The sequence below is a fragment of the Scomber japonicus genome, chromosome 9 (genome assembly GCF_027409825.1).
Source record: "Scomber japonicus isolate fScoJap1 chromosome 9, fScoJap1.pri, whole genome shotgun sequence".
NCBI lineage: Eukaryota > Metazoa > Chordata > Actinopteri > Scombriformes > Scombridae > Scomber > Scomber japonicus.
In genome coordinates this window covers 30,036,727-30,090,651 of record NC_070586.1, presented here as the reverse complement: position 1 = coordinate 30,090,651, position 53,925 = coordinate 30,036,727, and the positions used below count along the sequence as shown (strand labels likewise).

The 53,925-nt window shown below is 39.0% G+C and overlaps 1 protein-coding gene across 1 annotated transcript; it reads right to left on the bottom strand.

Moving 5' to 3' along the window:
• Nucleotides 1-2,949: 2,949 nt before the first annotated feature.
• On the bottom strand, nucleotides 2,950-46,605 carry LOC128365280 (leucine-rich repeat transmembrane neuronal protein 4). The gene is made up of 3 exons (XM_053325955.1): nucleotides 46,575-46,605; nucleotides 44,599-46,139; nucleotides 2,950-3,168 (listed from the first exon to the last, which is right to left on the bottom strand). The coding sequence occupies exons 1-3, from the start codon at nucleotides 46,603-46,605 to the stop codon at nucleotides 2,950-2,952; spliced, it is 1,791 nt and encodes a 596-aa protein (XP_053181930.1).
• Between the last annotated feature and the right edge of the window lie 7,320 nt (nucleotides 46,606-53,925).

Below are 53,925 nucleotides of genomic sequence, written 5' to 3'. Positions count from 1 at the left end.
CATTTGAATTAATGTAAAATATTCATGTTAGAGTTTAGGCATGAAATATGACAGAATATTGTACATCCCTGGACAGGAAAGAAATTAGTAAGTACAAGGAAAATAAGACTCTATAAAAAAATAAAAAGCAAATATACCCTACCACGTCACATGTTCAAAAGCATTTTAATTGAATATTATATCAATATAGCAACACAATTCTGCTCGCTAATGCTGTGTTCATGCTATGTCAGATGGATAAAAGTCATGAAAACTCCAGAAGGTAGGTTAACCGAGTCAATACAGTGTGCATTGATAAACACTATATCCATTTAATATCCATTAAATGTGGGTTTATTTACATTGAAGCATGGACTTTTGTTAACGTGAGGCCATCCATGTATGCTTGGTTTTCAGGCACTTTTCTATTAGTAAGTGCCAAGTCAGATATATTGTTGATTTCTAATCTCAGGTTGCCAGTTGTAATTGGAGATGGAGGTTGACGTGAATGCTATTTACAAGTCAGAAACTCTGATATGACATGAACACAGCATAAGCCCAAACCACGGTCTATAAAGCTTTCCCCTCTTCCATGACACATATACAATTTAACACTAACAGTGGAGGATTTACCACCTAAATTCTGAGTATACTAAATATATTACTACTTAGTCATTTTTGAATCAATGTATTCTTCATTTCAGAAAGAGGTAGACAAGCAGGTTTCTCACTTCTAGCAGGCGACTATCAACTTTCCTTTTTGTAGTTTTTAACAATAGCAATAGTCATTTTATTAAATGACAACCGTTGCTATTTTATCTGCTTTAACTGCCTTAGTAATTAAGCAAGCAAACAACCATTTAACGTTAGCTTGACAAGTTGTCTGCAAATGCCTTCACTAAGTTTTAATATTTCCAGTCGACTCATTTAAAATAAGAACCATTTAAAGGGATCTTAAACATGATATTGAATTAATTAATTAATTAAATATGGCACGTGATATTGTTCTAAAAGAGACTGATGCTAAAGCTACAGGTGAAAAGTCAGAATCTTAATCATTTGATGAGACATGTAGAGGACATGAATGAATCTTATATTGCTGTAGCGTACATAACCCTACTTACCTTACACACCTGGACAAGAAAGAAAGAGGTTATTTTTGAAAAGTAACCAGTGTGTTTGTTGAACATAGTGCTATATCAAATAAAGTTGGCTAAATCCATTGGATCAGGACATGAGCCGCTAATGTCACCCTTCACTCTGATATATTAGGAGGGGGGGAAATATTACAAAGTGCTAGTCGTGACCCCTAATGTACCCTGAATCCCACAAAATCTTTGTTAGCAACTGAAATGCTCCTCGCCCTGGGAAGTAATGCTAGGTTAATACACTGTAGGTAATAAGCTAATTCAAGTTAGCTGGGCATTCTAACATTTGCAGCTTATGTTACAATACATCACAGCATGTAATCCTATTCTTACTCTTTTGGTCTTGTGTTTATGGTTTTGGAAAGACTAAATAAAAAGATATGGCTCTGCTACATATAGCCCCATGCACACCATTTAAGCGTAGAAAATCCCAAGCTTGACGTGCCTGCTGTGCATAGTTACTCTTCCTACGTTAGCAAATGGTCAATTCCCAGCTTACAAACATTTGAATTATACCACATGTAGCTTTCACCATTTTTCTTCTCATAACTTTTCCTTTCCACAAAGCAACATAAAAGTCCATGAGTCAAGTTCAGAGAGTCCAGTATACTGTATTATGTCAGATAACGGTCACACACAGTCACAGGAAGAGAACAAAATAGCAAGTGAAAGTAACCATCTGGGTCTTTCTCCGTTAGGAAAAAAAGACAGACACACATCATTATTAAACAGTCTTGCCTTCAGCGCTGTTCTCTCCAGACTCAACCACCTACGTAGCTGTTGAAATACAGCAGACAGTTGTTTGGGTTCATACCACGGATCATGATGAATGAAGCTGTTACTGGTCATTTACCACAGTTTATTTACCATATATTATAATGTAACATTTGTAAAAAGTACACACATGTATATATATGAGTGCACATTCAGATAATTGGTCGAAGAACACATTTTGAAAACCCATTTACGAATGGTTTAAATGGATGATGAAAAGTAAATATGAGAACATCCCAGAGCACCAAGATCTGTACTCAGTGTTTATTTTTCCTCTGTTTATTTCTCGGCTCTATTAAATTAATTATAATGTGATCAACTTCACAAATCATTAAGGAAATCAAAAGTCACTATGTAAATTATACTTACTGCCGGCAATATGTGTAGGCTGTACATTTTATATGACAATTACTGTCCGTTCTTTTCTGACTTGTTTCTCTGGTGTTGGATAATTTCATTTGAGGGGCTCATTTCTCGAGATGAAAACGCTACAGGGACTAGAGTTAGACAGAGACCTCTGACTGGCAGCATGATCAGAAAAAGCAGCAGAAAACCTTTTAGCTTGGCTGATCTTTCATTTGTTCTGCTGCTCAGTTGCTTATCATGCTGTTTCCCTGCTCTGTTTGTAGCATTTTGCCGTTGATTACGTTACCTGACAGAGCAGAGGTGCCCGAATGAGGAGAAATCGAGGAAATGCGTTTATTAAGATGAACAAATCATTAAATCATTATCCTTAGTACTCCTCTAGAGGCAGGGCAGAACGTGAAAAGTCATGCTGCTGTTCCTCCTTAGCTAATTGAGGACATAGAGGGTCAGGTGGGTCAGAAGCTCACCAATCAATACCGCTGCACCCCTTTACTTCCATTGAGAAATATTTTCATTTTCATTACCCCAGGTCCAGGATTCTCTGCAGTCGATTAATTGTCTCCTTTGCTTCTTTACCAGTCCCACTTCCCTCCCACACAGCCTTGTGTTTGATGAGAGGTCCGCTGATTCTGTGCAGCAGACACACAGTAGTTTGGACACAGAGCCTCACAGTGTGCACAGCTCACTGGTGGAGGGAGTGGGTCTGAGGGCAAGGCAGCACAGGCTCGGAGGGGAGGGCAGCCATTAGACCCGGGTGGTACCCGGCTGGCCTCGGACCTCCCAGCTCCTGAGTGGTGGGCTCCATGCCCATGTTGAGGTGCAGCGACAGGTGGGCATGGCAGTAATCCAGAACCGACTGCTCACACCTGTACAACGTCAGAGCACTCAGCTGCCGCGGTATCTGTAAAGAAACACAAAGCAGAAAAAGGAAAGAGGAGAAAAAGAGATAGAGGCACATGTAAGCCTTCTGAATCAGCCTCCGTTTCAACATTTTATCCGCTCTCAGAATATTTGGAATTGGCTTAATATACTTCATGCAGCCGCGCCACAGTGCTGTCATTAATGCAGCCTTGGCCGGTGATACAGTGCGTGCCCCAAGACCTGAGATCTGTGGTGCTCAAACACCCACTTTTAGCTGGAGTGATTTATATGCAAGATGAAAGCCTTAAGCAAGAGTGCACACATATTTTCTGCCCTCTTTTAAATGGAGTCAAGGCTCCATTTAGAAGAGAGTGCTTATTACATTACAAGCACTTTGCTGATTCAAAGACCCTTCTTAGTTTTGCGTGCAACTGTGGTCTGAATTATGTCAATTAAATGGGCTACAGCTGCATCATAGCCTGTTTGATATTGATATTAATATCTTAATGTCTATTGATGCTTTAACACAAAATATGGATGCACTCATATATTTTGAAATGCACAAAGCAGCAGAACAGTGTATAGTAACATTCATGTATGTCAGATAACACAGAGCACATGCAGCACTTGCACAATGGGCAAATCAAGTCAAGTCAATTTTATTTATATAGCGCCAAATCACAAGAGACGTTATCTCTGGGCACTTTTCATACAGAGCAGATCTAGATCATACTCTTTCATTTACAGAGACCCGACATTCCCCAGTGAGAAAGCACTTAGTGACAGTGGCTAGGAAAAAAAACCCCTTTAATAGTCCAACTCCACATTGAGACATACAGTATTACAGCATTTTCCTTTCACTTTAAAAGCCTTTTCTTCTAAACAATAAGTAATTCCAGTTATCAATCATTATGTATTAATATTTTCTAAAGTGAGGAGTGATGAATGAATATAGTAAATGTGTATTGTTTGCTGTTTGTTAAGCCATTAAAGTCCCCACAGCCTTTTCAAAGCACCTACGTGGGAAATGACAGATCACAGTAACTCCCCCGAGTTGTGGGGACAACATCTATTGTTAAATATTGTATGTTGACTCTTATTGGATCACAAAAGGATTTACTCAAAGCTGATTTGAGACAGAAAATGCTTTTTTCTGTATCTGGTTAGATCAAGTTTTCACACAGCACCATTCCATTCGGACCTACGCATTTTTCACAGCTTTCAAAAGGTTATGTTTTCCTTTCCCGAACCATCCAGCTCCGTTTATTTGTGCGTTAATGGGAAGATTAGTTGAAAACGCTCTATTGTCTAATTCAGCAGCTGAACTTTGCACACTACTTCAGAGGACTTAATAAAAAATTCATGAACAACAATGCTCCGAATGCAAAATGAGCTAAGTAGGGAGGAGGTTGGGGGTCTGTATCTGGGAGCTCTCTGTACAAATTGTCAAGGGGAAAGGCTACATTGTGGACTTATTTTCCCCAATTATTGCAATAGTAAAAGTCAAACATGTAAGTGGTGAAGTCAATATAAATTAGGTTGCTTGGCTGGTTGAACCCCCCCCCCTGCCTTTGTACAGCGGTAGTTGGCAGAGCGCTTATAACCTTTGTCTCTTTAACATTTCTGCCTTGTCCGTTTAACTTCCACATTGCCAGTTTATCCCGGCTGAAATCCAAAGGTGCCATAAAATAAACTGAGCTGCAGTAACTGAGACAATAAAAGGCCTTTTTTTGTGCCCTGGGGACCCTTACAGATCTGTAAATACATGAATAAATACACCCTTCAGAAAGGTATAGAGCTATTATTATACAGGTCTCCACATAAAACAGCCTGAACAGTCCAGACAGCATAAAAAGATTTAAAATAGAAAGCTTCCTGTGACCTCTTAAATGGAAAAACTGATACTTGTTGGATGTTTTGGACTGAAATAACATTTGGGGTTTTTATGGATTTGTGTCATTCAATCAAGTCAAAGGGATTTTAAAGCAGTCACGTTCCCGCAATGCAAAGCTTTGAGAGCGACTGTTGGTTTGTTTCTGTTGTGCTTCAAACATATATCCTGCTTACCATCATTGTGCTGATTGATTTCATCCTCCTCAAAGAACCCGACACAAATAGCTTCCCATTTTTTAACATTATGTACAGTCTGACGCAATTGCTGCATCAAGGTTTTTTGCCTACATGTGCAATCTAGTGTTAAGAATTGAGAATTGAGCCTCTTCAGATTCAAAGAAAGTAAAAAATGTCTTCACATATGTGCAACACTTTTAACACAACACTGGCCAGTGTCAGGGCTCCAAAGATTCCAAATTATGTCGACGTGAAACTAAATTTTCTGCTCACCCACGAGGTGTAGTATGATGCAATGTGTGTGGTGATGGCTCGGCTTGGACTAGATGCTGTAACATTGTGACATTTCTATGCAAACAGCAGATACTGCAGTGAAAAACTAATTTCCAAAATAGCATGTATGCAAATTTTTGTCTGACATAGATGTGTACGCTTCCAATCCAAAGAACACAGGCATACAGAGGTACACACACACACACACACACACACACACACACACAAACATGCATAATATACTAACCCCCCGCCCCTCCAGCATGTTTGATGGTAAAGTCTGATCAAAAAACAACCGAACTGTATCACAACCTTTTTCTGGTTTTTTATTGCCTCCTCCTCAAACACTTTAGTCGGTTGCTGCCTTTTCCAGCACTTTACTTGAACTGTCACCTATACAGTAGCTTACATAACGTGCACTCTCAGCCTGCAGTTGACTGAATTATGCTGTCATTCTCTTTTCACATGGAGCTGCTTACCATGAAATAAACTATCATTTCTATTTCACGGTGACTTTAATTTTTTACTAATGCCCTCCCCAGTATTCTTGACTGACAGCTGAGGGTGGTATATCTGCAACTTTTCTTCCTTACATTTTGCTGAGTATAAAACTGGAACGCTTAAGCCTATGTGACTTACTTAATATCAGCCTCGTAAGCCACACTTTATAAAATAAGGTTCTCAAAATACTATGCAATCAATTACAGTTTTTACCAGGCATTGATAGGATAGGTGACATCACCAGTTTATCTATTACTCTTTAATGCAAGTTTCAGTGAGCTTGTGAGCAAAGTATAGGGTTGTGAGACAGCAGGTGATGGATTACTCTGTTTCATTGTATTTATAGGGATAGCAATGCTTTAGCTAAATGGTAAGCTCAGGGTGCAAACATGCTGTTGGTAACCTGGTTTGCCAACTTATTAGCATGCTAACATTTGCTAGTATGCAAAACCACAAGTACTGTACAGCTGAGGCTAATGGCATAACATTTTGACCTGTTCATGGCGTGAAAATGGAAGTCTGGCGATCATGAAAGTGAAGAAAATTCATCCAAAGGGGAACATGAATGTGTGTACTATATTTTATAACAAGGCATAGAAGCCTCTAACAAATGTCCATGCTATTTCCATTCAATATTTGTTGAGTTGAGTCTGGAACAAAAGCAGCTGACTAATGCGGCTTCTTTAAGATGCTACTGCTGTATCTAAAATTTGGCCACATTTATACATACTTGCAGTATAAAGAAGCCGATCTATTGAAGTACAGCTGCCTGGTACAAGATCAACAAGGTCACATTTTCAATTCCTGCAACATCCTAATGTATTTCAATTAGCTGCCACATTGCAGTCTTCTCCTGCAGTGTTTTTGTGGAAGATATCAAACAGCTTTTCTCACTCAATGCTGGTCGCTATGGATAAGAGCATCCACTAATGGCTAAAATACAAAATGTCAAAACAAAGTAAATTAACTTAATGTCAGCTCTCTTCATAAGTGTGATCAAGTCTCAGTGCAGTTGAGAGTCATTTAATTGGGATAAATGTTGTTGTATCTTTCACTCAGCTGGGTCAACAAAACATTGCATTGCATTTATGCTCCATTCACAATGAGCACACCCTGTCTTTTTTCCCCACTGTGTCGTCATGAGCAGGGCTCAATATCCGGCTAAATATCTGCATTTCTGAATCAGTAAACTAAAATAGGATCAATTTCATGTCTTAGCATAGAAGAAAAGAATAAAAGCCTTTTTGGCCAACCAAGCAGAGTGAGCATTCAGGTTTAATCAGGAATATTGGGGAAATGTTGGCTGTTATGGTTGGAGCTCTTAGAGAGGTGAGTCATTGGCTAGCATAGCTGGGATAGCTGCCAAAAGAGCCGCTTATGGCTGAACGCAGCATGCAGTTGATTTTGCTTGAGGCATGATCACCGTCTTTCCACAACTTTAATGGCTGAGGAAGTCTTTTCCAATCTAGTTTTGCTCCACACAACCGGATAAATATGAAATGAATTCAAATCTCTTGATTACAATAGCTTTCTGAGAATAGCCTTGTTTCGTCTTGACAACTCTAAGTCATCATTCAGTGAGTCACTGGCCACTTGCCAAGATAATAAAGCTGGCATCTGGCATCAGCCTGATCTCGTCTTCTCTTTATGTTAACCATTTAAACTATAGCTGAACCAATCTACCCTGAAGTGAACATAAAGAGAAGAGAGCCTGTTATTACCTGTGTGAAATCTCCATTTCAGGTGCTGTGTTGTGAGATGCATTTATACATGATCTTATTATATTTCCTTTTCAATTTTATGATTGTTTTCTCCTTTTTACATCTTCCTCTCAGCTAAAAAGACATGACATGTATCACTGCAAACCTCTAGAGTCTCAAGTGTTAGGAAATTATTTTCTCAATAGTTCTGGGAATTGTTTTGGGCTTCAAGTGGCCACAGCTATTGGCATAAACAATAGCATTTTTTTTATATATTTCTTAAATTATTTTATTCTAAATCTGTGTGTGTTTGCTTAGATGTTGATAACAGATAAAGCAAACTGGTTAATATTGGGATAAAAAAAGAGGAGGAGGAGTTGTTAGATAAACAAAAATGCTAAAATATAAATGGCACAAACTTCAAACATGGGTGGAAATTGCCTACTTTAAATGAAAAGATGGAGACAACACATTATCATAGGCATATGCAGAGAAGTGAGGAGAACTGAGAGTGTGGTTTTCATACAGTACACCTTCCAGTCTGCCCTCAGCAAACATAAGAACTAAAATCCTCACCCCAGGCAACATGACAAATTATTCACCACCAGTTCTTGTGGCCATTTCTGCCCAAGACAAGACAGCAGTGTGGAGTTTAGAGTTTTCTGTGTAGCACACCCTTCACCAAGTCTTTTTCTTGTTGTAATGTTAATAATTCACACAGTTGATAAATCCTGATGCTTGCCTGGCTGTTTTGAGTTGTTCATAGCTTGGTAAAAAAAAGTAAAGTAGATCTGACTCAATGGAGAATAAAATAAAATATTTAAAATGAGATATTTAGAAGTGGAGGCCTGACTTTATGCAATAGCCTAATATCAGAAACTTCCAGTGTTACATAAACTGCTTCTCTGACAAATTCATTGTTTTATAACAAAAGTCACAGTTCCTCAATAAAACACTCCACTGACCCACTCGAGAGCACTTTGCTGCAGATGAAGAAGAGGACAATGATATAAACTCTTATGACAAGCCGCACAGCAATTAATTCTAATTCCCAAGCTGTTATCTTTGGATTGCTAATAAAAACATTCACATAGGTGGTCTCGCCTTTGCACTGCTCTGAATGTAGGTCATGCTGCAGCTAAATGATTCCCAATTAGGTGATAGGCAGCTGCACCATGCCAGCATGCCTCAGACTGGCACGGGAGGCATGAGCTCCCATTGGCATATTAACAGCATCCTCCGCCCGAGCTGTGCTGCTGCTCTCTGTCAGCTGGATAATTCACTCAGTGGTCAACGCTGTGGCGGGAGAGCACAGACAAGCCTCTATTATCATCATCACACACCCATGGATGCTGAATGGCATGCTAATGGCCACAAGAATCTACTTCCCTGATTGTTGCTTTGCATGGATAAATTGAAAAATGATTTCAGGGTGAGTGACAGAGACATGTAGCTGATAACAAGTGGTCGGTAAACTTAATTAAGCGTAGAATACTGTAGTGTAGGAGGGGAACACACTTTCAGATATTGTGCATTGTACATGTTCGTTATTATAAATGTTAGAAAACGCTGAATGAATTTGCAGAACATTAGCATCCTCCCTGAAAGGTTTTATTATCAATCAGGAGGGGGGAAAAAAAAACTAACATCCATCTGAAAAGAAAACCTAAAGTTGTACATTGTAATACTGCATGTGCTAGAATTCTCGAAAGATCTTTTGCTGACTTTAATATTTACCATGTAATTACATTTCTATTTGAAAAGCGTTTTGCATTTGTCAAAATAACCATAATCCTTCAGATGTGGGGATTTATCTTCTCCTAATGCTGCTCATCCTATTTTCTGCTCATCAATGTTGGCAACGCGTGCTGAGATTTACTGACGGACAATTTGTGAGTCACTACTGTCTTTTCTGATGTATGTAGATAGTGAGTAACCTGAATATGGATACCGAAAAAAGATAGATGCGTAGATTCATCCATATTCAACGCTGGGCATACAGTACAGTAAGAAGAGATGTGTGCTACACTACACTGTTTGGTTCATTCTCCCTCGCTGACTGTTTTTCCCTCTCTTCACACTCCCACACATATTCCTGAGTGCACACATACACACACACACACACACACATACAGTATGTGCTGATGCTGCTTGTCAAAACACCTATTAAATACCTCAAACCTGAAAAAAAGAGAAATGTAGCGTTTCTAAGGTCACAGTTGTTTACTTATAACTGTGATGGTATTATAGTATTATAATATCTCTTTTTTATTTGATTATTTCATTATATTTATTATATTTATTCAAAGCTTCATTATGTAACAAACATTGCACACATAAGGTAGAGCTGAAGGCTGCTTTCCTTCTGTAACATGCTTTGTACTGAGGACTAAATATTGCCGTCCTTGATGCCATTCCAATAATCTCTATGACAAGAAAAATAAATCTACAGCATAGGCTTTTTTTTATGTGGACAGAGACCTAAAATAATCCAATTTGAAAGTATGCCAGATGTTGCCCACATTGTATACAACATCTTACATGAAATTGAAACATTGAGGGATTTTTGTATGTATGAATGCTACAAGCCAATGCTGGTATTATTTCATTTACTGTAAGCTCTGGTTTTATGAGTAGACCAACTCTGATTTACTGGGAAAATATAATAATGTAGCCTTGGACTGCACCAGAAAAACACAATTGAACAGATCTCCTCCAAAGCAAGAATACAGAGAAGACTCAAGAATAGGGCTGAACAATTAATCGAAATTTTATTGAAATTGCCTGCTGCAATTTCAAATAATAGGAGGCAAAATGTGTGCCTAAATATTATTACCACAACATTTAACATTAAAAATAGTTGTGCTGCAGAGATGTCCTGGCCATAATCATATTTTACAGACTTAGAAAAACATTTTAGTTTGGTACAAAGCAAAAATCAAACCATAATCATTTAAATATGTTTTTCAACAAGAATTGCAATATAATGTTGCAAATTACATTGGAATTGCAGTGTCAGTCAAAATAATCGCAATTAGACATTTTTTAATTTTGCCCTATTGAAGAATAGACATTAGTATTGCTGACCTGCAGAAAACATGGATAGCTAAGTCAGGCTGAACAAGCTTCTGACTCTTTTTGCTGCAACAGATAATTAATTTCTTCAGGGCAGTTAAAATGCTGTTGAAGTAGTTTTAACTGATATTTTTTGTATTACCAATGAATCACATGACTACATGTACATGAAATGGATCACTTAGAAATGTAGCCAAAGATAATTATCACTTGATGCCACAGTTCTTCTCAGCTCTGCAGAGCTTTTCAGCATCTTTTAGCTCATTATTTAGGTTTATACCGCATGCAATTTTACTCTTTTGGTTCACTTTCACCAAATTTTGGCCTATGTACCCAGCTGTATTCAGAAAGAAATTTACAAGTACACTGTAATCTACCTGTCCTGTACTAAACTGCAGACTCATGAACGTACTGTAAAGCATTTAGCACAGTTGGTGGAGACCAAACCAGAGCTATACATAGAGTGAAAACTGCATTTACATTTGTCTGGTAGCTAGAAACAAAACTCCAAACTGATTGTTTGCTTATACTGTAAGTTCATCATGTCAACTTAAAAGCTGGTAATATGTCAGCACTGTATATTAGGAGTCTTTGTAAGGCAACGAAAACACAACACGTTTTTTTTTCACACTAATTAAAACATGCTTAGGAATATTATGTTCCATTCATACCAAGTCTGTCCTGCTGGATGCTACTAAATCTTACACAGCGGTCCTCTAAATGCAAGACTTCAAGAATTCAGTGCACCGAGGCCAGGCCATTTCATTCTCTAATGGATTTCTGGAGTTTATCAGCCTTGCTTTGTCCAGATGAGATACCGAGCTAATGTTGCAAATCACAGATAATTCAGTAAGTTCAAAAAATATATAAAAGACTAGACTGACAGACTTGTGTTAAATTGATATGCTAATAATACAATCACCTCTGTTCAGACTGAATGCTCATCAACTGTGTGGATGAATGCTTGAGAAAAGTTGGATGATATTTTGTTTGATGGGAAGATTTTCAGATAGTTTCCACACACAGAGTTGGAGCCTGCTTTTCTATGTGAATATGCAGATATGCCAGTACTCCAGGACTTCAGAGATACAATCATGTTTGGATAGTCCAATTAACTGATTTGTTTACAGAGTTCAGCCATGACTAAAAATTTTGCAAAAAAGGATATGTAAAAGTTTGGGCTTGGGGTTATGTGGGAATTAGAGTTGAATTTAAAAACAGGGAGAGGTTAGGGATTGGGTTTTCGGGATTTTGGGGTTGAGATCAACCTAAATTCAGTTTTAGGGGCTACAACCCTCTGATTTAAGAGAGACTACTGCTACTGTGTATTTCCCTGTTGGTTTTCTCTCTGTTACATTCTACTCTCAATAGTCATTGTCAGTGAGACTTAACAACACGAGGAAGCTGGGCTAACAAGCTATCTGCTAATTAAGGAAATCTCTGACAAATACCCAAATCGTGCATAAGGCAGGTAATTAGCTCACAAAATGTTTCCTCAGTTACATTTCCCCTCCAGCACTATATTTACACTTCTGCATTTTAAGATTCTTATTGTTTCAGGGAATTAAAACAGGATATTTTTAAATGTTGTACCTGGAATCAGTGGGCTCAGACTGTGCACAAGGGACACTTTTTTGAGCCAGTTTATGGGTTAACCATTTTGTCAGTTACTGGAGCCAGAATATCCAAATTTAGGAGAATAGCTGTGGAGGGACAAAAGAGCACCTGAGTTTATAGACTACATGCTCTCAACTACCTAACCTTTAACCAAGACACATCATGATTGAACTTAATGTATGTGAGGAAAAGCCATATCAGATATAAATTATTATAATATTACTATTGCATGTCTGGGAATTACATTTCTGGCATTTAACATATTTATCCAGCAGGTTACTGTGAAATTGGATATGATGCTTTTCAAATGAATGGAAGTCGAATAAAACATTTGAATATTATGTAACTTACTGTTTAATCACATTTAGCTTTCACTGATACAGTAGATACCCCATACCCTATCCCTACCCTATCATATTATATGGACATTTTCAATTAATTAAGCATGGTCTTTACTGGTCTTGTCAAATATATTTTATTTGATTGATGTTTAATGCCTCTGTCTCTTTTGCAGATGTTCAAACAATCAAGATTAAATTATTTAAATGACTACATGATGATTATTTTAAATCCCAATGGAATGTGTAGAGTTTGCAATACTCTGTCTTGAAAACAAGTAGTGTCTACAGTCTTCGTCTCAGGCTGCAGGTACAATCTGCACCAATCAAAGGGTCAGAAAGTAGGTTATATGGCGCTGAAGTGACAAAAGCTGGGTGAATAAAGCCTTAAAAATCACTAGCTGCTGCTTGTTAAGCTTGCTGCTGTGAGCTGACAGTAATAACTGATCTCACATTTTGATCAACTCCTCTTCCTGTCTAGTCTGGATTTTGGCAGCCGGACAATCAGAGAAGACATTGCCTGGAAATATTTTAGTGAGCAAATCAAACTAAAGCTGTAAAGGTGAAAGGGGGCATGTTTCTCCAATCCCCAGTGGAAATTAAGCCCTTTGTCAGGCTGTAAAATCAAAACAATAAGCTGAAAGATGCTGTAAAGCTCTGTAGATCTGAGGGGAACTGCAGAGTTAGGTGATCTTTCTCTGTGTTTGTCTCTACAAGTGACACCTTTCACACAACTAATTCATAATACTTTTGATTATATCAGCTACAAATGAACTATTGAGACTAGTTCTCAAAGTAACAGAGGGCAACTAGTGAGATAACATATCTCTGGAAATGTTAAATTAGGGCTTCACAGTCTGCTGTGTAGGTAAATGGCACTTTGGACAACTTCTTTTTGTCAATTAATAGTCAAACCAGTTTCTTCAATCTGCATGCAAATAACACAATTTTACACTTGGCATGAGTTGGCATATTATTCATATTCCACATGGTGAAATCAGGCTGTAATGGTTGAGAATCAATATTCCGCTTTTTCAAATAAAAGTGTTTGAAATATTTCCAGGATATATTCCAAATGCTGACTTTCTGAAGCACCAAGGAATTTAGGTAATACCTTTAATCCAGCCAAGCAGCCGTGTGAGAGCTCAGGATTGAAGCAACATGAGCACCGGTTTGGCCACTGATGTATAACTGAATAGTGTTGCAGAGAAATCATTATTATTATGACGGTCACATTTGTTTTTAACACATGAATGACCCCTTCTAACAACTCAGGTTGAATCACATTAGTTCAGTGGTGCTACTATTCAAATAAGAGTTTTCTTTTAAATACAGTTGAAAAAAAGGAATCTATACATTTTGTATTTCAAGAGAGTTACTGATAAAGTTTATACAGTACACTGTGGTAAACCATTTCATATAAATGTCACAGTGTAGGACCCTGGATGTTGTCGTGCCATTGCTCCATCCAGCGTAGAGCAGGCTTTTCACTCCTGTCCAGTTTCCATGGTGATAACTCTAAAGAATGGGCTGTATGTCTGCTGTGGAAGGTTGCGTGTGTGTCCACATATGCCACATGATATTTTATGTGCTCTGTCATGATGTGAATATCCCCCTCTAGTTTACTCTTACTCTGATATTAAATCTTTAATGATATTGATCAGAAAGCACACACACACCCTTCATTTTCCTGCTCTAGATTTGATCACTCTGATTGGTTTAAGAACCAGCATATAAGCTACGAAACAATTGGTAGCACAAATTATTAAAGACAATGAACTGCAAGAAATAAATCACATTTAGTTTATCCCCTTTTCTTCAAAAGAGGCCTAGAGGACGATCATCTGTTTATGTGCTACAGTATGAAACAGCCTATGAACTTGAGCAGACTTGTCCAATATTGATGCGGCTGTAAATGTGAGGCGACAAGAGATGAACTGCAGCCAGATGTTGGCCTCCCGTGATATTTCGACAGAGGACCAATCTGTGCTAGGAGGATCTGGCTGATACTGAGGACCCGCGTCTGACAAAGATTCATCAGCAGCGATAAGATGTAAATATTGCAGCAGGATAATACACAACTCAAGTGAAATGGCGTGAGGCCACTGCTGCGATACGAAAGCCACTGCATGGAACCATATGTTATATTGTCATTCTTCTCCCTGTCAAACAAAGAGACTAATGTTGATTAAACTCTGCTGTCCCACTTTTGGTAGTTTCAAACTGTCATCTTCACACAACTGATGTGCAAGATTAATGTTTTTTGTTTTAATTTGGAGTCATTGGTGTTGCTCATGCCAGTTCCCCACAGGCCTCGTATTCACTGGGTCACTTTAGCCACACAGTCCTTGTGTGCAGTTGCACTCCTATTAGCAGCAAATAAGTATGCTTCCCTATTCTATTGATAAATATGGTTATGGTTGTTTTGTGGTGTTTCAGGCTATAGGATTTTAGGACTACATAACTGCGATCATGATTCAAACTAAACTATTTCAGGATTTAATGTGGTAAATTAAATTAGCCAAAATTAATTTGATTCCTAATCAGTCCAGAGGGATTGTGTGGCTGTGTGGCAGGCACAGACACAACACAACTGCTGGATTATTATGAGCATTATAATCCTCTGCAGGGCTGGAGGACCAAATTACTGTCAAAACACAGGCGGCACTAAAAATTATATTATTAAAAATAAAAATAAAACAATAAAAAGTGGCATATGCCACATAAAAAAAATACATGCTAATCAGACACCAACTTGAGTCATGTAACAACGAAATGTGCTCCACAACAAGTAGAGACAGCAGTGAATCTGAAAACAACTCCACCCCCTGCCTAATATCCTGCTCAGGCTCTTATGCAGCTGCACAGACTGCACAACCTTTATTTCCACCCTTGTAAGCTATTGTTAATGCAAAGTGAACATTTTCTGCAACACCCTTTCAATCTGCCATTAGTGGAAAACAACTAAAAGGGCCAAATTGTGATGTAACTATAGTCACCAAGATTAGCTATGACTGCTTACTTGACAGGTTGCACAAGTCTTCCAACCATACTGGCATTCAGCAGAAGTTGTCCCTGCTGTGGTGCTTTTGCATGGCATTTACAAGAGCTCACTTGTCAGTCAAACAGTGACATTTTTTTCCTTGGATTTTCTGTTAGTATTGGTAAAATGTGAACCTCTGTGGGTGGTGCCATTTTCCTTGTTTGTACACTGCTTGTGCTACTACCCAATTTTTGTCACAGGCAAACTGTGGGCAACTAAACATGCATCTTTCCCTGTATCTCAGAAAATATCTTATGGGAAAGAACTCACAAACACTGTGGTTTAAAAACAGGAATGCAACAGACCTGGTGAAATGACTACACTTTGAATCACTGTTGTGCTATAGCATGTCAGCCAATGATGTGAAGTAGCAAAACATGTTTATTTATATAGAGGTGTGACAGATTTTTACTTAAAAGAGTAATTGTGTTGCCAAGCATTTGGGAGTCAAATTAAAATGAGCATCGCAGCAGTTCTACAAAATGAGCTTTTCTGCCAAGATGTTGCCAACAGGTAGACAGGTACTGTTCTATTCAGGGGTATGATGCTGGGAAAAGAACATTGTGTTTACAGCCGAGAAGCCTTTCCCATGGAGGAGCAGATAGAGGTCTGCTTCTCTCCTCTTCCCTCTCTGTCTCCTTGCATTTCTTCCTCTGTCTAACTAGCACCTCTGCACCCACATCAGTTTGATGGTCCACTTTATTAAGATGAATGAATCTCATCCGTGTGACGCCTTCCTTCATTTTACTGCAGAACATTCCCCCCGTGTACTCAGTGAAGGTGCTCAGCTGTCACCTTGGGTAGCTTGACAGGATCTCCCTGGAGGTCACCTTGGGGATGTAAGTTCACAGTCCCAGTGCAAACGTTTTGTTACCCTGACAAAACTGCTGCAGCATGACTCAGTTACACTGTCTGTCTGCTGAATGGGGTGCAATGTACCCAACAGAATGTACAGTAATAAATCACATGAGAAAAACAAGTGGAGAGAATGAAGGGAACAGGGGAGTGGAGGTCAGCAACCTCAATGTTTTCTGAACAACATACATTTAAATTCACTGATACGATGAAGGATAGGGAGGCGTAAAAGATGCGAGTGGGGTCTGTGCAGTGATAGAAGACACTTTTCTTTTTTGGCAAAAGCCCAATCATAAATCTGTTCTTTAAGCCCTGCAGGATTGAGACAGTAAATGTAATTGATTAGAAGATCTAGTGGTTCAGTTTGTATTCAGTTTCGGTTGGACTCAGTTGTATTGTGAGTCGGTGCTCACAATGGGGAATAAAAAACAAGCAGATTAAGGGTTAATCTGCTATGTCCAGCAATCACATTAACTCAGAAATTTCCATCACTGCTCTGGTTTAAAATCCTCAGACTTATTTTTTAGCCTTGACAGTGGAGTGACTGTAGATTACACATGGCAGAACTGGTCAGATAGTTAGTTTGTCCAACCTTAAGTCTGACGAAGCCTTTAGATCAAAAGTTGAGTTAAACCTGCTTTAATTAATATTCTTACATTAATATTCTTTTGGTGTTGGTTTTGGAGTTTTTTGCCAGGCCTTGACCCATTGGGGCCTGCTTGGGCAAAGCTCCTGCAGGGATCACTACAAAATGGACAGCTGGCAGGGATGGGGACCTAGTTGTGCTTATTCCAGACCTTGTAGACTAGTCCCAGGGATGTGGAACGTCACCTCCCTAGTAGGGAAGGAGCTGGTGCTTGTTTGGGAGGTAGGGTTGTCAAAAATATCGATACTCCGAAAAGTATCCATACTAATACACGGCGTATCCGGATACGATACTAATTTGCCACGGTATCGATACTACAGTGCGTGCACACTCGACAGGCAGTGCAGCAGGTAAGACAGCGTCCGGCACATTTCTGCTGCTACAGTATGGCCAGTGCGACTGCAGAAGGGCTAGCTAGACCAGCCAGTCTTGGTCGACAATGAAAAAGGCAAAAGCCTTGTTTGGAAATATTCTGTATACGAGGCAAACGAAGAAGGGAAACCGGAAGCCTGTGTGCAAACAGTGATTTAAACTTGGCCAAACATCTGAAGGGCCAACACCCTGGGCTTCATGATGATTTTCGATAGGTTAGTAAAGCTCCCATTCATCATTTAGCTGAATGTATTAAACTTATTACTGATGTTAGCTTGGATGGTGGCCTGCATTAATGTTGATTGTTTTGTGATTAGCTGTGGCTAGCACACTACTAGGCAGCGCTAGCCACGTTTAGCTTGCTGCTCAATTAATGTTGGTTGTTTTGTGATTAGCTGTGGCTAGCACACTACTAGGCAGCGCTAGCCACGTTTAGCTTGCTGCTCAATTAATGTTGGTTGTTTTTTATTAGTCATTAGCCGCGGCTAGCTAACGTCATTCAAACGTGTTGTTTTCTCTTACAGTTTCTTGACTTGCAACTAAACTGAAGAAGCAAGCACAGCCAACTCTACCACTTCTGTTTGACAAGCAATGAAAATACGAAAAGACAGTTATTCATAGAGTAAAGTGCACTTTCTGAACTCTTGTGTGCCTTAATAAATGTGCACTTTTCCAATTTCAGCCTTTTATTTTTTGTTTTTAAAGTGTATCTGAGAATACAGCATTTCAATTGGATGTTGTTACTGTTAAAATATTGTTTTAATTGTTGTTTTGTGTGTTGTGTTACCTCAGACAACCAAAAGTGTTGTCATTGTTGCTATTTTTTGGATTTGCACTAAGTTAAAAGAATAATATCTCAGACAACCTTAAAATATTGTCAAATTGTGTTATATTTGGGTTATTTATTTTGCATTTATGTGAAGTGAAAACAAAACGTGATTGTCTCGTTTTTATTGTTGTTGTTTTTTCATTTTCCGATTATTTAACTAGCATCTGCGGTTCTGCTGAGAAAGCATGTTCCATGTTGAGATTGAAAAAGCTTTCTTTTAGTTTTTCACGTTAATAAAATATTTTTTATGCCTTTATTTGTCATTTTTCATCCCTGCAGTATTGAAAATGAAAATGAATATTTCCCTGGGTATCGATATCGAGTTTGAAATTTTAGTATCGTGACAACCCTAGTGGCAGGTGGAGTGGTACTGACTGGATATAATTGGGCTTTGGGTTTTGGGAAGCCATGGAGAGGGACTTTTGGTTGGCCTAAAAGAGATTCTGACTGATGACTCAGTGAGGGGAGGCTGGGCTTGGCCCAGGCTGCTGACCTTGACTGGGGTAATTGTCTTGTGGTGGAAGGAACACTTTGAGGATCTTCTAAACCCAACTGACATGCCCTCTATTGAGGAGGTGGCAGGTGCCACTGAGGTACTTAAAAAGCTCTTAGGTGGCAGGCTAGGGTGGTGGTTTTCATTTTCAAAAAAGGGAACCAGAGGTGTGTGCACACACACACACACACACACACACACTACTTAGCCTCCCAGGAGAAGCTTATGCCAGGGTGCTGGAAAAGAGGCTCTGGCTGATTGCCGAACCTGTGATTCAGGAGGAACAATTCAGATTCTCTTCTGGCCATGGAACAGTGGACCAGCTCTTCACCCTTACAAGGACACTTAAGGGGTCATGGGAGTTTTCACATCCAGTCTACATGTGCTTCATTGACTTGGAGAAGGCTTATGACCATGTCCCTCAGGGCACCTTGTGGGTGGTGCTGTAGGAGTATGGGGTACCAGGGCTGTTGCTGCAAGCCATTCTGTCCTTAGATAACTGCAGTGAGAGCTGCACCTGCATTCTTGGTACTAAGTCAGACTTGTTCTCAGTGGTTGTTGGGTTCTGCCAGGGTTGTCCCTTATCATGGATTCTGTTTGTGGACAAAATCTCAAGGTGCAGCTGGGGGGAGCAGAGTGCACAGTTTGGAGACCTCAGGATTGCTTCTCTGCTTTCTGTAGATGATGTGGATCTGTTGGCTTTAACACATCATAACCTCCAGCAGGCAGTAGGATGGTTTGCAGCTGAATGTGAAGCAGCCTGGACGAGAATCAGAACAGTCAAATCTGAGGCCATGGTGCACTGCTGAAAAAAGTGGACTATAACCTTTGGGTTGCTGCCCTAAGTGAAGATGGAGTGATGGGCAGTGATGAAGAAAGAGCTGAGTCAGTAGTCAACACTCTACATTTACCAGCTGATCTATGTTCCAACCTTCACATCTGCTCAGGAGCTTTGGGTGGTAACTAAAAGAGATTGTGGATACAGTTAGCTAACTTCCTTCAGAGAGTGTCTGGGCTCAACCTTGGACAGTGTGAGGAGCTCGAATATCTGCAGGGAGCTTGGAGAAAAAAGCCACTGTTCCTTTGCACCTAAAGGAGCCAGCTGATGTAGTTTGGGCACCTGGATGCCTCCCTCTCGAAATGTTCCAGGCACGTGAAACTTGTAGGAGACCCCAGGGCAGACCCAGGACATGATGGAGGGATTACATATTTCTCCTGGCCTAGGAACGCCTTGGGATCCCTCAGGAAGAGCTGGAGGGCGTCTCAGTTTCCTTATTCAGTCTGATGCCACCATGACCCGATCCCAGATAAGGATGGAAAAGGATTTGTGGATGAACATTTGATCTAGGTGAGAACACTGTTTCCTTTAGCACCATCATCAGGCTGAACTTTACGTTTTTTGCCCCACCACTGGTGAGGATTTGAATAGCAAAAGTGTTTTTTTTGTTTTTTTTTTATTTATTTTTTTATTTTGAAGTGAGTGATGAGTATTACATACACACTACAGCCTCACAGAGTGAGGGGACTTGATGTCCCCCTACCCTGTGAGGCTGTAGTGTGCCTTATAGACTTTTAGCTTTTTAATGTGATGAAAACTGGCACAGCAGAGCACTTTCATTAGCCAGTGTCTAAATTCTGTGTGCATACTCTATTAATTATAGGATTACAATGGCTGTTCCAGTCTGTCGTAGCAAAGATCACGGACTACTGAAAAGAATATAACAAGACAGAGGACTTAATCTAAATGAATACAACTGAACAATACAAGCAGCTGTTTATTGTGTCTATAAATAACAAGAGGGTGTTCTTTTGAATAGCAATTAAAACATCACTTTGTTATCGTTCAGGCAACAAAGAACCCAACAGGCCCAATAACTCTGAATTGAGGTTAAGGACTATCCTGAAAAAAAAGAGTTGTCTGTTTTTCTTTTACCAAACTTTGGAGCTTTTTTGCTGTCTCTCTCTTTACCCACTATCAGACACAGCTGACATTAGTATTCTGATACAGCCCCCTTCAAGCAGTGTTGGGTGCCAGCCACCTAATTTGTCATTTATTGCTCCATGACAACTGAGGTAATTGAACCTCTTGCCCATGGACAAGATCTGCCAGCCTTGTGGCCGTTGTCTCTCATTGTGGAAGAGATGGAGCTACAGGACCTTGGTGCAAATAAGGGCACAGATCTCATTTTATGGGGCAATGAGATGGTTAGTATGTACCAAGGCCACAAGGGCCTTTGAGATGTTTATTGCATGCCTCAGAATCTCAGTAAAGGCTAACTGGACTTCTAATAATAAGAGGAAACTGAAGAGTTTAAAGAGCTATGAAAATGAGGGTGCGATCACAGGGGGAACAATATATCTTGTGATTCTTTATCATAAAATGTTTTGTTGGAGTAAGATTTTAGGAAATTTGTAACTGACAATCAGGAAACTGATTGCTTTGCTACAGTTTATCTCAAACATCACATAACGCAAAATGAAAGAGATTTTGAATCAGATTAAGTTACAATTAATTGAAGATTCATCTTTGATCTGCATTTTCTATTTTTAATGGTCTCTGTGAAGAAGTAATCACCTTGGTCCTTTTTGGGTGCTTGTTTGTCTTGGACCAACATATTGTTCTCAAAAATGAATTGCAATAAATAATCACACAATGAATAGGAGGAAACCAAATTGATTTTGATGACTCCTGACCTTTCCTGCAGTGCTACCAGTGAGGCAAATTGTGCATACCTTTAATTATTCAGTCTGCTGTCTTTGAAAGTAAAACATATTGACTACACAGTATACTTGTTGTGCCATCTACAAAGTTAGTATTGACTCCATTAATGTCGAAGAAAGCAGATGTAATAGCACTCCAGACCTAGTGAAATTCAATTGTCCAGGACACATGACAGCCAAATGTTGTACTTTACTGAAGTGTCAGTACATACTGTACAACTCTTAAAACATGATTAAAACTCCCTCTAATGTATAATGACATATATTGTTGCTGCTCAAGATCCAGGTTTTTAAAAGCAGGATAACCTCAAATAAGTACCACTGTCTGTTGGAATATTTTTATTCCATGCATTTAATTCCTTTTTGTGCAATGGGTTTATATTCATCAGTTCCATACAGGTCATTAAGTAAATTGATGAAGGATGCTAATAGAGAGATTTGTATGTTTAAAATCTGCATTAATTGATTCTTTGGCTGCTTGGAGGCAACAGAACACACTGTAAACACAACATTAACATATTGTCACCTTATAAAGTTGTTATGGTGAATATATTAGCAAATCATTATTTATTTACACATCCAGCAGACTCACAGCAACATCAATCTGAGGTAGTGTTTCTGGCTTTCTAAAAAATGTATATCTAATATCCATTCTCCGATTAGCTCTATTTTTGTTCCTCCACCAAATCCTGACATTAAACTCAAGGTGTAAAGACAGTGTGTAAATTACCAGCTGCAAAACCAAAATGCCAAAAGACACTAACATTTTCTGTAGAGGTGAGACAAACTGCATCCTCAGGTGACAGTTGTCATTTCATCACAATGAGTAACATCTTTTACGTTACACAGAGTGATTTCATCCATTGTCAATATAACATTAATTAGTCCAGCTTCAACATCAACAGTAGTGTGTTGAGCACCTGGCATACATCACCAGCATGGCAAGGCATGCAGAGGAGACAAAGCTGCACTGATGTTGTGTTAAACTAATGAAACACAGTGATGGAAACAGAATGCGAACCTGTAAGGGGCTTCATTCGGAGCCAAGCTGGAGTGGCTAAAAATAGCCATGAAACAATGACAAGTGAAGGAGATACATTTGCTTCCAGAGGATTCCCCATACAATAATAACACGCTGAGTAACTTGGCTTAACTTTGCTTTTGCTCACATTTACAATATTACATTTTAGATGCAAAGGGCTATTTTTTTACTAATACTATTTTAATACTATTAAAAGCTATAGCCTATTAAATATCATGTCAAAAAGACCAAAGCCCTCTTAGGCCCAAGGACTGAAATGAGAAGAGACGAGGAGAAAAAAATGGGGGGGGGGGGGGGGGGAAACAAGTAATGTGATGAATTATTGTATGGTAATTACTGTTGGGGCAGAGTGTTACTAGCTTTGGATGACAGTACCGTAATGTTTGCTAGTTTAATAAATTGCAAGAGATAACGTCAGATACTTCCACCTTAAACTCATTAGGGAAAGTTGAAAAACGTATTCAGGTGTTTATGGATTAACTTACAACATAATATTGAGAAATACACTTTTTTATAGTATGCTGCTGCTGCTGCATGAACCATCTATTGTCTGCCTCAAGAAACCAGGCATAATGTAATATTTGTATTGACATCTTAGTCTAATAAGCCAACGTTAGCCCTGCTTGTATTAGTCAATTAAAATACCTTTCCTATTCCATCCCCTTTTCTAATTAATAGTTACAGGCCTTTGCATTTTCATTATTGATTGTCTTAAATGTATACAGTAGCTAACAGCATGCATCATTTGCGAGAAGTGCTCATTGAATACATGTTTGTGCATGAATGCCAGGTTTATTTACTCTTGCTGTTTGTGTTAAGAGTATTTTAGGCTATAATGTGATTTAGGTGCTTTTATTTGCTGGGTTTCACTATCAGCAGCCTTTATATTAATATAATGTAATGCCTAGTGGTCACATATACTCTTATACTCTACATATACTCTATACACTTTCAGACACCTTATCCACCCTTAGCTCCTTCCAGTGATGTAGCATGAAGGTCCCCACCACCCCAGCACATCCGAGCAATGTAGCATCAGACATCTACAAAAAGGCTGCACCAATATACCCCACTGACTGGCCATCTGTTTCAACTGATAAGCTAAGAAAATAGTTTGTCCTCAGATTACCATATTAAATAAAAACGGTTCACATTTCCAAAGACGAGAGAAGGTGTCAGCACGACTATTCCAATAGAGTTTTAGTCGATGGAGAAAAAGATCCAAGAAGCTGAATGTAATCAAAAAAGAATGATAGTTTGTGCTGCTTCTGCTGCAAAATGCGTTCTCCAAGAGATTCCAAATTGAATAGAGAAGGACAGGGAGATTGGAAAAATGCAAGGCACTTGCTCAAGACCCATGAAGATAGTCAGGAACACCATACACATGTCAACATGGGAGCAATTGAAGGTCAGTAAAGGGGCTCACAAAAGATAAGCAAAAAATGGCAATTTCTAAAGGCTGAGAGAAACAGGTGGCGTGAAGTTCTTATTAGATTGGTGGCAATAATTCAGTCCTTAGTAGATTGGTGGCAATAATTCAGCCCTTAGATGAAGGAAACATGGCTTTAAGGGGGTCCAAAGACACCACATTAAACAAACCAGACAATGGCAATTCTCTCAAAGAGTTGGAGCTTATGGCCAAATTTGATCCAGTAATGAAGCAGCATGTTGGTAAGGCGGAAAGTTGAGCACACATTATTTGGGCAAAAGATTACAAAGGAACTGATTGCCTCCATCAGTGCAAAAAATGCTGGAAAATAGTGGAAGAGATCAAAACATCAAAGTATTTCTCTATTATTTTGATTGCACCCCTGATCTGAGTAATAAGGAACAGCTCTCTGTCATTGTCAGGATTGTGTTATTAGAAGACATAACACAAATTATAGAACATTTCATGGGCTTTCTTGTGGCAGTGGAGTCAACAGGGGAAGGTTTGTCATCTCTCATCTTCAAAAAGCTAGAGGAGCTTAACATCCCCTTTGAGAACTGCAGAGGACAGTCCTATGACAACGGCACCAACATGAAAGAAAATAATAAAGGTGTTCAGGCTAAGCTGCTTCAACAGAACTCAAGAGCCTTTTTTGTCCCATGTGGTGCCCGCTTTAAATATGGTGGTAGCTGATGCTACTAAGATCTCACAGATGCCACTGGCTACTTTTGATATTTGATTAAATTATTCAAACCCTTCTCAGCCTCCCCCATAGATCCTCCTGAAACATGTCAAAACCACCATGAAATCATGGTCAGGGACCAAATGGAAAAACAGAGGGAAAAACATTCAAGCAGTGAGGTACTAGGCTGGGTGAGTCAGAGAGGCTCTTTCGGAGGGGAGGGAAGTTACTGCAGACCCTGTGGTGAAAGTTGAAGCCCAAGTCTTTGGCTGAGGTGGTTAGATTCCTTTCTGTTTGCAAAGTCATATGGTCTGTTGTCCACAATAAGATCCAGCATGTGAGTAAACTGATGCAGTCACCCTTCATGCAACTACACTGTGACTGTTGACTGTTAACCAAAGATTCCCTATCCTGCTCCAGAAACACTGAATATTCCGATGCATAGTTAAACTGCAGAGGAGATGTGTGAGGGAATGAAGGTGGAGACTGTACTCTAACAAAAGCGTCTGGAAACCACAAAAAGGCACTTTGGTTATGAGTCTCCAGATAAGCCTATTGATGATGCACTTTGAAAAATGGAAACCACATTTTTTGATGTGGTAGTGGATATAGCCCTCTCTTCATTTAATGAGAGATTTCAGGACCTTGGAGAGGTGAAGGACAGATTTGGAGTGCTCCTCAACTTTCCCAACACATCAAAATAAGAGGTGCTAGAGCCCTGTCAAACTCTGAGCACTGCTCACACCCGTGATGGACAGCTAGATATTGATGGGAGAAATCGTACTGTGTAAAGTTTTCCACATTTTCTATCAAAAAACATGACAAACATGGAACTCTTCACCTTCCTGCATGAGAAGAAGCTGACAGAAATTGACCTCAATATGTGGGTAGCTCTGTGAATTTCTGCCACTCTTCCTGTCACAGTAACTGCTGCTGAAAGAAACTTCTCTAAGCTCGAACTCATTAAACCAACCTCTACAATATTGAGAGGACATCTAATAACTAGGGACAGGAGATGCAATAGCTATAATCTCTAAATGCAGAACATCAGTTACTGCAGCTCATTTGTAACAAGCTGAAGTTTTACTATATTAATTTGCACTGTCCCTAACAAATAAACTAAATCTCTGTGGACTTTCCAGCATTAGTATAATGTATTATAATTTGTTTTACATCACTTGTTTCTTTCTAATAATACATTTTATTTTTGTTTCTAAAAGATATGAAAGTATACAGTTTCTCTGTTAGTGTATGAACACAATGATTGGTGGTGGGATTAGCAACGATGTAAGGGTCACCAGTTAAAATATTGCCTCTGCCCATGCCCCTTTGATTTGACACATTTTCCTGGTGGTCCCACAACAGCGATGTTCTGCTGTGGAGTTGTGCTTTAGGGAAAACATAGCCTAAAACCTTCATTGCGGGTACTATATGAGTTCCAGTTTTGTGAAACTCACCACAACTATTTTATTTTACACTGCTGAGGTTACATTTCAAATAGTAAATGTCCTTTGTGATGCAAATGGACTAAAACTGTTGTAATTTGAATGTGCAAAAATGTAAATGTATTCGGATCTTGTCAGTCTCAATCCAGTGGAGTTATTAGCATAAACATTATGAGCTAAGACATTAGGTACATCACTGTAGGATACATTGACTGGGATGACATGACTCCCTCTTTTAACAGCAAGTAACCAGGCATCCATCAAGTATACAGACAACCGATTTCTGTCAAGGCTGTCCTAAAGCTAACCCTTACTTTTATAGTTGTCACTGCGCTGCATGGAAGGCAAAATAATTTTATAAATAAGTTAGACAGAGATTAACTTTTCTTTTTGCCTTGGTGGAGATGTCATGGTTGTGAGGTCACCAAACTCAATTCGATTAAGAAACCTCAGAAACCCTCAGAGTGTAGAGAGTCAGAATCTCAAAATTACTATATTGATGATACAAATTTCTAGTCATGCCTTTTTATTATCACAATGTGCCTTCACAATAAAGTACGCCCCGTCTATCAAGGACTCTGACTAATTTTTCTGCCAGAGTCTCTGACATCTTTTTTAATGCCTGCACTCCAAAAACAATTCAAAAAGCTTCAAGGCTCAATCCTGGCTCATGAGTCATCTTAGGCTTTACTCATTTGGCATGTCTCTACATTCTTGATATCAATCACTTCTGAAAGACTAATTAGTCCAGTGGTCTTGGCTCTAACTGAACTACAGTATAATCAGCAAAGGTGAATGGTACAAACAATATAAACTGATTTCTGTTTTCTCAGGTCACAATTTATACAGTCTAAGTTGAAGGCATTTCTGATGTTGTAATACATTTGTCCAGACTAGTCCCAGTAGGACACAGCCATGCAAGACACAAGGTGGGACATGATATTATAGAGACTCTTAGGATGGTTATGTTTGTCTATTTTTATTGGTCAATCTACTATTTAGGTTCAGATTGAAATATCTCAGAAAGTACTGAGTGGATTAAAATGAAACTTTGTACACTCATGGGCCACAGATAATGAAGCCTACCAAGCATTTTGGTCCCATGACTTTACCTCAAATATCACCCATGAAGTTGAGATTTGTCATTTTGAGTGAAATACCTCAACAACTACAGTATGAATGGTCTACAGTACCATAACATTTGAAAAAGACATGCATAACATACTCAGGATGAACTGTTAAAACTCTCGTGGTTCAATATCGTTTCAGATTTTTAATTCATCCAGTGCTTGTTGGAACACCTGTTTATGACCAAATACTAGCAAAACTACTCGCTTACACATTTTTTTGATGATAAACCTTGATAAAACTCATGTCTTACAGGACAATATAAAATGTCATAATTTAAACTAAAAAATGCTTATATTACATAAAACTTTAGTTTAGCCTGTAAAATATGTGAGTTTATGAATATGAATACATGAACATTTATGAATATTTGTGAATTAACTTCTGGCAGGAGAACGTGACACCATGTCTACATTAAAGGGACCATATTATGGGCATGCGTGGTCGAGTGGTTAAGAGCGCATGCCATGTACGCAGCGGACCCCGGTTGGAGTCTCGGCTGGCGGACCTTTCTGCATGTCACATGATAATTTCCTGTCTGTCTACTTTCAAATAAAGGTCCATGCCAGAGAAAATCTTAAAAAAAAAAGCAACTTATGAAAAACTTTTTTTCAGTGCTTGTGTGTATACATTTGGGTTTCTCATGTGCCAAGTGAAAACTGTGAACTAAAATCACAATGTCAGTTTGGTGTGGGCCGGTGGGCTCTGTTCTCTTGTGACTCCACAAGTCATTCAGATTTGATGGCCCCTCTTAGATCACATTGGGCTAAGCTAAGCTCAGGGCAAAAAATGTGTGCTTATCGCAGGGCTGGATCAGGGGACCGGGCTGCTTCTTGCCAACAGACAGCTGCTGAAGTCTGGCAAGCTCTGCAGGAGAGAATCATAGCAGAGCCAAGGTGTGTTTTTTAAACTTTTGGGATTAAGTGAATTTATCTTTAATCTTGCCTCTCAACCTAGGTAACACCTGAGTCACACACCACCTCAGCTGTTGTTATCCATAATGAACATCTTTAATTCCGGTGAGTTTATATCATTTTAAACTTATATAGTATAATGATTGATCTGAATTCCTTTAAAAAAACTCCTTTCAAAATTTTTTAAAGTTGTTTGCTTGTTGTCGTGAATTCTAAAATGCCTCCAGACCAGGCGTTTCAGCTCATTTATGCAAATACCTCTGTTCACAGTAAAAAGGCCAAAACAGGTGTTTCTCCTCCTACTGGGCGTATAGTGACTCCTACTGTATGTGGACAAGGACAGGGTTTCTCGCTCACTTCCAACAACACTATCCAACTGTGTTTGAATAGTTGCCCTACTTAGATACAGTGCTTTTTCTTTCGTTTTTTAATAAAAAAGAACTACTGCCCTCTGCATGTGTGATAGACTACTTCACTTTAATGACTGAGCTGTATGACAAAATGCTGGGACAACAAGAGCTGATGGTTAGTACACGGCTGCTTCATCTTTTAGACAGTGCAGGCATTTGGATTCCATTTCATCCTAACCAACATTATTCAGTACATTCCTTGTACAAAGGCTTGTAAACAATAGACAATAACTTTCAACGCATTTTCATATTCTGTTGACTCTCACAAAATTATTTAATTGAATCTGTATATAAACTTGTGTTTTCGAACCTGGATTTCATAATGCATCAATCAAGATTCTATTCAGAAGCAATTTATCCACATTACATTTATATTTTCTGTCAAAAGTGCATCACCGGCAACCACATTATGCTTTCACCTTCTTGTGCTTTACAACATACTGATGCACTTAGCCTTGACAGAACTACCTTTCCACATAGGCAGTAAACATCTGTTTTCATTGTGCTACATTGTAAGACTCATCCACATCCAATGGCTGGAGCAAATCCCAGTGTGCATTGGGCGGAAAACAGGAAAACACTAGGGACATGCCTCTAGTCCATTGCACACACACACACACACACACACACACACACACACACACATGGACAGTCACACTCTCAGCCACACCTAATGTATGAACAATTTGAAGTCATCAATACATGTGGCATGGTTTGAGTGTGTAGTGTAGGTGTGATGGGTGTTTATGATGAGATCCATGTTTGCAGTACTGTCAGTAGTGTATAATATCAGTAAGGCATTTACACATGTGAGCACCAGTTTATGGGTTAGGCAATATATCAGTGTTATATTCATATCATGATATGACATTAGATATCGTCTTAAATTTTGGTCACCGTAATATCTTGATGTGGCATATATGTCATCTTTTCCTGGTTTTAAAGGCTGCATTACAGTAAATTGATGTAATCTCAAAAATCTCAGTGCATAAGTATTTTGTGAAAGCACCAACAGTCATCCTTAAAATATTACTGCAATATTGTTATCAAGGTATTTGGTCAAAAATGCTGTGATATTGGAATTCGTATATATATTCCTGAGCCCTACGCTATACAGCTGGATATGTTAAAGGTTAGAGAGTGATGTTGGGTGTTAACTCTCTTGTTTGTTTTACTGCAGTGTTCTTATCTCAACAGATCAGGCACTGAGTCAAACACAAGTGTCGACATAGTAATACTAACTCACAACGCAGGAAATTCCTTATGTGCTAAATAATGTCAATGGCAAAGGTTGAAGTCTCCATAAAGCATTTATCTAAAAATACACACAGTCTAGGTATGATTTCATTTGTTGTAACCGTATTTGAATCATAGATTGCACTAGATTGATTTCCACAAGTGTTGAGAAAAGAGAACTCCAGTAGGAGGCTCATGCTGCTCTGATTCAGCTGGATGTGTGAATGAGCGGCTGTTTGCTTAAATGCAAAACATACCAGCCTGTTATTAATATGAAACAGCACAACAAGGGCTGTGTCTAAAATCACTGCATAATGACTATATGGTACAGTGCACTACATTTACTGTGTTTTAAAGTTCAGTGTGAATTTTCTGCATGATATAGGGGCATTCAAAAATTCTCACCATGGAACAGAAACAATCCATGGCACACACATTGCTTTCTGATAACAATCCTACTATGCAAATTACAGATAGTTGATATTACACTTGTCGGTGATGACATACTGAGTGTGTATTACATCAGGGATGATAGGTGAGCAAATGCATGTGATTTTCATACACAGACAAGGTTTACATTCTCCTAGTAGTAAAAAATGACAATGCAGCTTTAAGATCAGTTTGATGATATAAAAATACAAAATACAGTGCCATCAAAATAAATTGCTTCATTTTTTCCTGAATCCAGCACATGAATGGTAGTCATCACTACAAAAGAATATAAATACATATGCATTGAATGGCTACTGCTGAAAGTGGAGATGATAACGTTGAGTAATGTAATGAAATAATGAAAACGTTAAGAATTCTAACTTTCATATGAAAAGCAAAATCTACACATTCTTTGTACTTTTGTCCCTCTTTTACTGAAATAATGGTAAGTGCTGTTGTTGGGAGGTTACAGGCAGAGTTATGTTAAAGCGACTAAAAGCATTTTGTGAAGTTAAAGAAATAGCTGAGCCCTGAAGCTTCAAATTTACTGCTTGATCTTTGTTCTAGCCCTCAGCTATAAGGGACCAAATCATCGTCATTACTGACACAAGCGGCCAAATGAGATTCCTTCGCTGAGGTGCTGGGCTCACTTTGCATAATAGGGTGAGAAGTTCAATGATCAGAGTGGAGCTCAGTGTCTTGCCGCTGCTCTGCCATGTTGAGAAAGCCAGCTGAGGTTTTTTAGGAACCTGATAACTTGCACCATTGATTCCCGTAAATAGGGCCCATGGTTGTTGGCTTCCACATAAGCAATGATTAATGGAAGTAATTTTGAGATGTCAGGAAGTTCAACTTTGAGAATTTCTTCCCTCCAATTTCTCAGTTATACCACTTTAAGCACATTTTTTCTTCTCTTTATGGATACTCAGAAATTCAGGGTCATAATTAAGTACTGTAAATTATTTAATATTAGAATTGGTATTACAACGTGCATGGTAATAGAAGTTCTTAAAACCACAAAATAGCGGAGATATAATTGGTAGAAAAAAAAACCCCTCTTTGAATATATATGGTTTTTTATAATTCCTCTGTGTAAAGTGGGCCTTGATGCACTTATTGTTATCTAACTGGAACCTTCATAACGGACTGGAGGAGGCTTATCTGAGTGTAACCAGGAAAAACATAACTATACATTTAACCAAGGTAGAAAATTAATGAGTCTGTAAAAATCTCTTCATTCAGCATCTTTCAAGTACATTAACAGGAACATGTTTGGTTTGTCAGCTAACCCTTTTGCCAACACACAAGCTTTAGGGGCTGCTTCAGGGCCTTCTCCAGTATCTGTTGCAGTAATTGTCACCGAATTGGAAAAAGCCACCGCCATTCCGCCTTACTCGGAAATTGCTGACAAGCTGTACATGATGAAGGATTTATTCATAATTTCCACAATAAAAGAAAACCCCCTTGTTTCTTTCACTTTGCAATTATTGCCACCGTGCCCACTTCACACAGCTCTTTGGTAATGAACACAGCGTAACAGCGTGAGTGGTGTATGTGTGTGCACTGCATGTGGGTGGGTGTGTGTGTGTGAGTAAGCTGTAGAGAGAAGTCAAGACATGCAGCAGTGTGTGTATGTAACTTGTGGGTTGACATGATGCAGAGTCAAGTAAATGCTGCGGCACATGGCGATTGATATCAGCGGTCTTGTTTTCTGCTCACTTGAGATATCTAAATGTATGACGCCCCTTTCTCGATTATTTCAACTGTGTTGTGGCACCGAAATGTCAAGTTTGAACAAGAAGAGATATTTCATAAAGTGTTGGGCTGTATCACTGCAACAGACTAAATGTGGTTGGAAAAACATTACCACTAAAAATGCATGGTGGGCTATAAAATGATCTGTAGAGGAAAATAGCTTCTATCATTGATTCCATAATATCTTTAGCAAGGCATTACAGTCTGAATTAAGCTGCTTTAATATGATGGACTACATTTGCCATCTTAAAGTGGTCCAATTTGCTTGATCAGCTTTGACAGTAGACCACAAAATCAGGTTTGGGTCAAAAGAAGCACACGCAAAAAAAAAGCCAAACAACATGGCTGTAAATCCACTGCAACGGAGAACAGTGTCTCTACCATACTTCTAAATCATTACAGAAAAGAAAAACGGTTTGACAGGTGGGTGGAAAAAAGGAGAAAAAAAAAAGCTACCTCTGGTGCATCAGAAACACATGACCTCTCAGTTCTGCCACTGCAACGTGCTCACACCTCTGTGCTCTATGGAAATGGGGATTGACTAAGATCCAAGAGTCGCCAAAAACAGGGAGGTTTCAGTAATGTCAAACATGCATGGGCTGCGAGATCAATACAAAGTCCTGATCTCCAATTGATGAAATGCCTCTCCTGCTGGCTCCAGGGATAATCTCACCCACTGATTTATCTCTGGTAGGAATGCTGTGCAGAACATGCAGTATCCCTTCACTCTGCTCTTACATCCTTTTGTTTTACTTGTGTTTTGAAATCTGTTTCTTATATTAGAATTTGATTGAATTAAACACATGAATCACATATATATGGGCGAAAGAAAGGAAAAGAAAAAAGAAAGCATTAGTCATTTGTTAGAATGGCCAAAAGAGATAAACATACTGTGCTTAGAATAATAACTTGTGTCTGATAGGATTTATCACAAAAGCAAAAACATGTACTCCTCACTCATTTAAAAATCCAGAATCTATGAATATGCAAATATTTTTCATTTGCAGAGGATTGATTATGCTTTTCCTTGTTTTCAGTCCTAATGTTACACTGTCGGATGTTCATATTATATATGGCAAAGCTACTCTAGTGGAGTCCCAGAATGAATATATAAAGCTGGAAATGAGCCCAATAGATCCCCTTTAAAAAGTTTAACTGCTGGACACAAGATGTCTTCTACTTCACTATAAAGTCCTTTCTCAGTGTTTGTGCACTGAAGGCTTCAAGTTTCTTTCTGAACTTATTGGACCGCGTTTGACTCTAAAGCAGTTATGATGTCACAAATCATGCTCATAGGCCCACGCCTCAAACTTTCAATGATCGCAGAAAAACTTTCACCCTTAGGCAGATAAATGTGAGAACAAACTCTGCACATACATCACTCTACACAGTGAAGCTCAAACATCCAACTGAAGAAACTATAAGCACATTTAAGTTTTCCTGACAAGGACTGTGATTTGCGACGGTTCTGTGAGTCACTGATAAATGGTGTTGTTCTACCAATAGTTAATAGTAGAACACACAAACACACAAACTAAAGCAGTCAAAAACAGTATAGCTACAACTCACTGTTCATTTTTGGAAAGTATAAGTAATAATGTCTTTCGACTACTCTGTCAAACTAATGTGTGACTAATTTGACAAAACTTAATTGGTTGTATTAATTGCATTATTTATTAATGGGAAGAAAAAATGGACGACATGGATAAATAATGACTTCACCTCAGCACAAAGTCCCCTGCTCTCAATATTCTCAATATAATCTACCAACATTAAAACCAAAATAGAATTTTTACATCAATATGTAATTCTCAAGTTAATTTGATTGCAGAATAATGTCAGGAGAAGTAATGAGCTCATCTCCAAGAAAATTGGCTAATTCTGCTGCGCTCATGTGTGTTTATTTCCTGAGTCCCTTGTGATGATTTCCTGCTCAATGCCCTGTGCTTACAGTTTCACAAATGCCTTTCTTTCTGAACATTAAGACTCAAGAGAAGAAAATCACCAAATCTCAGATTCTGCTAATAGCTAGTTGCATTTGTGTTTGTGTACTGTCTACAGGTAACATAGTTTGTTTGCCTGTTTATTTTTTAACTGAGAAAACATGGCTAGAGGACACTGTGGGTGAAAGAAAAAAACATTGCACATAAACATGGAGTAGAGGTACCTGGGGGATGGAGAGTTGAAGGGAAAACAACCTGACCTCAGCAAAGGTATGTATAAATTTTGCTCAGTCAGAGCACATATAATCCTGACAGGATCTGACCCACATTCTGTATATTGTGCAGATAGTTTTGTTTTTATTTTATATGAATGACCAAATTCAGTATAATTTCTCCCAGCGTGGAGTGGAAATTTAGGTAATATATTGCCTCATGTCTGCTCACTTAAATCCCGAAAGCGCTTTAAATTTTAAGCACTGAGACCCCCCGCTGATCAGAGTGTATTACATGCCTTTCAGATGGAAGCAAGTGAAAATATTGTGCTGGAACAAAGGGCTGACCTATTTGTCAGATTTGAAAAGGATACATTGGCACCCAGAGTGAAAACAGAGAGATGAATACCTCCTCTCCCTGCACCTGTGCACAATACATGTCACGACAAATTATACGCCGGCAAATATTCAAACATCTCTACAGCACTCATTGTCATTTTCATACAGAAATGATGTGTGACACTGGCAGCATTTCATTCCATGAGTCAATTTACTCAGATTGCTGGAAAAGCTCTTGGAATGATTAAAGATTCAACAATAAGATTTAGAAGTTAGTTGATGTCTTTGGGGAATTAGGCTGTTTTTTTACCATGGCTACAAGCTGTATAGCACTAGAGATGTCACTGTCTGTCTGTCTGTTCACCTATTGGTCGATCACTTTAGTCCAGACTGACATGAACAAAATGTTGTTAGGGTATGAGTTCTGCTCAAGGTCAGGTAACACATATAAAGGTTGTGTAATAGGTTAAAAAAAAGAGGGAAAAAAGGAGAAAATTCATGGGTACGGGCACCAGTAAAAGTGAACTAAATGCGGATGGGTAGCAGATGAGAACGAAAAAGAGAAGCTAGAATTGAAAATGATTTGCAGACATATAAGTGAGCAGTCATTACAACATTAGTATGCATTTATTGTTAGGTGTGCGCGCATGAGTATGTATGAATGCCTTTGAGTGTGCAGTATGCCCTTCTTGCAGACATAGATTATGATTGCGCAACAAGTAAAATTAAAGCAATTTGTGTTTAATCATGGGTCGGGCCACAGGTGTTATATTTTCGGGTATGGGCGGGTCTGGACTTGACAAGGAGATAATTGCCAGTAATGGTTCGGTTTCTATACTAAGCTTTGCAGGTGCATACGGGCTAGTTAGGATTGCCATGATATTTCATAGAGACATTCACGTTCTCCAGAAAATGAAGCCTACTTGATCCCCCTGACTTCTCCACTAGTGCCATCAGTTTTCCACTAAAATATCTCAACATCCACTTGATGAATTGTTACATTTGTATCCCCTGACTTTTCATTTAACTGGTCAAAACATTTCACTTGTCCAGGATACTTGCATACTAATGTAAGGCTGCAGATAATGATTATTTTCTTAATTATTGATTAGTCGTTTGATTTACAAACTGTTAGAAAATAATGAAAAATGATCACGATCCTGAAGATGTAACCTACAATGTTCAGATATTATTTTTTTGTCACAGAAGACAAAAGACCACAGAAAATATCCTGATATTTTCTTTAAATGTATTTTCTTTAAAAAATAAGTCTGCTGTGGCTCAGGAGGTAGAGCAGGTCATCCATTAATCGGAAGATCAGTGGTTCCATTCCCGGCTTCTCCAATCCACATATTGAAGTGTCCTTAGGCAAGATACCCAACCCCAAATTGTAACTTGAAGGCTGTGCCATCAGTGTGTGAATATGCTGGTGAATGCATTAGACCCTCTTGAGCAGGAACCTTGCATGGCAGTCTGCCATCAGCATATGAATGTGTGTTTGAATGGATGAATGTAGCTCGTAGTGTAAAAGCCCTTTGAGTGGTCAGAAGACTAGAGAGGCGCCATACAAATGCAGTCCATTTACTCAAAGCGAATAATCAATTATCAAAATAGTTGATGATAAATGTCTCCTGATTGACTACTCAATTAAATCTTTGCAGCTCTAGACTAATGACATCTCCTTCAGCCTCAGCTCAGCTGTACTTTGTGTTTAGTGCTAATTAACTAATGTTACTGTGCACAGACGATGGTGAGATGGTGTGGGAACACGGATAACATGGTGAACATTATACCTCGGCACAGCCCCGCCGTGTGTCTTGCTTGTGCCACAGCAGATGCCATTTTGAAAATTTAACGATGGATGGAGGCACTGGCAAAAGTATTAGATGTTAAGCTTTTGATCCTACGGTAATGCCACAGACCAGTTTTGCATTGTAGATCAACTGTTTCTGACCACTATGTCAAGGAAAATTTGGATGATACAAAAGAAGCTTTTATGTGACTCACAAATACAAGTTTTCACAAAGTGGTATTTTTTGACAAATTATTCCAGCAGGTTACTGAAAGGTTAGAGAGGCATGACCTGTCCTGACCCAGTGTGTTGGCAGTCCTGCTAACATTGTCATTGTGGGTGTGTTAGCATGCATGCTTCAGCAGTACCTATATAGATCACACAAATGTAAGGAGAACATCACCGCCACTAGTGAGTAACAGAAATGTCTTGAGTTATGTTTATTTTGGGGAAATCTCCTCCCACACACACACACACACACACACACACACACACACACACACACACACACACACACACACACACACACACACATACAACTGCCTGACAGGCATTTGACAATAACTGGAGGAGAAATTGGCAGAGATGCTGCATCATTCTCAGTTTGTGCTGACTGACTTACCATTTTGTCCCCTCAGACAGACTGAGACACTGTACCAACATGATGAAGGGGTTTTAGTTTCTGGGGAAATCACAAAACTATTCTTGAGGTAGACTGCAACATTACATCAAAATCCTTCCCAGCGGAGAAACATAAAGGAAACTGTACTGCGGTGTCTGAGACTTTATGCAGAGCAGGGTGGAGATACAAATTTTAGCCCACCAACTGTGTGAGTGGGACACATGTGATATGCCGAATCAACAGTTCATTTTCTTGTAAATATCCCTTTAAAGTTGTGTTGCAGAGAATGAATGTGACACAGTAAGCAGGACTACAGCATCTCAGTCACATTAACTTAATAACCCCAATTAAATGAATCATAATAAAATGAAGGGCTAAATAGGCAGTAACTGCTTCGAGCTGAGTTGAAAAATTAACGTGGCTGCTGCGGCCATGAAACAGCATAAAATGTTATGTCTAATATTTTCATGTTATATTATTCATTCTGTCTGCGGTGCCGACTTTTCATAAAGTGGTTCTGTAGATAAGCTGTCAAATCCCATTAAAGCAGAAGTATCACTGATTGAGCGAGCGGAGGCTTAAACTGAGGGAATCCAGGGCATGTGATTACTGATTGATAGATATACCATAATAATAAGACATTCGATATGGGATTCAGATTTTCAACAAGTTATTAGAAATGTACTGACTCCGGCAAACACTTTTTTCAAGGAAAACACTCCTCTGAACTCCCAAAGAACCGAAATCTCTCCTTTGTTCTTCGGCTCAAACTCAGATGGAAGACTTAATGGAAAAATCCACCCTTGGATACACTTACATTGTTATGTATCATCAATCTGTGATGCTCAGTGCATGCCAGAAGTGACTTAGCAATGAGGTGACATAAATTATTTTTTGGTACCCAACTTCCTTCAACTTGCCACACCTGCTTCGACTCCAAGTTAGTGATTCCGTGCATTTCCGTAAATGTCTTTCAACAGGAGAGTGAAGAGCGAGCTTGTTGCATTCAGCTCCACATGTTGCCTTAGAGAGAGAGGGACTATATACAGCGACAGTGATGGTATATAGTGGGAGTAAAGTCACACCCCTCACTCAAACCACAGACTATCATGTAGCTGCATTGCATTGTGGTCTATTGAGGCGGCTGTCAGAGGAGAAATTGGTTTCTCTGCCTCTTCTATAATGCATTTCTCCCTTATGATGGATTGTCGAATGCCGGTGTAAAATTGTGAGCCAATCTTTCAGAGTGTCTGACACCAAAACTAGATGTTCACCCCTGAAGTTATAGCCAACTGGAAATGTCGCAGTGGATGAGACATCTACAAATAACAAAATCAGTCATGAGAAGCAAGGTACATCTCCCAAGAGCAGAGCATTTAAATTGTTTTAGGATGTAACTCCTTTGGGTTATCTGTATTAATGGTTCAAATAAAACTGGAAATTGATATTTTAGACTTTAGACTTCTGTTGACTGTCCATCTATAAAATGTTCAATTTGAACCCAGAACACAAAAATATACTTCCCCTCTTGTTCCTACAGTTGGATGCTTGAGCTTCACTGTGCAGAATGATGTATGTGTGAGTTTGACACTAGAAGACTATTTTCTCATTCATCTGCTTAAAGTGTGCTCAATGAAAATCTGAATTTAAGAGGTGAGTCCATGGGCATGACTTGTGACCTCACAACAAGTTTAGAAGCCAATCGTAGCGTAGTCCAATATTCAACTTACACAAGAGTGATGAACTTTTAAAATGAAATATATTTGCATATTCATAGATTCTTCTTCAATTTTTAATGAGAAAAAAGACACAGATGGCATTTTAAGGATTTTAACGCTGTAACTATAATTTTTGTGTGTGTGTAAAAACCATATCAGACACACATTATTATTCCACGCTGAGTATTTTTTTAAATGTTTTAATACAGTACATGTCTGGAGGGGATCTTTAACAATAGCTGTGTGAGATCATAAAAAAGTGATTTGTAACAGTTTTGGAAAGCACAGACACATGATCTGTCCTGCTGATATGTGGCGTCAGATCAGAAAATGATTATATGTGCGTTTCTGCAGGGGGATTACAAATGATGCTTCTTGATGTTTAATTTGGAGGACTTTTTTCTTCTTTTTTAAAAAAAAAATATCATCCAGCTGATTATTGAAATCAATTGTTTTCACTGCCTGGAGTGTCATATTTCCACTATCAGAGGGAGTCTCCATTTAAAAAGATAGGTTAAATTTGCACAAAATTGGTTTCAGCTGATTCTTCATTTCCTGACCAAACCGGCCTTGAAAACCCAAAAGAGAAATTTAACATCACATTAAATATTCATCATGGCTTATGTGTGGCTGCAGGAGCGGAAGGCCACTGGAGATTGTATGATGTGAGAGGATGAATCATTTGGATTTATCTCTGTGGTCTTTTTTTTAACCCCCCTTTCTACCCAAATTGGCAGAAAATGTTTTTTAATTCCACTTCATAAATTAGTCTCTGGTGTTGTTACACACTTTTATACAGAGAACTCCTAACTTGAGCTGACTCATCTGATTTGTTTGTAACAGACAAGCTAATTTGATCTCATGTCTTAAGTGAAGGACTAGGTTATCGTGCAATATCAAGTGCATATCAGAGTTAATGATGTTGTCAATCAGTGCTGACCTCAATTTAAAACCGAGGTTTGAAGGTTAACGAAGCAATGACTTTCATTTCTTTTTCCTCAGCTGTAAAATGTTTCTTCAGTGATCTACCTGCGACTATCACTCGTCTGGCTCCTGTGAGCATCTGCAATGATCAATCAGAGACACAAGCAGCAGTTCACTGTGTATGTTCTGTAAATAAGTACATCTAACCCAGAGTGAAATTCAATATTGTCTGAGTCGAAGCGTGGAGGGACAACATCATATTTTCCACCTGTGCCAGATTAAGCTATTAGCAGGCTGGGGCATGTACTATTAGTAAATCATAATGAGGATAATAAAATCATGAAAACATCAATAGGATAAAAGGAGAGATGCTGAGGTGAATTATTGTGGAACGGCTGAATACCAGTATTCATTTTAACAAGCCATTTTAGATTACAGGCTATTATTGCACAGAGATCTTGTGCGTCTCTACTCACTGCTAAGTTTGTTAAATGTATTCCACCTCCTCACCAGAGCAGACATTACACCTCCAAGAAGAACATCTGTCAAAAGTCTGAATCATACATACAGTATCTCGGAGTGTGTTTGTTTGGGGGAGATCTCACACGCACAAAGCAGCCTGAGAGGTGCTTACCACCAAAGATAGGTCTGAGGTCTGATTATGTGCATTTGTGCTAATGAATCCCACTGCCATGTTTAAACTCAGCTTGAAATCACAGCCTTGACTGGAATGAGGGGGAGTCTACAGTATGAATTCAGCTATGAACTGTGTGTGTCAGATACACCTTAGACTTTTAGTCTGTCTTTAACATAAATGGAGACTGTGTTGAGTTAGTAAAAATTTCCATGTAGGTTTGCTGCATTTATGACTGACAGAAAAGGAAGAAAGAGCCAAAATTTGAATTATGTAACACAGGACCTGTTGCCACGATGAGCAATTGATTTGGCTTGTCTGCAGCATGAATATGAATTTAAATTACCATGAGAGAGGAAAAAAAGCACATTTCCATAGTTACATACATGTGTTTTCTTGAATTCCATCCCCAGTGTAACAAAACACCTTGAGCGAGTGATGTGCTTGATCATACACGGAAACACTCTACATTATAGCCATTTTTTATATCACCACTTACAGAATGACAAGTGATGCATGACACTGAAAAATGATGTTGTGTAACAGCCATTACAAAGAGCTCAGGCAGATGAGAGTTAAGTATTAGCCAATTCACTTAAAAGGCTGTTTCTTTCTGCATTTTGCTGCAGTTGAGTTTGACTAAAGCCCATTTTTCACAAAATTATCAGGTATGATAAAAGCTAAGTGGTCTACTTCTGTGGATTCATGGATCATTGCCAGTAAGTCTCGCTTGCAGTTACAGTAATTTCCGATGTTCACTTTGGACACTATGCTAGATGCCACCAAACAAGACGACCAAGCAGTATTAGAATTAATGACAGAAGATGCAGCATTTTTTATGGATAACAAAAAATGCAAATGATGTAATTTGTCTTTTTTGTGACTAGAGACACAGTAGTATGTTATTGCATTGTCATTAAGAAGTGTTGAAAAGTTTCACCAATAAGTGCTGTCTCATGGCTGTAAAAAAAAAAGACATCTTTTTTTTTTTTAAAAGGCTATTCTTCTCATGTGGCTAACCTTTATTTGGCAAGCCAACAACAAATATTGAAAACTGTCAAGTTCCCTTCACATGGTGGGAGCCTGCCTTCTGTGGATTTACGCACAGATGAAGCACAAGCTGCCATCTTGGCAAGTTGAGGCAGTGTATTCTCATTGGTGATCATCTTTGTTTCTTATTCCTGACATTTTAAAGATAGCTAGGGCTCATATTATGGTGCTTAAATATCCAACAAATGTTTGCTAAATAAAATGTACCCACAGCTTCAAGATTTGTGCAAACACTAATTGGATCCATAGGAGACATTCATTTTTAATATAACCAGGAGGGGGACACAGTGAGCCACATTCAGCGTGCAAATGCAGGAAAAACTGAAAACAATTTAATGGATGATTAAGGCTTGTTCTGGCCTAAATTATTACTTCAAAATCTACGTTGTTCATCTGAGTGTTAGTATTTCAATTCTTCTGACTCTCTCAACCTGGAAAATGAGTTAAGTTGAAAATAGTAATTATTTTCAGTTAAAGTAAACACTGCATACTGCAGTCTTTATACAGCATTTGTATCAGTCAGAGCTGCACTAGCAGTGGCGCACATTCCTTTCTCCTCATCTGCCCTCTCACAGCCCACTTTAATTATCTGTGAGCAGGGGTCTCACCTTGTTAATGCTTGCAAATTCTGCCCAACACAAGAATCGCCTTTGGTTAAAACAGTGGGATTTTCACCATATTATTCTCAACTAATTTTGCAGGGGGTAATCTGTGGGTGGACGAAAACTACTGCATCTGCTCTGGGAGCACAAAAGTAGATGGCATGTAAGCAAGAGAGGATTTTTAAAAAAAAACGTGCCACAGTAAGACCATGGAACTACGCAGTTCAAAGTTTTCATCAAAATTCACACTTGGTGAGTTCAGTTTGCAGTGATGAGGCCAACCTGCTGAACTGTGCTGGAGGAAATCTACAGAAACAAATTAACTCCAAGTCTGTTGGTCTGGGCATGTGCAGAAGATAACAGGCTTCAATTACAAAGCTCTCTCTCCTAATTGAAACTGCAGCTAATAGCTTAAGTGCTCACTATCTGGGATAACTAAAATAATGTGCATGGGGCTCAGAGGGTTGGGGCATTTACAGTATGGTTTTGACTATGGGTTTGAACCCTGGAGCAACCTCGGATACACCATCTCTCTCACTTTCATCTTCCTTGACACTCTCCACTTTGTGCCATTCAATAAAAGTCGAAAGCCTTCTCATATATCAGAAGAGATGGTGCTGCACTGCCTGTATTGTGATGCAAACAGCCCTGGCCACTATCACTGCACATGATGGGCTTCTTGTGCTGCAACCTGTACTGAATTCTGATGCAAGTTACATGGCCAATAAACATCATACTCTCTGATAAAAAAAATGATATTTTCCTGTTACTGAGTATTGCAGTAAAGTGAAAGTGTAAATCTTGTCTTGAATGTGCGTAAAAAGCTGGCTGTGTTTGAGGAAGCCTCCTGCTGTTCTGTGTTCTTACTTTGCATTGCGGTGTTTGGCACGAAACGTAACACACAGAGAAGAAAAAAAAAATCCCATTACATTTTTAACAACTCGGGCTGCTCCCTTGAGCTGTAGAGGGCAAGGAATAACAAAGCTGAGGGAAGTCTCGGCTCCTTACCTCTGATGGGCTATTAGTTATTCTAGCTAGCAGAAGCCCCATTAGGTCTGCCATTTAATGCTCCCACGCCACATTCTCACATGAAAGCTACAAGATTGATAAGTCGGTCATCTCACCTCAAGCTTCCCTTGCATTTGAGAAATGCTCTGCCACAGATAATCTGACAAAGAGTTGATTTAGCTACCTGTGTACCTCATCGAAAGTGACAATACTGAAAACAAAGGTACATATTTGTGCTAGCCTCTCCAGTGACTTCAGTAAAGGACACAGGAAGAATGGAAGTAGTACAGCAATAGTACAATCAAGTACGCCGGCGCTTTTGACTTAAAACATTATAATATGATTTATAGGGTCCATGCGGAATATAGGAAATGAGCTGTGTAGCAGTATGAGATAAAACTTCATCTCTGAGCTGCGCTGACAGATACAATGGAGGAGAAAGATGTCTCCTGTACTCCGCGGCATGTCTGGTTAGTCCGACAAAAGGTGCAGCTAAGATTCCAGTGACACTACATTTTCCTAGCACAACACGACCTGTTAATCACACTTAACCATGCTGCCAAGTATAAAAAAAGCTGCCGGACAAAGAAAGACATATGGCTAACATTAGAAGGGGAAAAAAGAGATCACAGGCAAAGAAGTGCCTAATTAAGCATGAGTAAATTGATTTCTGTCAAGGCTTTCTGTCACAATCTGTCTGTGCCATACAGCGCTTCGGGGTCAGTCGTGTCCAGCTTTTTGATGAGAATTTCAATTTGAACTCTTTGGACAGAAGTTTCAGCTTGTGCAGACTACACAAGCTGATGTTTCTGAGATCAAACAGACCAAAAAAAAATAGCATAATGCAGTTTGAAAACAAAGATGTGCATTAGTACACAAAAGCCAGACAGAAATCGAGCCCAAATGCATAATTTATCTTTTATTTGGCTGCGGGCCTTTATTAGTGTTCCTCAGCCTGCGGTGGCTGTTTGAACTTTGTGAATTAAACTAATGAGTAAAACATTAAGTACTCCTTTGCTAGAGGCAGAAAAGGAGAATGGGATATATGATCAGCTGGTATGATTGTAAATATTTACATGTTTAATACAGTAGAAAACAAATATCAAGACTCACATGATGGTGCATTTGCCACGACATCTGTTGTAGCAAACACACAGGATAGGAGAGGACCACCTGCACAGTGACTTGATCTAATACATTTTTATCATCCCCATTCTGGACAGCAAGTCATTTGTGAATAAATAACAGGCCGGCTGATGATACACAGCTTCATCAATTTGCTCTTTTTACGTCAGGACTGAAAGATGAACCTACTTTGTGTCTAATGTATCTTACTGTATGTAGGTTTTGCACTTCATCTTTGTGAATGGGACCCACGAAGAGGAGCTGCCACTGGAGTTTCAACTAATGGGAATCATATTTTAGCAATAAACCTGCATGATTCAGGACAACAGCTGGGTAATCATATGGAACTGAACAAACCCAGCGTATTGAAAAACAAGTCACCATGCACTGACCTTTACTTCCTTATCCCCAAAACAAACAACACCACAGATTGTTAGAAAATTTACCTCTCATGCCTCGCAGTGGAAATGGATTTTTGGAGGGCAACGGTCATACCTCGCATTCCCTGGAGCCTGAGATGGTGTATGTGTAAGGTCCTGTCCCATTCACCAGCACATCCATAGTCTCTGAGTGTGAGGGCTTGTAGTCCACATAGTACTCTTGCAGTGGTGAATTAAAGGAGCGCTCTGTCTCCCGTGCCTTTTTCTGACGCTTTTTAACTGCAGAGCGCTGCTGAAGCTGTTTGATACTACTGGGATAGCGCTTCCATGAGACATAGATAACCAGCAGAATTATAGCCACAGATAAGAGGAGGGCCACGCTACCAGCTATGATCTTGTGGAAGGACACATACTCAGTGTCTGGCAAGGGGATGGTGGGGGAGGCCTCAGAAGGAGTGGGGGAGGCTGTCCTGTTCCAGATCAGCTTCTTATCCACTACAGACAGAGTGGGAAGAGGGAGCCGCTCAGGTTGAGATGCAGGAGTGAGGGGCGATGTCGTTGAGGGAATGGGGGTCGGCGTTGCTGTACAGATGTTATAAGTCTCCACCACATCGGTCACTTTCTCTCCTTGTGCCTCCTTAGGGCCGGTACAAATCATTGTGGTTTCCTTGTTACCCTTGAAGGCCTTGAGCCAGGCCACAAGGGGACATATGTTGGGGTTACAGTACCACAAATTACCAGCCAGACTGATGGTGGTGAGGGAGATCCAAGTTTCCACCGTCTGCTGTGACACATTGATGAGTTTGTTGGAGTCCAGATTTAGAGTCTGGAGATTTGGGAGGCATTGAAACGTACTCGGATCCAACACCTGAAGTTCATTTCCCGAGAGGTCCAACTTTTGCAATGAAGTCCACATCCACGGCAGACCCTGCGTTAGAAGTTTGATACGGTTCCATTGCAAATAGAGGGCCCTCAGGTTAGTCAGGCGGGGGAAATGAGCAAAATTTATCTTTGAAAACTGGTTGTGCTCCAAATGAAGCTCGATGAGTTTAAGGAGCCCTGCGAAGGCATTACGTGTGAGGCTCCGTAGCCTATTGTAGCCAATGTCAAGAAACTCCAGGTTGCGACAGTCAAGGAAAATTCGCATTGGGACAGTTTTTAAAGAGTTTGATCTCAAGTGTAAACTCAGTAGTTTACGTAAACCCAAGAACTGATTAGGCTGGAGAACCTGCAGTTTATTATAGGAAAGGTCAAGATTACGTAAATTCGGGACATCATGGAAAGTGTTGTTTTTTAGCAGTGTGATTTTATTCGAGCTGAGAATCAGTTCTTTCAGCCTCCGTATCCCATGGAAAGCCTGGCCGTCCACAGCATTGATGTAATTGTGGTCGAGGTAGAGCCACACTAGTTGACTCAGGCCTGCAAACTGGTGGGCTCTGAGGTTCACCAGGCTGTTGTATCGCAAAGAAAGGCCCTGTGTGCCAACAGACACATTGTTTGGCACGTCACGGAAGGCATTTGATTCGCAGTATATTATTTTCCCATCACATCTACAGCTCTGGGGGCAGGGACGCTCACGGATGCTGCTTGGAGCAGCAAGCAGCCAGGCAGGCACTACCACTGTGAATACAAGCCATCTGAAAAGCACAGGAAGTCCTGCAGACACACAGAGAAGTGAAAGACTTGAGAGCAGAAAAAACGGAATGAATATACAGACTTGATAGAATCAAACTGAATAAAATAAAAATGGAAATTAAACTGAATCAAGGAAGCAAACATTTTTAACCCATACTGTGTTCTGAGACATTTATTAACAGGGGAGGTTTCTTTTACATGGAGCCTACTTCATTTGCATCTCTGTGTTAATGACACATCTAGACACACTTACATGCATTATCACAATCAAAGTCATGTTGAGACACGGAAAAGATAAACCTCCGCCAGATCCCCCAGCCTGCAGTCATCATTCATGAGCCGCAGGGGGCAAAAACACCAGCAACATTAGCTTTTAGTGAATTGTAATTAGGAAAACGACTAAAGACTTTGCGCATTAAAGGTGGCTAAGAGTACCTCGCAGAACAGTGAACATACCCATATTTGCGCGGTGTCGGCTCCTCCTCATGTTTAGGGCTCTCTGTTGCATGCGTCCCAGGTCCACATAGACGCACTCGGCGTTTTGTCCAAATAGTTGGACACGCACCCAGGACGCCCGTCTACACAGAAAATATACGCACGTTGCGTTGCAGCCAGATTTCCCTTTTGCGCACAGCCTCACACCTGTCGGAGATGTGAGTAGCTCCAGAAGGTGTGCATCAACCTACAGTATGTCTGTAGTTTCCTACGTTACCGCACAACATGAGCTTGGTTTTGCATTTTACTGACTGCCACCTCATAGAAGGACAGATGGATAGAGGCACTCAAGCTTGTAGCCTCATGAGAATGACATTGTTAAGCTCGTGTTTGGGGGCGGCAATAAATACGTCTTAAACACCGAGTCGCCAATTGTTGAATCTAGGTTAAGTGGGAAGAGAAAAAAAGAGACTGGAAACCGATCAAGTAAAGAAACGTGAGAGGAACAAACTGTGGTCCAAACCCGATAAGTTAAATGTATCCTGATTCAGATGTGGACAGCGGAAGGAAAAGGCGCAGTCTTCTGTGGATTAGACCCGTTGACCGTGGCATCAAGAATAAATCAGTTGTATAGCAACAGGAATGATGTTGGTGGAGGATTATACTGAGCTCACTGGTGCTCCTTTTAGGACTTGAGATGCCCTCTCCTGGCCACCGAGTGACTCTCCGGAGCCCAAATTAAAATAGACTTCATTGTTCTCATGAACAGAGCCTGCATATCAATTAAAGTCGAGGAATGGGAAGTCTGTTGGCTGTGCATTCAGATGTTTGTGACGCATTTAAACAACCTATTAACATTTTAGATGAATACCAAGCTGATTGTAGGCTTACATTAAAATTACTTGGAAGAAATATAACTTCTGTGACCTAAATCTTAGTGTCAAAAATAAGAGTACCCATTATACAGACTGGTCTCATTCAGTGTTATATGTCAAATATGTTATAGCAAAATTTTTACTGCTGCATTAACATTTAAGGAGCCTTTGGATGCTGCAGCTGGTTGGGGTCAAGCTGATATTACTTTAATTTAGGCAATTAAATGCTTCATATTTTAGAAGCTCATCATGTGTTTAATGGTAAAAGCTTATTATGCAAAGGAAATGCCAACAGCTGTTAAATATATGTAGTTGAGTAAAAAGTTCACTATTTCTTATGAAATATGAAAGTTTAAAAATTGGATCAACTGGGAATACTCAAATAAGAAACAACCCATTTCCATGCCCTTTATAGGTCCCTCCAATTACTGCAGATTGGTCCAGATAGATAATTTTCCATAAAATAAAATGGCTTAGTTTATACAAGCTTTATGTTTATATGATATTTATATCTTTATATTTTGTGAGCACACTGTCTGAAATCCTACCGGGAATACTAAACAGATCTTCAAAAACTTTTTTGATTAGCAGTGTAGGTATGGCACCCACAGGAAAACAACAGATGGGCTCCAAAGCATGTGTATGCTTGTTTGTTTTTAAATGTTGTATTGGAGTTTATGTCAGGGGGACAAAAACTCAGTGGGCATTTTTTCACAACCCATTGTCACACACTGACACTGAAATGCATCATGCATAAACAAAGGATGCTCTGAAGGCCTCATAATGGGACTTTGAGTTGGGGTCAAAGTCATCACTTCTAATGGGTCCCTCTGCCCCTGTACTTAATGAGTAACGTAATTACTGGTAATGGACATTAATGAACGTTTGAGCTCAAATTGCTGATAGTTTGTGACAAAGAAACAAAAATAAAACTGATGCATCTAGCACATCAGCCACAGTCACGAATTTAATTTATATTGTTGGATCAATCAGCTTATTGGAGTTGAAGGACAGGGCAGGAACCTACACACACACACACACACACACACACACACACACACACACACTAGAGGTAAGCTGAAATTTGGCATAACAGTACAATGTACACACAGCTTTTAACACATATTTCCATATTTTCACATATTTGTCTGTATTGTACCACTGCTGGTACAATTTTCACCATGCCTGTGTAACATTGCTGCACGTTCACAGATGTCAGTCAAGTCTATACATCATGTAACCTCATACTTGTCACACCATCAAAAAGCTTAATGATGCTTTGAAAAAAATGGAACATGAGCTTCATCCATTGATTAAACTTTATTTCAAATTCGTAATTTCAGAGATAAAAATGAGTAAATAAGATAGACAGACACACTGAAAAATTCTCAAACTAAAACATCTTCACAAAGCCACTGTTTGGTGTAACCTATTTTAAAAAAATGACAACTCTCATTTATAGGGTTCATAACATAGTACATGTATTACTGTATAAACACTTGTGAGATATATGAAGCATGTACCAACCCAATTTCCAGTTGTTTACACAAAAATGGAAAGAGGAAGACTGCTAAGGGGATTATAATTGATTTGTTCAGTAATGATCTTAGAATAACATTAATTAAGACTTTTTTGAGACATTATTGAGCCTATTAGTTATTAACTATTCCCCATAGTTTCCCACACATTGATTTGCTTCAGATGAAAGTGTGCCTTTGCAGGTTTGTGAAACTATGAGACATGTTTTGTGTAAAAAAAAAAAAAAATGTGGGCAGTATTGAGTCAAAAGCAATTAACAGATCATTAATGTAAATTAGAAAGAGCAATAGTCTGAGAATGGAGCCTTGAGGCACCCCCATAGGAACTGTAGATGTGTCCAATTTATTCTTTTGAAGCCCTTCAAAACTTCCCCTGTGAAACATCTCTGGATAATTTGAGAAACAATACATCATAGTTAATAGCATCAAAAGCTTTTAAGAGAATACAATATGACACCAGTATATTTTGTTTTATTAAGGGTAGTGATTGGGAATGTGGGATGATTTACACAATGTCAGACTGTTGATGGAGATCAAATGTAGGGCATAAACAATTGATGGTGATTTATAACAATAAAGCACTAATTTGTCTCTTTAAGAAGTCATCAACTGACAAGCAAAAGTCAGGACATTTTTCCATATTTCACTTCAAGCTGATTAGTATTACAGGAAGTTATCTGGATACATCTGGATGACATAGTCAATGACAATATTAACCAAATTTTAGCTTTTTACTCGAATTTAATTTATTCCAACTCATTAAGTAACTGCTTCTTATACAAGAAAACCACATAATGCCACATAATTGCAACATCCATGGTCCGAATCTAGCTGAATCTACTATATAAATAAAGGCAAAAAAAGCCAAAAATCATATCTTTAAAATAAAAAGAAGAAAACCCACCATCCTTCACAATTATTATTGTATACACTCAACTGGGTCAATTATACTGAAGCTCTGCCCTGAAGCTCTGCCCTATTTGACTATATTCTAAGTATATATATTTAGAATATTGTATCAAACTATAATTACTTTTAAAGCAAAGAAGTACAGATCTGCAACAGATTTATGTTTGAAACCAAGTTGGTTTTAATTGGTGAGAATATACTGTACAATAGTAGTCCTGAGTTCTCTTTATATGGCTTGTATATTGTCAAACCTTTAAGTGATATACAGAAATGAGGAGCCACTGATTCGGTTATCACCTGTTGTAATTCCACTTTTTAAAATCACTGCATGTTGCTGTTGTGTAATCATCTCATGCTATGTTCCTTGTGGTTGGTGCATCAATCCTTATTTATGTTGCTGAGCACATCTGACATGACCCACTTTCACATTTCATCCAGCTTCTTTGGGTATTTGCCATAACTGGCAAATATGGACAATTCAGAAATGCACAGATCAATAATCACGTTTCACTGTATATTTATAGTCCACATTTAACATTGGAGAGAATATCACTAACTTGAATGTTTTTTATGTCTTACCTACGGCTAAGATTTGACTATCAAAATATGCTCCAAATAAAATAACATGACTTGTGTCCTTGATGTCCATCTGTAGTCATTGTTATACAGGGGTATAATAGGGGTCATCATGTAAAAGTTAACCTGCAAGAGAACAGAATGCTATCCACTTGAAAAGCATGCCATTAAAAACAAAGGTATAGTACAGGGCTACTCAACTTCAAGTGGGCCAAATAGATATATAGTAGAATAGTATAAGGTGCTTATGGCAGGTCCATATGCATATTTGTTAAAGGTGGAAACAGTGTAACAGTATACAGACTTCAATAAGTGGGCCTGTTTGACCTGTTATGCCTGTTTCATCACAAAACACATCTGTGGTCTTTGCATTTACCCATAACATTACAGGCACTACATTCCTCAACCAGGTGATTTACTACTGTAGAACTACAACACATGAGCCTGTCTGAGTCAGTGAAAGAAATTACATGTAGTGTAGTAGCAGTACGAGCAATCCTGAGACACACATGCAACTTATCATTAGTCAAGGAACAACGTGTCCTTGTTCTGATGGTAGTCACATGAGAAAAGCTAGACTCACATGTATAAGGCAATCTGAACATTGTCAGTTTGGAGGCCACTTTCCTTATTGTACAGTACTGATATTAGTTAACACGGTTATACTAAAAGTCCACTGCACCCTCAAACTGTTAGTGCTGCTTTAAACCAGAGGAGGACTACACATCAACCAATTCTATCTCAATGATGCTCTCATCAAAACAAGACATTACATTTTAAGTTTTTGCACAGAAGTCTGCCTTAGGTTTGATGGAAAATGCATCACGAGCAAACAACAATACGTCAACAGGAATGCTGAAGCCTTAGCATCTTTCAGTGAAGTCAATTTAGTCCTGGATGACGGGCATTATAGCGCCCCATCTGCTGTGCTCATGAATGCACAGAGTTTTGTGAAGTGCAGCAATTTTGTTGCCATTAGGTCTGCAGTGAAAATTGTTATCTTTCTCAGGAAGGTACAAAGCCTCTCAACCAAATTAGTACCAGACTTTTCCCGCCCCTGCATTTTGAGATTCATCGTGTTCACATGTTCAAAAATGCCACGCAGAAACTAAACTTCTGCTATAAACAGTGTATCCAACATGTGTTCCAAGAGATTTGTTTCACCAAGAACCACTTCATCAATGACAGCAAGCATGCAGTCTTTAACAGTTTCCACTTCCTGTTCAAGGAAAGTAAGATTATCATATTTTGGATAAATTATCATGAGCGAGTCTTGATGAAGAGAAACAACAAATAGGTGTGAATGTCTTTCAGAAAACACGTATTTGTTAAGACGAATGATTTTTTGAGACATTGATTTAAAATTTAAAAAAAAAAATGCTGGGTGGAACGGGGTTAACTCAACTAAAAAAACCTCCCAACATTGAAAACCAAAGCATACTTGTTCAATAAACTAAAGGCTATAATAGTAAACTATGACAACAGTTGAAGTTGAAGGCTGTTCAGCATCTACATAGAAGTTAGATAAGTTACATGTTTATCTTAACATGCCTAGCTCAAAATGATGATACAAATACAATAATTATTGTACATCTGGCAATGATGGCCTCTTCTGTCTGGTTGGTGTCCAGGCTACACCAAGCGCCACTTGACTCCACTCCACAGTGAAGAGATGCTAGCAGTCCCTGTACTCTCCTTCTTGTTCCTTCAAGCTCTCGGGGCCCTTTGAGGCTGGCAAAATAAAGAAATACTTGTCAGTCAAATTGCTCTGAAATTGGTGATTTACACAGTCAACTTTAGCTCTGATAGAGACATTTTGAAGCCAGTTGTTTATGTAGCTAGCGTGAGTTTCTCTTTGCCAGCCCAGAGTGCAACGTGAAGCTTGACTGAACAAACGATGAGTGTTTAAGCCAATCACGGAATATAGGTGCTTTAAAAAGATGTAACTGATAGCATACATTCTATGGCTCGGATGTCTCAAAGTAGCTCAGAGATGTGCATCTTAGTTTTATTTATGATGTCATCCACATGCCAGCCTGATTTGCAGGTAGCCTCTTGCGGGCCATAGAAATTTCAAAAGCTCTGTATCCCGCCTGTGGGCCACTAGTTGAATAGGCCTAGTATAGTACCACCATATGCACTCACCTCACTTTGCAAATAACTCAGCCACCAAATTGCTTCCTATGAAACTTTAATGACTGTCTGTGACTGACTGAATAATAGAGCGCGAGAAGGACTTGCTTTTTTGCCGCATAATGAATCCCTCTGAAGCAGAGTGGTGAAATGTATAAATAGTAAAATAATTAGAACAAAGAGCATCTAAAAAAGGTGTTGAAGCAAGACCTATTTACTCTGACCGTAGCGTTTAAAGGCGTAACTTTAAATATCCTGTAAATTACCCCTATACAATATCCAAGCAGCAGGTAAATATTTCTGAGTGTCCCAAAACATCTGGCTCTTTACTCACTGGTGCTTCTGAAAAAAACTTGTGTTAAAACTTCAGCTGGACTGAATGATTGAAAACTGAAAATGATTGTTGTGTGACTTGGATTCATAGTCTGTAGTCTATGTAATTTAGGGATCTACTGTTTGAGGATATGTGACAAGCATGGTATCTCTTTAGACAAAGTCACCTGCTGAAACACCAGCAGCAGTTGTGGTACAACATTCATGAAGCTAACGAGAGAAATGTGGTTGAATTCAATCAAAACACTATTAAAACACTATTGTGATAAAGGTTAAATCAGTACGCTTTTGTCTTTTCTCCTACCCCATTTGACAGAAGATGATGATACTGAGCCTTTATGTGGCAGTCTACCTTTTCAGATGTTGCTCTCATGCATAAGAAAACACACTTCTGCACAGAAGCCTGTGAGGATCAGTGGTAATGCATTATAGAGATGATGATAATGGGCCTCTGCATTAAAATCCTCAGTAAGATATGATACTTCCCTGCAAAATCAGTATCATCATGCACCACAAATGTAAAGGTTCTTATTTTGCAACTGGGGTTATTTTGTTTTTCATTTGTGTATTTCCTCATACATAATGCATTATAAATTACATAGCACTACACATGAGACCACTGGGCAAAAAGTTTGATTCATCCAAAAAAAAAGTTGAAAAAGTTTTCTATGTTATGCCTGTAATGGTTTTACTGCAATGGGAGGAAAAGTAAAGACAAAATAAAATTGCAAAGAGTAAGATTTTAGATTAGCATTCATTTATAATGAATTGATTAAACTACAAAAGTGAGGACACAGCAGTATCTGTAATAACCAAATAAACAAAAAGAAATGTCAAAGTTAGCACATTGAATTTGACTTAATAAAAATAATAAGTGTGACATTTAGAAACTCAAGATTTTTGGTGAGATTGAAAGACAGTGACATCCACATTTGTTATTGGCACAATTATTATTTTTATTATAGGTAAATATAATACCATATCTATAATCCTTTTTTACTTAGTTTC

Excerpts from the sequence above, each read along its gene's own strand:
- LOC128365280 (XM_053325955.1), bottom strand. The coding sequence starts at position 46,605 with ATGAGGAGGAGCCGACACCGCGCAAATATGG. Across the intron at positions 46,140-46,574 it reads CCGACACCGCGCAAATATGG|GACTTCCTGTGCTTTTCAGA; the intron begins GTATGTTCACTG and ends GTGTGTCTGCAG. Across the intron at positions 3,169-44,598 it reads CAGGCTCCAGGGAATGCGAG|ATACCGCGGCAGCTGAGTGC; the intron begins GTATGACCGTTG and ends GTTTCTTTACAG.